The sequence below is a fragment of the Bufo bufo genome, chromosome 2, assembly GCF_905171765.1.
Source record: "Bufo bufo chromosome 2, aBufBuf1.1, whole genome shotgun sequence".
Taxonomy (NCBI): Eukaryota; Metazoa; Chordata; class Amphibia; order Anura; family Bufonidae; genus Bufo; species Bufo bufo.
The window spans coordinates 334902098-334974186 of NC_053390.1; positions in this window are offsets into that span (position 1 = coordinate 334902098).

A 72089-nucleotide genomic window follows, 5' to 3' on the forward strand; every position below is an offset into this window, starting at 1 on the left:
CTATGTTTGCGTTCACGCAGATAGTATTGATACTTCTCAACGGTAGTCTGAAGCTGCTTTTCTTTATTAGGAAAGTCCGGTTCACTAGAGAAAGTCTTAGTGACCTCCACTTGTGCCTTTAATTTCTCAGCCAAGTTAGTGAGGTTAATTCTTTCCTCCTCCAATAATAATGTCATTAGTTGGAGTGAACTTTTAGTAGCCAGTTGCTCCCAACGAGTATTGAACCCCGGGCTTCTCTGTCTGTATACAGGTGTGACTGAAATACGGAGCCCGCGGGGTACAATACCGTGTTTGATGTAGTTATCAAGGCTCTGTACCTCCCACCAACTTGATAGATGTTCTTTATAGAGTCGGTTAAGCTCCTTAAAGGCAACTTTGAAAGAGGGTATACACTTTTTCTGTAGATATGATTTGTCTGAGAAAACCTCTTTAGCCTCCTCTAACCAAGTGTCTGTATTAATACCACTGTCCAGAAATCCTGCCATACCGATTATGAATATAATGAACAAAGTGTACTGACATAGGAGGTCACAATGATAGAAATTGGCACTCCAGATTACCAAGTGAAAAGGGCAATAATCAGAAAGTGGGTAATCTAAAATTTAATATTTATTAGTAATGCAGATGAAAATAGGTTCCAAAATAAAGTGTGCTGTAGACAAACCTTGGGATAGAAATAATGTATAAACACTAGGACCACCTAAGCGTCTATCCCAAATGAAAATTGACAAAAAATACACAAATATAGTGCACGGCGGCATCAGTAAACGTTTTGTCCTACCGGTACCGCGGAACAGGATGCGGATCGATCACCACCGTCGTCAGACCTTCGATAAAGGTTTCTCCAAAACAAGAGTTTGAAGAAAAAATATGAACATCAGGCAGTGACGTGCGAGCGCACGGATGCGCCCATTGGCCCTGCTACATCGTGGGCGGCGGAGGCGGCAGCGAGGTGAATATTTAAACATGGTGTAAACGCCAGACAGGTTGGCGTCCCATGTGCAGCTTCTCCTATATCATGTCACTGCATGCACCATAGTCTCCTTATCTACAGAGACCGCCCAAGGAGGTATCCACCATCTGGTTACCCCCATCACTGGCTGACATATTTTGTTAGGCTGGTCTCTAGGGATTAGTGTCCATCTTATACCTATCCCTAGTACGTCTTCCCTCATCTCTCCCCTGATGAATTGCCTTTTAATTAGTTTTTTTAGGCAGTGAAACATGCGTGTAGGGAGTTCTTTTTTCTTTTAGGGACACATAGTTTATTCATTCTAGGGACAGGTTCCGGACGGGGTCGTCCTTGTCAGGACGAGTGCCCTGTGGTGAGGCTGCTACCTACATTTAGTATTAGGGATATATCTCCTAGCTAGCCATAGGGCCTTAACAGGGACCCTGCACACATGTGCATCACTGCCTGATGTTCATATTTTTTCTTCAAACTCTTGTTTTGGAGAAACCTTTATCGAAGGTCTGACGACGGTGGTGATCGATCCGCATCCTGTTCCGCGGTACCGGTAGGACAAAACGTTTACTGGTGCCGCCGTGCACTATATTTGTGTATTTTTTGTCAATTTTCATTTGGGATAGACGCTTAGGTGGTCCTAGTGTTTATACATTATTTCTATCCCAAGGTTTGTCTACAGCACACTTTATTTTGGAACCTATTTTTTATCTGCATTACTAATAAATATTAAATTTTAGATTACCCACTTTCTGATTATTGCCCTTTTCACTTGGTAATCTGGAGTGCCAATTTCTATCATTGTGACCTCCTATGTCAGTACACTTTGTTCATTATATTCATAATCGGTATGGCAGGATTTCTGGACAGTGGTATTAATACAGACACTTGGTTAGAGGAGGCTAAAGAGGTTTTCTCAGACAAATCATATCTACAGAAAAAGTGTATACCCTCTTTCAAAGTTGCCTTTAAGGAGCTTAACCGACTCTATAAAGAACATCTATCAAGTTGGTGGGAGGTACAGAGCCTTGATAACTACATCAAACACGGTATTGTACCCCGCGGGCTCCGTATTTCAGTCACACCTGTATACAGACAGAGAAGCCCGGGGTTCAATACTCGTTGGGAGCAACTGGCTACTAAAAGTTCACTCCAACTAATGACATTATTATTGGAGGAGGAAAGAATTAACCTCACTAACTTGGCTGAGAAATTAAAGGCACAAGTGGAGGTCACTAAGACTTTCTCTAGTGAACCGGACTTTCCTAATAAAGAAAAGCAGCTTCAGACTACCGTTGAGAAGTATCAATACTATCTGCGTGAACGCAAACATAGGCAATTCAATAAAGATTTAGCTGAATTTAAAGAAAATAAAGCCTATTTGGTTCTGAGGGAGGTGCCACCTACTAAAGAAATTGTCTCTGAAGTCTCCACTACTGAAACAGAACTGTCTGATAGTGACAGAGAATCAGGTGGTAACCCCGGCAGAAACAAACAAAAGTTTAACAAAAAGGGGAAGGGTAGAGATAGAGGCAGAGGGACCAGTGGAGTAAACCACGGTGGTTTTTTAGATCAGGGTGTCAATTATCACCTGAGGAATCGTCCAAACAACCGAGATCAGTCGGCCCAGAGGTAATCAATCTGTCCAACCATACCCTCTCTAAAAGCGAAATGGCGGTGTTGTCTAAGGGACTCTCCTTTGTTCCAACTCGCCAGCATGATGCGTTCACGTGGGTGAAAGATCTACACTTATTTATACGGAAGCTCCGTTGGCACAAACAATTTAAATTGACAGATAGGAAGAAGAGTCAACTTTTGGGGATTCCTACAGATCTATTGCCAGATGTAGAATTACTGCATAGTATATCAACTGATGTACAAATTTTTGAGGGACTAGGTCCATTCACTCCCTTGCGTAACAAGAGCAATAAAATGCCACCAGCAGGAGACATATCTTGTTTGGATGTCTTCTTACAACTAGTTACTGCAGACATCATGCAACTTCAGAATCCACAGAGATTTAAGAACTGCTCCGTAGAGGAACAGAGGGCCATCAAATCATTGAGAGAGGACGATACTATAGTTATAAAGCCATCAGACAAAGGTGGAAACACCGTTATTATGAACAGACCTAGTTATCAGTCCATGTGCGAACAAATTCTGAAAGATAGGAGTAGTTATCAAACTCTGACTTCGAATCCCACGGCTCCATATTTGGTGGAGTTAAGAGATATCTTGTCTGCAGCTAAAACTAACCGGCTCATCTCTCATGAAGAATTTGAGTTCAAGTATCCTCGGCACCCGGTGGCGGCCACGTTCTATAGCCTCCCTAAAGTCCATAAAGGACTTAAACCACTCAAAGGGAGACCGATCGTGGCCGGCATCGGGAGCCTGGGACAAAACATAGGGATCTATATTGATCGGATACTGATGCCCTTTGTGATCGCCCTCCCGTCCTTCACCCGTGACACTACGGATTTGTTGAAGCGGGTCGATGGAGTATGTATAGATGATCATTCCTGCCTCGCTAGTGTTGATGTCGAGGCTTTATACTCCTCGATACCACACGAGGCGGGCTTGAGAGCTGTTGGTTATTACCTGAGTATGCGGGGACAGCAGTTTGCAGCTCATAATGAGCTGGTCCTCCAGCTGCTCAGGTTTCTACTAACGCACAATTTTTTCATGTTTGACGGTCGCCTCTACCACCAGCTCAGGGGCACGGCGATGGGTTGTTCTTGTGCTCCGTCGTACGCCAACCTGCTCCTGGGCTGGTGGGAGGCCACTACCGTCTTTGGTGAGGGTGAGTCGATGACCGGGCCCATTACCCTGTGGGCCCGGTACATCGACGACATCCTCATAATTTGGAATGCTAGCCATGCAGCCTTTAAGCTTTTTGTAGAGTCCCTTAACAATAATTCCATCGGCCTGCGTTTTACGTATGAGATTGACAACCATACACTACCTTTTCTTGATGTGTGTATATCTAAAAAGAGTGGGGGGGAGCTTTCTACAAGTATTTACCGCAAATCCACAGCGACTAATTCAGTCCTCCACTGGCAGAGCAGCCATCCCATGCCCCTAAAGCGAGGTATTCCCTATGGGCAGTACCTGCGCCTGCGGAGGAACTGTTCGGAAGAACATGAATTCAAGACGCAGGCGGCTGACCTCAGACAGACATTCTTGGCCAGGGGTTATCCTGACTGTGTCTTGAAGAAGGCGTTCCAGAGAGCAGCCCACATTAATAGAGACACACTGTTAGTCCCCAAAAAGAAGCAGGAGACGGACAAGAAAATCAGGTTTATAACCACATTTGATGGCTCCGCCAAGAAGTCAAGAGAAATCCTCGAACGCCATTGGCCCATTCTCTTGATGGACCCTGACGTGAGTGATGTCTTGTTTGATTACCCCCAGGTCACATTTAGACGAGGCAAGAGCCTCAAGGACATGTTGGTACACAGCCACCTTGCGCCACCGGTTGCCCCGGACACCTGGCTTAGTCGTCGACCGGTAGGCAGCTTTAGGTGTAGTGGCTGTGTGGCCTGTAACAGTATTGCTACTGGAAAGACCTTCTTCAGTAGCAATCTCAGGCGCACATTTGATATCAAGGATTTTATCTCTTGTAGAACAGCAGGTGTGATATATAAAATCACATGCATCTGTGAAAAAGAGTACATTGGAAAGACCAAACGTGAATTACGTAGGCGAATAGGAGAACATCTCCTTGATATTGACAAAAGACGAGATACAGCTGTGGCCAGACATGTGTGCGACTTTCACAAAGGTGATATACGTGCCATTAGAGTTAGTGGTATTGAAGCAGTCGCCCCCCCCAAACGGGGAGGAGACTGGGATAAGATCCTCTTACAGCGTGAAGCCCGCTGGATCTTCCTTTTGCGAACAGTCGCACCAACTGGCCTAAACGAGCAGCTGAATTACAGCTGTTTTTTGTGAAAGATTCAGCTGTGCCCCCACCTTAATATTGGTGCAGTCACTGTTTAGGGCTGTATCAAGCTTGTTTATACCCACTCATGTTACTCTTTCTACTCTATTTACAATATTTAATGCCAAGATATATCTATTGGCCTTCACATCATAGTGTCTGTCTTTGCCATAATCCAGTGATTTTATGTCTAGTCTGTACCCGACTGGACTGCCTAAATACTGCCTCTTACTGATGGCCCGATTGTGGGCTTTGATGCGGTGCTGACAGGACGATTTCCGAGCATTCTGCCTCTCCGCATCACCAATAGACAACTGCCATTAGCCTCTGTCTATAGTATTGCTGTCAAACAGCTGACAGCCGCGGCATCGTGAGAACATACGATGCCACGTATGCGCAGGAGAGAGCCGGTATCTATTGCATTTCCTTGCGTTTCAAACCTCGCTTCTGACTCTGCGGTGAGCGCATGCGCGGCGCCGACGTGCGAGCGCACGGATGCGCCCATTGGCCCTGCTACATCGTGGGCGGCGGAGGCGGCAGCGAGGTGAATATTTAAACATGGTGTAAACACCAGACAGGTTGGCGTCCCATGTGCAGCTTCTCCTATATCATGTCACTGCATGCACCATAGTCTCCTTATCTACAGAGACCGCCCAAGGAGGTATCCACCATCTGGTTACCCCCATCTCTGGCTGACATATTTTGTTAGGCTGGTCTCTAGGGATTAGTGTCCATCTTATACCTATCCCTAGTACGTCTTCCCTCATCTCTCCCCTGATGAATTGCCTTTTAATTAGTTTTTTTAGGCAGTGAAACATGCGTGTAGGGAGTTCTTTTTTCTTTTAGGGACACAAAGTTTATTCATTCTAGGGACAGGTTCCGGACGGGGTCGTCCTTGTCAGGACGAGTGCCCTGTGGTGAGGCTGCTACCTACATTTAGTATTAGGGATATATCTCCTAGCTAGCCATAGGGCCTTAACAGGGACCCTGCACACATGTGCATCACTGCCTGATGTTCATATTTTTTCTTCAAACTCTTGTTTTGGAGAAACCTTTATCGAAGGTCTGACGACGGTGGTGATCGATCCGCATCCTGTTCCGCGGTACCGGTAGGACAAAACGTTTACTGGTGCCGCCGTGCACTATATTTGTGTATTTTTTGTCAATTTTCATTTGGGATAGACGCTTAGGTGGTCCTAGTGTTTATACATTATTTCTATCCCAAGGTTTGTCTACAGCACACTTTATTTTGGAACCTATTTTTTATCTGCATTACTAATAAATATTAAATTTTAGATTACCCACTTTCTGATTATTGCCCTTTTCACTTGGTAATCTGGAGTGCCAATTTCTATCATTGTGACCTCCTATGTCAGTACACTTTGTTCAGGAGAGAAAGTCAGCCTAACATGAAGTCAGCCATGTGTGCCAGATAACCAACAGGCAATAATTCGCTGTCATCATCAGGAGGATGACTGTCCATCTCTGCATCCTCTTCCTCCTCTTCTGCTCACCCACGCTGAACAAATAGAATTAAACTTCCATGGGTACTACCCACTGTAGCGGAGGCAACCGTCACCTACTCCTCCTCCTCTTCATCGTCCAATTTGTGCTGAGAAGACGAACTAAGGGTGGTCTGGCTATCACCCTGCGCAATGTCTTCCCCCATTTCCACATGTAAAGCGTCGTCCTTAATTGTGAGCAGTGAGTGTTTGAGTAGACACAGAAGTGGGATGGTTACGCTGATAATAGCTTTATCGCCGCTTACCATCTGTGTTGATTCCTCAAAGTTTCTTAAAACCTTACTGAGGTCAGACATCCATGCCCACTCCTCACTTGCGAATAGCGGTAGCTGACCGGAAAGGCAACGACCATGTTGCAGCTGGTATTTCACTACTGCCCTCTGCTGCTCACAACAGCTGGTGAGCTGGCAATCTCAAGCGCTGCTGCAGAGTTGAAAGACCGGCTCAAGTTGTTGATGACTTGCGGAAATGTGCACACACGCGGCACACCTCCACTAGTAGCTCAGGCAAATTGGGGTAGCTTTTAAGAAACCGCTGAACCACTACATTTAAGACGTAGGCTAGGCATGGGATGTGTGTGAGCTTGCCGGGCTCCAAAGCCGCCACCAAGTTATGGCCATTATCACACACAACCATGTTTGGTTGTAGGTTGAGTGGCGAGAGCCACAGCTCAGTCTGGTATCTTATCCTCTAACACAGCTCTGCGGCGGTGTGCTGTTTGTCACCTAAGCATATAAGCTTCAGCACGGCCTGTTGCCGCTTCCCCACTGCAGTGCTACACTGCTTCCAGCTACTGACTGATGACTGACTGGTGCCGCACACAGATAAATTGGAGGTGGAAGTGGAGGAGAAGGCAGAGGAGGAGAAGTGGGGTTTGGAGCCACTAACGTAGGTGCTGGCGGAAACCCTGATCAACGTAGGGTCTACAATCCTTTGCGTCGGTAGCACCTGTGCCATCCCGGGGTACGACTCGCTCCCGACCTCCACAACATTAACACAGTGTTCCTTCAGGGAATTGTAGCGTCCCTGCCCGAATGCACTTGTTTATGTGTCTGTGGTTAAGTGAACCTTCCCGGTAACTGTGTTTGTTAGGGCACACATTGAAAAATAGTAGCGGCTAGGGACTGCGTAACGCGGGACGACCGCCGACATCAGGCTGCAGAAGGCCTCAGTGTATACAAGCCTAAATGGCAACATGACAGGGCCAGTAATTTGGAAAGCTGTGAATTTAGTGCTATGGCCTGTGGGTGGGTGGCTGTGTATTTTCGCTTGCATTCAAAGGCCTGGGGTAAGGACATTTGGATGCTGCGCTGGGAGACGGAAGTGGATGTGGTGGCTGATGGTGCTTGCGAAGGTGCAGCTGCAGGGTGGGAGGCATCCGGTCCTGTGGAATTAGCCAGCACGTAACATACGGGAAGAGGAGGCAGTGGTGTGACCCTCAGATACAGATTGTGGACCCAGGCATTCGTTCCACTTATTACAGTGCTTGGATGCCATGTGGCGGATCATGATGGTGGTGGTGAGGTTGCTAGTGTTCACGCCCGACTCATTTTCGTATGGCACAGGTTGCAAACTACTATTATTTTGTCGTCCGCCAGTTCCTCAAAAAAGCACCATACTGAGGAACATCTACCCTTTGGCAAGCGAGATTTCCGCAAGGCGGTGCTCCGTGGAACAGTTTCGGGCTTGTTTTGTGTGGCCCGCCTTCTCCCTTTTGGCACCCCACTGCCTCTTCAAGCCTGTTGCGGTGCTGCAGATCCCTCCCCCTCTGTACTGCTTTCCTCGCACGGCTTTCCACCTTTCCAGGTTGGGCCAGTGTCCTCATCATCCACCACCTCCTCTTCCACTTCCTCACTTATCCTCCCGATTTGTTGAACCAAACCACAAACTCAGTGATTGACATCTGTGTCTCATCCTCTTCATCACCCTCTTGAGATAGTAATTGCGGTTGCTCATTGGCAACTGTCTCATCATCATCCACCTCATTAAACACTAATTGCCGTTCCCCACCGTCATGTTCTTGTGACTGTGGATGCTCAAGAGGTTGGGAATCAGGGCACAAGATCTTATGTCCCTTTTCAAGCGTGTTTGGCAAGAGGGCCAAATCAAGTAATGGCGATGAATGAGGTCCCCTGAATATCCGAGTGTGGGATCACTTGTTTGGCCAGACTGTACATGGTGGGAGGAAGGAGGATCAGGGTGAGGATTGTGTTGACCAGATTCCTGGCTACTGAGACTGGACTAGGTGGAAGACAGGGTGGTGCTTAACCGACTGGAAGCATTATCTGCTGTAATCCAACCGACCACCTGGTCGCACTGTTCTGACTTCAAGAGTGGTGTCCTGTGCTGCCCTGCAAACTGGGACATGAAGCTAGATATCGTGGATTAATGTTTTTCTTGTGCTGCTGCTTACAAGGACTTTTGGGTCTCTGAAATGTTTTTGTACAAAATAAAAAATATTAATTTTCACTCCCTACACTCTGTCCCTTCCTATGCTTAGCTCTCCCTGACTACGAATGAGCCGCTATATAACACCCTATAACGCGTTTCGGCCTGCCAATCACTGTAATGCCAGTAGCCAACACGGCTACTGGCATTACAGTGAGGGCAGTACTCACCTGAATGTTTATTGGCTGCTTAGCAGCCAAGAAACGCGTGGGGAGGAGACTCGAGCATAGCGTTTGAGCACATGCGGTACTCGGCCAAGTACCGCCATGTGCCGAGCATAGAGATGCTCGAGCCGAACAGGTGTTCGGCCGAGCATACTCGATCATCATTACTAACCGTTAATGTTATTTGGGTGCCCACTTTGTTTAAAAGATAAGCAATTTTATAATGCAATTATTCTCAAATTTGAATGAATAAGCTGTGTATTCTGACTGTTATTTGGGTGCCCACCTTGTTTATTAGTTAAACAATTCTATTACGCCTTTATTCTCAAATTGCGGTGAATAAGCTGTGTGATCTAACCTTTATTTGGGTGCCCACCTAATTTAATAGATAAGCAATTCTGTTATGTTTTTATTCTCAAATTTGTGTAAATAGGCTGTGTGACCCAATTGTTTTTTGGGTGCCCACATTTTTTATTAGATAAGCAATTCTAATATGCTTTTATTCTCAAATTGGGGTGAATAAACTATGTAATCTAACCTTTATTTGGGTGCCCAGCTTGTTTAATAGATAAGAAATTCTATTATGTCTTAATTCTCAAATTAGGGTAAATAAGCTGTGTAATCTAACCGTTATTTGGGTGCCCACCTTGTTTAATAGATAAGCAATTTTATCACGCCTTGATTCTCAAGTTGGGGTGAAAAACAGTGTAATATAACCGCTAGAGTCTTGTCCACCTGATTTCTTAAATAAGCAATGCCATTATGCCTTGAGTCTCATATTGGGGTGAACTATCTGTGCAATATAACTGCTAGAGTCTTGTCCACCTGATTTCGTAGATAAGCAATTCCATCAGGCTTTGATTCTCATTAGGGATGAGCAAATCGATGATTTGTATAATACTTCGTTTGAATACTGTATTGGATGGAGCGAGCGCTCTGTACATTAGAATGTATTGGCTCAGATGAGCCGCACTCATTACCATATTTTTCGCCCTACAAGACACACCCGGGCCATAAGACGCACCTAGGTTTTAGAGGAGAATAAAAGAAAAAAATATTTTCCATTACACCTCAGGTCAGACCAGCAATCAGACCCCCAATGTTAATCAGACCTCAGTTTACAGCCCCAATCAGACCCCCAATGTCAATCAGACCTCAGATCAGACCCCCCAATGCCTCAGATCAACCCCCCAACCTTCAGCCATCTATCAGCCCCTATATGTCAGCCATCAGCCCTCATATGTCAGACATCATCCCCCATATATCATCCCCTATATGTCAGCCATCATCCCCCAGCGCAAATAAAATAAATAAAAAATCCTGCTCCTGGATGCCACTGCTCCTCACCATCGCGATACTCTTCATCTTGCTGTTGGCTGTGTATCGCGGCTCACAGTGTGAGGTCACAGCCGAGCCGAGGACCAGGAAGCGGTGAGTACAGAGCCTTCATCGCTTCCCAGTCCTCCGATACTAATGAAGCGCTTCCACTTTAGGGGGAAAAAAAGTGTCTTATGGGGCGAAAAATACGGTACTTTGTGAAGTCTCGCGAGACTTCGCATAATAAGTTCATAAATTAATTTCTACTGTAAAAAACTATTTCCCGAACTCAGGTTCGGTTTCAAGGTACCACTGTTTTTCACCCCAACTTGAGAATCAAGGTGTGACAAAATTGCTTATCTATTGAACAAGGTGGGCACCCAAATAACTGTTAGATTATACAGCTTATCAACCCCAATTTGAGAATATAGGCATAATAGAATTGCTTATCTATTAAACAAGGTGGGCACCCAAATAACGATTAGATTACACAGCTTATTCACCCCAATTTGAGAATAAAGTGGTACCTTGGAACCGAATCCGAGTTTGGGAAATGTTTTTTTACAGTAGAAATTAATTTATGAAGTTATGCGAAGTCTCGCGAGACATCGCGAAGTAATAACTTCAGCTCATCTGAGCCAATACACTCTACTACTGTACGGAGCGCTCGCTCCGTACAGTATTCAATCGAAGTATTACGAGAATCGACTTTGGATGTTTAATCCTAAATTGATTCGGTCATCCCTAATTCTCATATTAGTTTGAATTAACAGTGTAATAACCGTTAGAGCCTTGTCCACCTAATTTCATAGTTAAGCAATTCCATTAGGCCTTGATTCTTATATTGGGGTGAATTAACAGTGTAATATAACCATTATTTTACATATACAGTTATTGTTGCCATACATTATGTTCAATAAAGAGGTGTCAGGGCCCTCCAAAGGAACTGACAGTGGTAAAAATGTTGCTTGAGCCAACAGAAGTAGCAGTAGAAGAAGGGGTAGTAGTAGCAGCAGCAGCAACAGGCCAGAACTGCCAGTGTCATCTAGCGGTCATGTTTTGACGACCAATATCGCTGTCCTGGAATGGTTGACTTAGTCTTCAACATCAGCTCAACTGGCATCAGACACCCCCAGTCAGGAGTCGGTGGGTTCCTCTGACACCACACTTAGTTGGCATGGCCCAGGAGCAAGCTCTGTGACCTTACCTGTCCTGAACCTGCCTTTCCATTTTTGCTCCATTGCAAGTAACGCTGATGAGAGTCACGTGAGAACAGGTGTTGAGAGCGGTCAGGGATGCCGCCATAAGACTGGTGAGGGTGACATAAGTGACGAGCAGACATTGGTGGATGATGATTTAGCTAATCTCACGTAGGGGCGAGGGTGGGAGATGCCCCGTGAGACAGCAGCAGGGTGGCAACCTGCCGATGTGGAAGCAGTGTGAGATCTAGAGCCAAACGTCTCCAGGGTAGACCGTCTGCTACTCAGGAGCCTATCTGTTTGGAAACAACTAGCGGTGCATGGCTTCATAGACTCTTCATGGCTTCAAATCTTCAAGACGTCTTGAAAAGGCCAGAAAACTGTGCATGCACTTCAGCCACTCTTACCCTGCAAAACACACCCTCCTTGAGAATGGTGTTCCCCAACATCACCTCATATGCAACGTTTCCACATGTTTGAACTCCACCCTACACATGTTGGACTGACTATATGAGCAGAGGAAAGCCAGGAATGATTTTTTGATGATGCAGGTGGACAGGGTTACTCCCCTGTTTAACTTTGACGTTAGCCAGTCGCAGCTCATGCATGACACCTGCCATTTGCTCAGGCCCTTCCAGGAGGCCACTTTATTTGTCAGTCGCCAGGACCACGGATAAGTGATGTCATTCCACCCTTTCACGTTCTAGAGCAGATGCTGAAAAATCTGGCTGGCCAGGGGCACTAGACGTGGCGACTACATTTCACGGACACCTGAGCCCTGTGGGGGCTGAAGTGGTGGAGGAGAAGGACATTAACACCCAGGAATTGTATACAGAAATAGGTGATTTATCTGGCCAAGCAACAGGAGAAGAGCAGGAGGAGCACGAGGAGCTGGAGGGTGATGAGGAAGACCAGGCAGATATACCCGACACACTGTGGCAGTATGCAGTGGAGTTGGAGGCAGGGAGGGATGAATACTGGCTCTCCACCATGTTAGACCCTTGTTACCAGGCCAAAGCGGGGGTCTTTTTTTTACACCTGCTTAGAGGGATGAAAAACTCAACTATTATCAAGACATCCTATGTAGTGGGTTGGTCGCTGCCTATGTGTGCAATCGCCCATCCTCACCAAGGTCTGACTGGGGGGACCCCTTGCACTCATGCTCCACTGCCATAACTGCTGGAGGGGGGTGGGTGGCAGGTGCAGCATCAGCTCCATCAGCAGCAACTTAAATCTGAAGTCTCTAATGTGCACTTTTATTCACCCGCCTACTGAAGAAACCACTTAGCAGCTGCATCAGCAGGACATGGAGCAGAACCTAAACCAGCAGGTGGTGGAATTCTTGTACTGTGCCCTGTCATCCCAGATCCAAGATCCCCTGGACTACTGGGCAGCCAAACTTGATTTGTAACCTCAACTGGCCGAGTTTGCCCATGGCAAGCTTTCCTGCCCAGCCATTAGTGTGGCATCAGAGCGGGTGTTTAGTGCAGTGGGGGGACATAGTTACCCTAAGGAGAACTTGCCTTTCAACAGGAAAGGTTGAGAGATTAACCTTTCTATAGATGAATCTGGCGTAGATCAGCCAGGATTTCCACACACCAGTGCCTGGTGCATCAGACTAGATTATTCTGGCAGTAATGTTCTTACTGCAGTGTGCTGTCACACCAGAACATTGTGAAAAATGGCCTATTACTTCTGGCCACGTGATTCAGCCACTATTCTAATGCTGCCACCCACCTGATTCCACACAACTGCTGCTTCTACTGCCATATTCTCTTACTGTCACTCACCATCTGTGCTGTTACTGCAACAGCTGTTGCCCCTGACCTCCCCACTTTGTAATTGGGCCACTTTGTTGACTCCTTATGCTGTTGCCATGCTCAGCACTCTGTGACTGGGCCACAATTTTGACACCTCATGCTGTTGCCATCCTAACCACTATGTGACTAGGCCACTTTGTTGACTCCTTATGCTGTTGCCATGCTTAGCACTCTGTGACTGGGCCACAATTTTGACACCTCATGCTGTTGCCATCCTAACCACTCTGTGACTAGGCCACTATGTTGACTCCTCATGCTGTTGCCACCCCCACCTCTATGTGATTGGGCCACTGTGTTGACTCCTCATTCTGTTGCCACCCTCACCATTCTGTGACTGGGCCACTAGCGTCCCTGTTTGGCCTTGTTGACATCATCGTTTATATACCCTTCTTATGATAGGCCAGAAGAACCGAAAAATGAAAAACACAACGGATCCTGTCTTTGGAGTATTTATAAGACCTCTATAACACGGTCAGTATTTTGAATCAGGTTTTGATAATGATTTGGAAGCCAAAAGCTGGAGTGGGTCCAAAACACAGAAGACATGAAATATTTCCATCACATGTTTCTATCTCTGTTTTGGGCCCACTCCTATTTTGTCTTGCCAAAACTGATCAAATACTGATGCAAAAAAATGGACAAAATTCTGACCGTGTGATAGAGGTCCTTTGGACTTCTTTCCTGTCTGAATAAAACCAATTTCAGAGGCAATTGGCCAAAACGCGGTCAGTATTTTGTATAATTTGCATCAGGATTTGATCATGGTTTGGAAGCCAAAAGCAGAAGTGGATCCAAAACACAGAAGACATGAAAATATCCACATCAGGTGTCATCTTTGTTTTGGACCCACTCCTGTTTTTCTTGGCCTTACCAATACTGATCAATTACTAACCAAATACTGACCGCATGAAGGCGGATGCTCAAAAGACAGGATACATTTTTTGGGGTTTGTTCTTCTGATGGATCAGAAGAAGGGAAAAATAAACAGTGACGTCAACACAAACTTACTGCTGACACCCTCTCCACTCTGTCATGGGCCCGCTACTTGAATCAGCGTGTAATAGAACAGATTCTCTAGCAATCCATATGGAATCAGCAGATGATGTAAAAGGAGTGCGCTCTTTCACTCTATTGTAGAATCTTGGCCACTGCATGGTTAAGTACATTATACCTGACACCAACATTGACCTGTAAGTCTGAGTTCAAACTTCAGTTATTTGGTGAATTTTTTTTTGTAAATTCTTTATTTTCGAAGAATTTTCATAATAAGTAACAACAGTGTTTAGTACAACAAAGATACATATCTCCTTGGTCAAAGTTATACATAGTAACATACAAAGGTAATTTTAGCATCTCGTTTTAAGCCACAATTTTCAGTTACAGGCAATGCATATTTGGCAATTATTCTTGTGAGTGTAAGAATCCACTTTAATACACACAAACCCGAAATATGTATAATGATAATATGTATAATCTGAGAAGCTTGGATATAAAGTCACTAATCTCATAAGAAATTTCTCGGTGTGAGACCAAAGTATATATGCACCATACATTCAAATATATATGGAATCATAAGTAAAAGTAAAGTAAAACATAAACGTGAACATGGGTCAGTATATATCTACTAAGATCTTCCTATATAGGAATCATTAGTATATATAAATATTCCTTTGAAAGGATATGTTATAGTATAGGTTATAAGTCAATTTGTTTGACAAATATTAGGTACAAATTTCCTTTTTATGAAAATCCAGCCAAGGTTGCCATATTGACAGGAAGGTTTTTCTGCATCCCCTATCCCATCCCACCAATTCTTCCATTAGACAGACTTGGTGGACTCTATCTATCCATTCTTTTAGGGTAGGGGGTTCTACGTCCCTCCATCTGGTGGGTATAATATATTTTGCAGCTGCAATTAAATATGTTATTAGGCAATTACTTTTGGGCTTAAAATCCTCTGTGGTTTCCAAAGCAAAACCAGTTCTGGTGTAAGGGATAAGGACTTCTTACATATTTTGTTAATTGTGTCTTCAACACTTTTCCAAAACCCTTTAATTTTATCACATCGCCACCAGATGTAGGACATAGTTCCTGATTCCACTGTACACCTCCAACATTCATCAGTGGGTATAATTCTAATGCTATAAAGAAAATTGGGAGTTCTGTACCATCTTGAAATAATCTTATATGAATTTTCCTGTAAGCGAACACACTTTGAAAAACCATGTGAGTGTCTGAGAATAAAATTAATATCCTCATCAGATAGGGAAATCTTAAGTTCTTTTTCCCACATGCGGAGGAAATAAGGTCGGGTATGGGATATATCCGATATTAATTTAGAGTATAGTTGAGACAATATCTTGGGTCGGGGGTGAGAGAGTAAGGAATAGTTTTCAATCCAGGTTGGGTCTGGAAGAGTTGTAAAAAGTTTCTTGAATTTTTTACATGTGAGAGTGATATCCATATCAACAAGGCTTGACCGAGTGTGTCTAGGTATGTGCTTTAGAGTGTTCTGAAGAAATTCAGATATGTCTGTGGCTTTACTTAGTTCAGAAACTTTAATATTAGAAAGGCTAGTCCAAGCTTTATGAATTCCATCTATTCTGGGATTAAGATAAGCCGGTAGCACCGAAATGGGGGCTAATGGGGACAATATGTTAGTCGAGAGATTTAAGTCACAGGATTTTCCACAGTACTGTAGCATACAGCGTGTGATATCACTAAGTATTTTATTTTTACTAAGTGTAGGGGTTTTGACCCATAAAAGATGTATATTTTCTTCTCCTAACAAAGCCTTTTCTAAGTCAGCGTACAGAGCATTGTTATTAAATCTAACTAGATCTATCCACCTTTCTAGCTGAATGGCATGCAGGTAAGTTTTAATATCTGGTAGTGATAAACCGCCATTATTTGGTGAGTTTTTGACTCGTAACTGACTAAATAAGTGAAGTGTATACTAAGTCTAAGAGTGACACATGTCACCTGCCTGTCATACTGACTTACAGTATTAGTTTCACTACCACAATGTTTGCTAAACTTTGCTAATCTGTAGTTACAGATAACATCAAATCAATACCTTACTACAGTACTGTTCTAGATTCATCTGGTGACTGACATTCTTGCTGTCTGACTATAGATTACAATTATCTATAGAAAAATGGGGAACCGCACTCTGTTTTAGAGGTAGTATCACCGGTGCCGATCAAGGGCTACTTAAGCCGTATCCAAGTAATAAGAATTTGAGGCACTCAGTCCGTAGGTTATGCAATTCAAATAATTTTTTTATTATTATTATTTTTCATGTTTTCTGCACCATCCATATGCCCGTGAAAAATAAGGAACAGATTATTTCTGACCAGACGTTTCGGTCACGGTGGACCTTCATCAGTGGTCATGTTATCTGGAATATACATATTGAAGTGTTTTACATATACATGGAATGCAGAGCATGAAGTCACAAAATAAATAAAGTAACATAGAACAAAAAATAAATAAATTAAATTACAAGCAAAATTTCATAGTGTTGTCACAGCAGAGTGAACACTGTCCAGGGGTTGGTAAAAACATCTGAGCGTGCGTAATCATGAAAAATTCAGATATTTATAACAATCAAATGGTTAGTAAAACATGATTATCTAGGCTGGAGGAAGTATAGAAGGGGCAATAGATAGAGGGGGGGAAAAAGGACATAATTCTATTGGGATTTGAGGCATGATTGTATAAATTGCTGTCATCTGAATTAATGTCACAGGAAACGCAGGTAGGGGAGGTGTCCAGGGAGTACATAAATAAATAAATAAAGCCCATGGGAGATATGTCCAATATCTCCCATGGGCTTTATTTATTTATGTACTCCCTGGACACCTCCCCTACCTGCGTTTCCTGTGACATTAATTCAGATGACAGCAATTTATACAATCATGCCTCAAATCCCAATAGAATTATGTCCTTTTTCCCCCCCTCTATCTATTGCCCCTTCTATACTTCCTCCAGCCTAGATAATCATGTTTTACTAACCATTTGATTGTTATAAATATATGAATTTTTCATGATTACGCACGCTCAGATGTTTTTACCAACCCCTGGACAGTGTTCACTCTGCTGCGACAACACTATGAAATTTTGCTTGTAATTTAATTTATTTATTTTTTGTTCTATGTTACTTTATTTATTTTGTGACTTCATGCTCTGCATTCCATGTATATGTAAAACACTTCAATATGTATATTCCAGATAACATGACCACTGATGAAGGTCCACCGTGACCGAAACGTCTGGTCAGAAATAATCTGTTATTCCTTATTTTTCACGGGCATATGGATGGTGCAGAAAACATGAAAAATAATAATAATAAAAAAATTATTTGAATTGCATAACCTACGGACTGAGTGCCTCAAATTCTTATTACTATAGATTACAATTATTGTTGAGCGAATCGAAGTATCCACTATGGACTTCGATCCAAATTTCAGAGAAAATTCGATTCGCGGCAAAGCCAAATTTCCTCGTGCTTCGTGGTAGCAAATCAATTTTTTCCTGAAATGGCAGTAAAAAATTTTAAAAAAACATACTCACCTCATCCATTTGAGCTTGAAGAGGCTGCCGTGGCCATCTTGCTTAAAAATCCCACGCAAAATCTCAGGCACTGTGATGTATGGCGTCACCAAGTCAGCCAGCGTGATGACGACATCACACATTACGCAAACTTTTGCGCTAGATCTTTCAGCAAAATGGCCGCAGCAGCCTCTTCTCGCCCAAATGTATAAGGTAAGTACTTTTTTTTTTAAATGATTAACCCTTGAAAAGCCTTCATATTAATCTCAGATTCCACGATCAGCGATGAAAACGGCATCTGAGGAGTCCAATGACGGGGGCGGCACAATCACCGTCTCCAATCATTGCGTCCGCTATTTAAAAAGAAATGCGCTTCTCATCCAAAAGCAATTTTTTTTGTAAAACTTGCCGAAGTGGCCAAATCGAATTTTTAAGAACTTCAATCATCTCTAGTTACAAAAATAGACTGAAGGGATCTAAAGGCTAGTCATCTTAGCAAATGAGAGGATTGCACTAGCTTTCAGTCTGTGGCTCTGGCTTTCAGTCTGAATATACAGGTGGAGAATCAAGGCTATTATTTCCTACATTTTTGTTGAAGTCCAGTAAAGTAAAGGAATGTTGCTGTCTTTTGTGGTGGTGCTAAAGATATATACTCTTGAATTTTCTGTTGGGAAAGGGACAATGACTAATACTATCTGTCTTTAAGTTTGTTCCCTCATTGGTAACTCTGTGCTGTTGAAATATATGTATTTACCAAATCTGAAGTAAAAGTATAGGAAAACCCCTACAATATCAAAGTAAATTATATTCATTTATGTTATAAAAATGCAATGGACTATAAGTATGCCCCTTTTCATCTATTGTTATAAATATATATATATTATTTCTTATCTGAAATTCAAATGGAAATAGTGTGTGATGGGTAAAAATTATATTTTGGATTAAGAAAATAGGGTCAATTGTAAATCTAGGAAGCATTTGAACTTGGTTGGCAATATCATTTTCATAACTAATTATCATGGTACTCTGGGGAATTTGGCTAATTAGTAATTTGCTGCTTAGAAGCCCCAAAAATGTTATTTTCACACTATAGTAACCATAAAAAAAATGAAAGACTGAAGCCAGACAGTAATGAGGCAGACTGAAAGCAAGAGGTTTAGTGATAAAATTTCATTTTGTGATTTTGATTGCCCAATTTAATCCAGTTTAAAAACTGAATGAATTAATCCACATTATTATGGTTTTTAAGTTTTAAAAATAAATACTGAATGAATACAAAAAGTGACATCATACGCGTTTAACGCAATAGACCAAATGTGAAATTGGATAAAATTAATCTACTACAAAAAGTTAAATATTACATATTCTTCATGTTGAACTTGTATTTTATAGTCACTTTTAAGTGTACAAACTAAAAATAGTTATTTAAGAACTGCCCACCATAGATTTATGACTGGCAGTGGTGGCACTCTTGTACACTCATTGACAAAAAAAAAAAAAGTAAAATATGCCACTTCTAAAAACTGTGCCTACCCTGCTGTTTTTGCTGCAGCGTTATCATCTCTAAACTATATGTGCATTATCAAATTAAAATGTTAAATAATGGAGAGTAGAAGTACAAAATTAATTATAGTGAAACATTGTATTTGTGATTATTACAAAAAATAGTTGGAAGTATTGCCCCAAACGTGTCCCATTTTGAACAGCATGTCATACAGACTCCAAATTAAAAACACCATAAACTCCTAAATTATGCCTTTTAGCTTTATTCCTATCTAACTTCAACTTCAAAGCTTTATATTTTTACACAAAAACAGTTGCTAACTTTACTGGCAACAGTCAGAACTAGGGATGAGCAAACCCAGACTGTAATGTTCGGGTTCGTAACAAACATTACAGTGTCCGGGCACCCGAACCCGAATACAGACTTTGCAGCGAAAGTCTGTGTTCGGTGTTTAGATGAATAATAAAGCCAATCAACAAGCTTTTAAACTATGGGCACTTTGAAGCCAATGCATTCATTCCTAGTATCGGCATGGCTATGAATGGCTGGCACAGCACATGAATGCATAAATACCGGATCACATGCATAAATACCGGATGCATGCATAAATACCGGATCACATGTTGCACCGCCATTCTTCTCTAACTAGTGCAGGGACAGGACGCTGCAGCAGTGAGGGACAGTGTTAGGCTTTTGATGTGGCTGATAACTCTGTGGGTGACCTATAGGCATTTTTTGTGGGTGCAATACAACTCCTTTGCACCAGTGACACAGAAATACAATACTTAATTCGGCTGTTAATTCTGTTGGTGACCAATAGCCATTTTTTGGGGTGCAATACAAATCCTTTGCATCCGTCACACTATAATAGTATAGTTAATCAGTCTGTTAACCCCTTCAGGACTGGGGGATTTTTCATTTTTGCATTTTCGTTTTTCACTCCCCGCCTTCCCATAGTCCTAACTTTTTTATTTTTCCATTTGCATAGCCTTATGAGGGCTTATTTTTGGCAGGACAAGTTGTACTTTCTAATGGCACAATTCACGGTTCCATACCATGTAGTTGGGAGCACGAAAAAAATCCAAATGGAGTAGAATTGTGAAAAAAACGCTATTACTGATAAAGGTTTCTATTACCTTCATTCTCTAGGTCAGGACGGTTACAACGATACCACACTTGTATAATTTTTCTTGCGTTTTAATACTGAAAAAAAAAAAAAGAAACCTTTTACGAAAAAAAATTTTTTTAACCATATTCTGACCCCTATAACTTATTTGTAGTTATGTGTACGGGGCTGTGTAAGGGCTAATTTTTTGCGGGACGATCTGTTATTTTTTTAATGATACCAATTTGAAGTGTGTGTGACTTTTTGATCACTTTTTATAAAAAAAATTATTGAGTAGTTGAAGTGACAAAAAATGGCAAATTGCCGGTTTTCATTTTTTTTACCGTTACACCACTTGCCATATGCCATTAATATTGTTATATTTTAATAGTATGGGCATTTTCACACACGGCAATGCCCATGATGTTTATTTTTTTATTGGTTAAGTATTTTCATTTTAAGGAAAGGGGGGTGAATTAAACTTCGATTTTTTAAATTTATTTTATATTTGTAAAAAACTTTTTTTTACACTTTTTTTTAAGTCACCTTGGGTGACATTAACTGGCAATCATTAGATTGCCCATTGTGTTCATTGATGTCTATATAGACATCATTGAACACTTCATTTGCACTATACCAATACAATGCTGCCACCTAGTGGCCTGTATTGGTATATTCCTGAAATGGTCACAAAGCCTCAAGCAGGCTTAGGGTTATTTAAGCAATGTAAAAGTTTCCCCGATCTCAGTCGAAAAGAAGCACGCGACTTCCGCTTCCGGTCTTATCAGATGCCGTGGTCACATTTGACCACGGCATTTGATTGTTAAAATGTATGCATTCAGCCTTATGGCTGATCGCATACATGTGCTGCGGGTCTCTGTACATATATGGAGGATGTCCTTAAAGGGTTAATTCTGTCGGTGACATAAATCCATTTTTTGGGTTGCAAAACACCTCCTTTGCATCCATCACACTGTAATAGAATAGCTAATCAGTGTGTTCATTCTGTCGGTGACAAACCCATTTTTGGGTTGAGATTTATCTTCTTTGCATCTGTGACACGGATATACTGTACAATAGTTGCTCTGTCTGTCAATTCTGTCTGTGACATAAACCGATTTTTTGGGGTGAGATACACTGGATATAGACGTTCTGCGTCATTTTGTAGGCCTGAATAACGCTGTACAAATGGTGAGGCCAGGACATTTAGAGGCAGTATTAGATTGGATGCCTGACAGGGCCTCCAGTTCCTTCACATTGTCTGCCACCCAGTCCCCTACTGAAAGGTCAGAGTTGGCACCGGCGGCCCATGGGCATCTGTCTTCCACCTCAACCCCTTGCACATCAGCCAAGCAGTCTGAGCCCCAAGTCATTTTGATGACTCTGCTGGTGGGGGTTCCTTGGGTCATCCACCTAGCCCTGCCCCAGAAATGAAAGATTGAGATTGAGTGCACAGATGCCCAACCATTTATGTTTGAGGATGACAGCGTGGGAGGACCACCGCAGCATGTCTGATGATGATGACGAAACACAGATGTCAACTGTTGTGGCTTTCTGCAGTGTGCAGACCAGCAAGGAGGGCGGGGGTGAGGAGTGGGTTGAAGGTGATGTAGAGGAAGATGAGGTCCTAGTCCCCACATGGAATTAAGGTAATCTGAGTGACGTGTGCCGTTCGGAGGATGAAGCGGTGGTCACGCAGCTCCAGCCGCACAGCAAAGGAGGAAGCAGGGTGCAAAACTGCAGCGGCCGGCCCTAGCCAGTACGCCTGCTATACTGCCCAACACTCCGAGGAGCGGAGCACACCAAAGCCAGCTCGGAGGAGTTCCCTAGCATTTCAGTTCTTCAGGCAATATGTTGATGACAAGACACGGATGGTTTGCACGCAGTGCAGTCAGAGCCTGAAGCGAGGCATAAATGTTCTAAACCTGAGCACCACCTGCATGACCATACATCTAAATGCAAAGCACGAGCTGCAGTGGAGTAGACACCTGAAAAACCACGAAAGATCTGAGGCTTCTCCTGCTTCCTTTTCTGCTATGGCCTCTTCCTGCCCCCTTTGGAGCAACAGGGCCACCTGGCACCTCGCAAAAAGAGGATGTGACAGCACCACCACCACCAGCAGCAGCAGCAGTGTCAACAAGCATCTTCACACTGTTCCATGGAAGCGTTTAGCTGTCAATCCCCCAAACCCTGGAGAGAAAGAGGAAGTACTTCCTAGTTTTAAAACCTTAATGACGGTGGCTGTCCCACAGTACATGGTTCCCAACTACCACTACTTTCTAAGCAGGCCATCCCTGCCCTGCACGAACAAGTTGTGGACAAAATCAAGTGTGTGCTGTGCAACGCCATTTGTGGCAAGGTCCACATAACCACTGATACGTGGACCAAGAAGCATGGTCAGGAATGCTATATCTCAGAGGCAGAAAGCAGAAAACGGTATGGCGCATGTCCTACTGCCACCGAGGATTGCTGGACGTTTCTCAGTGCCTCCTGTTGCCTCCTCCTCCACTTCCTCCTTGACTGTCTCCTCAACCACCTCTTCCTCTGGTCAGCATAACACCTGCAGCACCAACTTCAGCACAGCCAGGGGGAAACGACAGCAGGCTGTTCTGAAACTCTTCTGTTTGGGGGGAAAACCTCACAGTGCACAGGGGCTGTGGACAGGCATTGAAGAACAGACTGATGAGTGGTTGGTGCTGCTGAGCCTCAAGCCCGGCCTTGTGGTGTGCAATAATGGGGGAAATCTCATAGCAGCTCTGGGGCTAGCCAGTTTAATGCACATCCCTTGCCTGGTGCATGTTCTGAATTTGGTGGTGCAGAGTTTCCTGAAAAATTACCGAGATGTCAGAGTTGCTGGAAAAAGTGTGGGACATCTGTGTGCGCCTTCCCACTTCTATGCCTCCTTGAAAAAATGCTTTGGGCGATAATGGATGAGGATGCGGCACAGGAGGAAGAAGAGGAGGAACCGGGATCATTCCCCTGGTTATCAGGCCAGTCATTTACACGTGGCTCAGAGGGTGGCTTCCTGCACCAACAGCGGCCAGGTACACAACTGTCCATCCAGGACACAGTTTTGGAGGATGAAGAGGATGATAATGAGAAGGAGGAGGAACCAAATTCACAACAGGGTGGCACTTAAATCAGCTCAGACTGGGGAGATACAGAGGACACAGACAATACACCTCCCACCGAGGACAGCTTGTAGAGAAGTATAGCGGCCAAACCCCAAAAATGGCTATAGGTAACATGCATAATTAACAGACAAATAAAAAAAATAAAAATAAACAAACATAAAAACAGCATTGGCTACCTCCTCCACCTACACCCCCACGTCCACACTCAACTTCCTACTCCACTTAGACCTCCGACTCCTGGTTCAAGATTATTATTTTGTATTTTTATGTATTCTATGTTATTTTAAGTATTTTCCATATCCACATTTGTTTATAGAGCAATTGTCCTGCTCTTACCCCCATTTTGCTTCCTTTTGCAGCCCTCTAGTCCTTTCATGACTATTTTTCAGCTATTTTTCAGCACCAAAGTTCGGGTCCCCATTGACTTTTATGGGGTTCAGGGTCAAGTTGGAGTACCTAAACCAAACTTTGAACCATATTTTGGCCGAACCCGTTGAACCCGAACATCCACGCTCATCCCTAGTCAGGACCTCCTACTATTGCATATTGGATCATGAACTCAAAACAAATATATAAATATGAAGAGATATACCCATTGGGAGAGCAGAACACATGAACTCATTAGTTTATTGTGGATACCTTAGGCTTACTTCATGAAGCTACAGTGGCGGAAATAATTATTTGACCCCTCACTGATTTTGTAAGTTTGTCCAATGACAAAGAAATGAAAAGTCTCAGAACAGTATCATTTCAATGGTAGGTTTATTGTAACAGTGGCAGATAGCACATCAAAAGGAAAATCGAAAAAATAACTTTAAATAAAAGATAGCAACTGATTTGCATTTCATTGAGTGAAATAAGTATTTGAACCCTCTAACAAAAAAAGACTTAATACTTGGTGGAAAAACCCTTGTTTGCAAGCACAGAGGTCAAACGTTTCTTGTAATTGATGACCAAGTTTGCGCACATTTTAGGAGGAATGTTGGTCCACTCCTCTTTGCAGATCATCTCTAAATCCCTAAGGTTTCGAGGCTGTCTCTGTGCAACTCTGAGCTTGAGCTCCCTCCATAGGTTTTCGATTGGATTAAGGTCCGGAGACTGACTAGGCCACTCCATGACCTTAATGTGCTTCTTCTTGAGCCACTCCTTTGTTGCCTTTGCTGTATGTTTTGGGTCATTGTCGTGCTGGAACACCCATCCACGACCCATTTTCAGTTTCCTGGCAGAGGGAAGGAGGTTGTCGCTCAGGATTTCACGATACATGGCTCCGTCCATTTTCCCGTTTATGCGAATAAGTTGTCCTGTGCCCTTAGCAGAAAAACACCCCCAAAGCAAAATGTTTCCACCCCCATGCTTGACGGTGGGGACGGTGTTTTGGGGGTCATAGGCAGCATTTTTCTTCCTCCAAACACAGAGAGTTGAGTTAATGCCAAAGAGCTCTATTTTGGTCTCATCAGACCACAGCACCTTCTCCCAGTCACTCTCTGAATCATTCAGGTGTTCATTGGCAAACTTCAGACGGGCCTGCACATGTGCCTTCCTGAGCAGGGGGACCTTGCGAGCCCTGCAGGATTTTAATCCATTGCGGTGTAATGTGTTTCCAATGGTTTTCTTGGTGACTGTGGTCCCTGCTAATTTGAGGTCATTAACTAACTCCTCCCGTGTAGTTCTAGGATGCTTTTTCACCTTTCTCAGAACCATTGACACCCCACGAGGTGAGATCTTGCGTGGAGCCCCAGAGCGAGGTCGATTGATGGTCATTTTGTGCTCCTTCCATTTTCGAACAATCGCACCAACAGTTGTCACCTTCTCTCCCAGCTTCTTGCTAATGGTTTTGTAGCCCATTCCAGCCTTGTGCAGGTCTACAATTTTGTCTCTGACATCCTTGGACAGCTCTTTGGTCTTTCCCATGTTGGAGAGTTTGGAGTCTGCTTGATTGATTGATTCTGTGGACAGGTGTCTTTTATACAGGTGACTAGTTAAGACAGGTGTCCTTAATGAGGGTGACTAATTGAGTAGAAGTGTCTAACCACTCTGTGGGAGCCAGAACTCTTAATGGTTGGTAGGGGTTCAAATACTTATTTCACTCAATGAAATGCAAATCAGTTGCTATCTTTTATTTAAAGTTATTTTTTCGATTTTCCTTTTGATGTGCTATCTGCCACTGTTACAATAAACCTACCATTGAAATGATACTGTTCTGAGACTTTTCATTTCTTTGTCATTGGACAAACTTACAAAATCAGTGAGGGGTCAAATAATTATTTCCGCCACTGTATGAAATAATGTCAATATCCGACCATTAAGATGTATAGACTTTGCTGTTAGTATGGTAAGAATATTATATAGACGTATGGCGAAGCTTCCACTCCCAATCATATATACCCCCTTCCACCGTTAACACATTTAAGTCTGTTAATTACTGCAATATCTTATCACAATATGTTATGTAATAATTACATGTTCACATCAATGCAATTTTGTATATTGAAAACAAATAAAGAAAAGTGTTAAAACAGACACAAAAAAAATCAAAAAATTCACAGCAGTGAAAAAAAAAATGACAACAACAATATTAAACTGGAATGTGCTAAAACAGCTAAATTGTTACTGGTTTTGAAGGACCAAAAGGCCCACCAATATATCCCATGTGTATGAGCAATTTAATTCTATGCATGCAAAAACAGTGCCTTGTTTTTCACCAGCCTAAGGCCTCATGCACACGACCGTTGTGTGCATCCGTGGCCGTTGTGCCGTTTTCCGTTTTTTTTCGCGGACCCATTGACTTTCAATGGGTCCGTGGAAAAATCGGAAAATGCACCGTTTTGCAGCCGCATCCGTGATCCGTGTTTCCTGGCCGTGAAAAAAATATGACCTGTCCTATTTTTTTCACGGCCAACGGTTCACGGACCCATTCAAGTCAATGGGTCCGTGAAAGAACACGGATGCACACAAGATTGGCATCCGTGTCCGTGATCCGTGGCCGTAGTTTAGTTTTTATACAGACGGATCCGAAGATCCGTCTGCATAAAGCTTTTTCAAAGCTGAGTTTTCACTTCGTGAAAACTCAGAACCGACAGTATATTCTAACACAGAAGCGTTCCCATGGTGATGGGGACGCTTCTAGTTAGAATACACTACAAACTGTGTACAAGACTGCCCCCTGCTGCCTGGCAGCACCCGATCTCTTACAGGGGGCCGTGATCAGCACAATTAACCCCTTCAGGTGCGGCACCTGAAAGGGTTAATTGTACTATCATATCCCCCTGTAAGAGATCAGGGCTGCCAGGCAGCAGGGGGCAGACCCTCCCCAGTTTGAATATCATTGGTGGCACAGTGCGGCCCCCCCCTCCCTCTATTGTAATAATTCGTTGGTGGCACAGTGTGCGCCCCCCCCCCCCCTCCCTCCCTCCATTGTAATAATTCGTTGGTGGCACAGTGTGCGCCCCCCCCCCTTCCTCCCTCTATTGTAATAAATCGTTGGTGGCACAGTGTGCGCCCCCCCTTGCCCCCCCCCCCCCCCTCCCTCTATAGCATTAACAACGTTGGTGGCCAGTGTGCGGCCTCCCATCTCCCCCCCCATCATTGGTGGCAGCGGAGTTCCGATCGGAGTCCCAGTTTAATCGCTGGGGCTCCGATCGGTAACCATGGCAACCAGGACGCTACTACAGTCCTCGTTGCCATGGTTACTTAGCAATAGTACAATAGTTGAAGAGTCATACTTACCTGCTGCTGCGATGTTCTTGTCCGGCCGGGAGCTCCACCTACTGGTAAGTGACAGTGACAGGTCTGTGCGGCGCATTGCTAAATGAACCGTCACTTACCAGTAGGAGGAGCTCCCGACCGGACACGAACATCACAGCTCCCAGGTAAGTATGAATCTTGTACTATTGCTAGTAACCCGCTGCCACCAATGATCGGGGGGGGGGGCGCAAGATGGGAGGCCGCACACTGGCCACCAATGTTGTTAATGCTATAGAGGGAGGGGGGCCAATAATTGCCACCAACGATTTATTACAATAGAGGGAGGAAGGGGGGGGGGGGCGCACACTGTGCCACCAACGAATTATTACAATAGAGGGAGGAAGGGGGGGGGGGCGGGGGGGGGCACACTGTGCCACCAACGAATTATTACAATGGAGGGAGGAAGGGGGGGGGGGGCCGCACTGGCCACCAATGATATTCAAACTGGGGAGGGGGGGGGTCTGCCCCCTGCTGCCTGGCAGCCCTGATCTCTTACAGGGGGATATGATAGTACAATTAACCCCTTCAGGTGCGGCACCTGAGGGGTTAATTGTGCTGATCACGGCCCCCTGTAAGAGATCGGATGCTGCTAGGCAGCAGGGGGCAGTCATGTACACAGTTTGTAGTATATTCTAACTAGAAGCGTCCCCATCACCATGGGAACGCCTCTGTGTTAGAATATACTGTCGGAAATGAGGTTTCACGATCTAACTCATATCCGACAGTATATTCTAACATAGAGGCGTTCCCATGGTGATGGGGACGCTTCAAGTTAAAATATACCATCGGATTGGAGAAAACTCCGCTCTGATGGTATAAAGGGGACTCCGGACTTTACATTGAAAGTCAATGGGGACGGATCCGTTTGAAATGGCACCATATTGTGTCAACGTCAAACGGATCCGTCCCCATTGACTTGCATTGTAATTCAGGACGGATCCGTTTGGCTCCGCACGGCCAGGCGGACACCAAAATGACTTTTTTTTTCATGTCCGTGGATCCGCCAAAAATCAAGGAAGACCCACGGACGAAAAAACGGTCACGGATCACGGACCTACGGACCCTGTTTTTGCGGACCGTGAAAAAAAACGTTCGTGTGCATGAGGCCTTACTGTAACAAAATACATGATACATTAACCCCTTCTACCCTGGGCCAGTTTTCCCCTTCCTCACCAGGGCATTTTTACAAATCTGACGTGTCACTTTATGTGGTAATAATTTTGGAACACTTTCACTTTCCAAACCATTCTGAAATAATTTTATCGTGACATATTGTACGTAAATTTCAGTCGATATATTTCACCTTTATTTATAAAAAAAAAATCTAAAATTTACCAAAAATTTGGAAGATCTGCAAATTCACTAAGAATCTGATTTAATTGGGACTGGAGAACTAGACACCTAACTCTGGTACATAACTGAACAGAGAAGATTATGTTGCAAACAGTGACATCTATTGGCCAGAATATGCAGATTACTCTTCTGTTCACTTCCAGCATCTGCTTTGTGCTTTGAGCAGCTAGTGTTTTCATTTTTTCCTACTCATTTCCATGCACTGCTTATCTTAATGGCGGTTTAGGAATCTGAGCTTTCTTTTAATGTTTGTCTATCAGTAAAACTCTCCTGTCACCTTGGATGAATGTGAAAAGGACAACGATTACAATCTGGAAAGAGTGATAATTATCTTCCATGCTGAAGATACCAGGCATTGCATTAAGTGAGTCATTCACTGTAATACTAAAACACAAAAAGCAATTTAAAAGACATTTTGCTTCAGTATTTACATACAGGCCATTACAACACTTCACTTTCCTCATGAAACAGTTATATTGTTCAATGACATTTGTGGGGTCACAATGAAGATTTATTCAATAAGCTGCATTTAAAGATATATTAATATGAAAATTGCTCAAGCGTCACATTCCATGGATGTAGCTTTTATTGGTGATTAATCGTTTGCAGCATCTAGTTACTTTTATACTGAACATAAGATATACTCCTCAATACTGAAATTACAATACTAAGGAGGACAAGTCTTAAGTTATACAAATCATGGAAGTGACAGGTGTTACAAAAATTTTAAGCACCTAGCTCCAGTCTGTGGCATGAAGGAAGGGCACAAAAGACAGATTAAAAGCTAAGTTTTTTTGCAACATGAAACCTCAAAAACCGCATCCAGTTGCATGGGATGACTGCATGATGCCATCTGTTTGCCGATATATCAGTTGTCACCACTTGTCACAAACTGAGAGGGGCAGAATCAGTGAACTGAGAGACCTTGATTTATCACTTTGGCAAATCACCATGCGCCTAGGCCGATATGTCGTGTTCAACGTTGTGTGTCTCGGTAGTTGGAATGACAGCAAGTGATGCGCAAATCTCTGCATGTGTAGTGATCCATTCTGTACTGCAAGTGAAATTGGATGCCACACCTCAATCCTAGGGTGGCAAACAGTGTCTAAACAAAGCTTCAGAAGGCATTTGCACAACATTGGACTACAAGCCAGACTTCTAGCAACATTGACCTCATGCCACTGCTCTCAAAGGCTATCATAATGTACAGCAAAATGACAATAGAGTCTAGAATGGAGGTCTGTCCTCTTCTGCAATGAGTCCTGCTATTGGATGCAATGATAGCTGGAGATTGGTCTGGAGACCAGGTGGGCAATATTATTAAGAGGCCTTCGCCAGGGAATATTACACCAGTTCTACTCCTGAGACTATGGTGTGGGGTAGCATAAAATACAGTAGCTAGACCCCTCTAGTTTTCAGGTATACTAACAGCTCAGTGTTACCTTGATTTGGTCATGGAACCAGTGGTACAGTCATTCCTTTGAAGTGTCCCAGTAGCTGTTTTTCAACAGTACAAGCCAGGCTACATGTTGCTAATGTGAGCAGCCTATGTGGCTTAAATGTGCTACCCTGGTCTAAATTGTCTCCAGACTTGTCTACCATTGAGCATATCCGGAGCATCATTGGTTGGCAATTTCAAAGGGAGCTGATTGTCATGACCAAGTGCATTCAGCATGACAGAACATTCCTCCAACCATTAATAAACTTATTTATAGCAATGCCAAAGGCATGTAAGTGCGTGTTTTTCCACTATAAAACTATAAAAAAGTGTAAAAAAATAAATTATGTTTTTAAAAATATAACAGAATACAAATCACCCCACATTCTCCAAAATAAAAAAAATATAAAAATATCCTAGTACTGTTAGTACCATCCATGCTATTAAAAGGTTCAAATATGAATTCCATACAGCAAACGGAAAAAAAAAAGTCAAAATAGCCTATTCGCATTTTTTTGTCACTTCACCTTCCACAAAAAATTTAATAAAAAGTGAGCAAAAAGTCTTACACACCCCCAAATGGTATCAATCAAAAGTGAAGATTGCCCCACAAAAAAAAAAAAAAAAAAAAAGAGCTTTTCACACAGCTCCATATACATAATTACAAAATAGTTATAGCGGTCAGAATATGACGTCGAAAAAAAAAGAAGCTTTTTTCAAGGTTTATTTTTTATCTTTTCTATATTAAAATAGAATTATCGCTGAAATTGTACTGACCTGAAGAATTAAACTAATAGGTCAGTTTTAATGCATATGGAACATTATAAAAACAAAATGCACAAAACTGTTGCGGAATTGTGTTTTTTTTTCCAACTTCACACCATTTGGAATTTCTTTCCAGCTCCCCACTACATCATATGCAATATCAAATGGTGGCATTAGAAAGTGCAACTTAGCCTTATGAGGGCTTGTTTATTGCAGGACATGTGAATGGATAAATAAATAAAAGTTATGGCCCCAGAAAGGCAGGAAGTGAAAAACGAAAATGAAAAATAAAAATCACTGGGCCTGAAATGGTTAAATCAATCCCACAATAAAAATAAAATAAACTTAATAGGCATTGCAGTGCCCCAAACCGTCCAAGATATTAAAATATTAATATTTTTATCCCGTACAGTGAATGCCAAAATGGAAAAAAAAAACAAAATCAAAATGGACAATTCTCCATTTTTTGTTGCTTCACTTCCCCCAAAAAAGTGATAAAAAAATCACACACTCTAAAATGGTATAATTTTAAACTACTGATCACCCTGCAAAAATTAAGACCCCACAAAACTCCAGAGATGTAACTATATTAAACTTATTGGGGTCAGAATATGAAATAAAAAAAAATTCACCAGATTTTTTTTTTTCCCAGTATTAAAAACACAAGAAACACTATATAAATGTGATATTTTTGTAATCGTTCTTACCTGGTGAATGAAGGTAACAGGTCAGTTTTACTAGATGGGGAACGTTGTAGAAACAAAACCCAAAAATCTGTAGTGAATCTGTGTTTTGTTTTTTTAATTCCACCCCATTAGGAATTTTTTCCAGCTTCCCACTACAATATTAAATAGTGCCATTATAAAGCACAAGTTGTCCCACAAGAAACAAGCCTGATGCATCTATGTGAATGGAAAAATATAGAAGATTTGGCTCCAGGAGGGCAGGGAGTGAAAAACTAAAATGCAAAAACGGAAAATTTTAATTCATCAAGCTACAAACTATACACTTCTCCAAAACAGCAGGTCTTATGGGGTGTTCTCCATATGCGGTGGTTGGGACCTACCTAAAATCGTCAATGAAAGGAAAATTGGTACACTGGCAACAAAGTCAAGAATGCCACTGATGTATGTGAGGAGTGAATGCTCTTCCATTCGGTCCAGTTCAACAAAGGAACGACTGTAGCACTATTTGATGTAAATGTTAATGCTGGCTTTGATTTAGCTTAACCCCTTAGGGACCCATGACGTATCGGTACGGCATGGTTCCCGAGTCCTTAAGGACCCACGACGTACCAGTACGTCATGTGTCGTTCCGATCACCGCCGCCCGGCAGGCGGTGATCGGAACAAGGTGCCTGCTCAAATCATTGAGCAGGCACTACGGCTAAATGCGTGGGGGGGTCCCGTGACCCCCCCCCCCCGTGTCGGCGATCGCCGCAAACCGCAGGTCGATTCAGACCTGCGGTTTGCGGCTTTTACCTGGTGCGGCGGCGGTGGTCGGCGATGCCATCGGGTCCCCATGCGGCTGTAGGGGGGACCCGATGGCATGGAAGGCAGCGCGATGCCTAAGGAAGGCATCGCGCTGCCTTCCGGTGAAGAGCCTGTGGAATGCAGCCCCCTGGATCTCACAGGCCGGAAGCTGTATGAGTAATACACACTGTATTGCTCATACAGCCAATGCATTCCAATACAGAAGTATTGGAATGCATTGTAAAGGATTAGACCCCCAAAAGTTCAAGTCGGAAAGTGGGACAAAAAAAAAAAGTGAAAAACAAAAAATTAAAAAATAAATTTTCCCCCCAAAAATTAAAAGTTTCAAGTAAAAATAAACAAAAACGTAATTTTCCCCAAATAAAGTTAAAAAAAATTGGTAAAAAATAGGGGGAAAAAAAGTATATATATTAGGTTAAAAAAAATCCACAGAAAAAACTAAGATAAAAACATCCTGCACGATATGATATACAAATGTGCGGATGTCCCTGGCCATATTATTGAAGAAAACCACAGAAATAAGATAATAATGCCTGCCTACCAAGCGCCAAGGTGGTCTCAGGTCAGACGGGTCCTACACTAAACCTACCTAAGCCATTGGGCTTCTATGTTCAGGAGCACAGACGCCGCACATATGGTGTGCTGCTCCTAGTCACCTCCATGTGCATCAAGCAACCAATGGGAGGAGGAGCCAGCACACCTATATGTACCACCTAATCAAGGCACTCTATTGGATAGGAAGGGCAAAAGTAAAGAGGAATACTACTCCCAAGACAAAATAGGTGCACATTCACACTTGAAGGTGCCACTCCCTCAAGCAAATACTACATAGACAAAAAAAAATCCACAGAAAAAACTAAGATAAAAACATCCCGCACGATATGATATACAAAATGTGCGGATGTCCCTGGCCATATTATTGAAGAAATAATATGGCCAGGGACATCCGCACTTTTGTATATCATATCGTGCAGGATGTTTTTATCTTAGTTTTTTCTGTGGATTTTTTTTTGTCTATGTAGTATTTGCTTGAGGGAAAAGCACCTTCAAGTGTGAATGCGCACCTATTTTAGATGTGTTTTGATCAAAATATATTGACTAAGTGTCTCAGATATTATCATATCAGAGTGAGGACTTTGTCCATATATAATGCTTGCATCTACTTTACTAAGTGCATTATTATCTTATTTCTGTGGTTTTCTATACATATTAGGTATAGCCGCATCCATATCGACCGGCTCTATAAACCATCACATGACCTAACCCCTCAGATGAACACCGTAAAAAATAAAAACTGTGCTAAATAAACGATTTTTTTGTCACCTTACATCAAAAAAAGTACAACAGCAAGCGATCAAAAAGGCGTTTGCCAACCAAAATAGTACCAATCTAACCGTCACCTCATCCCGCAAAAAATGAGCCCCTACCTGAGACAATCGCCCAAAAAATAAAAAAAACTATGGCTCAGAATATGGAGACACTAAAACATAATTTTTGTTTTAAAAAAGCTGTTATTGTGTAAAACTTACATAAATAAATAAAAAAAGTATACATATTAGGTATCGCCGCGTCCGTATCGACCGGCTCTATAAAAATATCACATGACCTAACCCCTCATATGAACACGGTAAAAAATGTAAAATAAAAACTGTGCTAAATAAACCATTTTTTGTCACCTTACATCACAAAAAGTGTAATAGCAAGCGATTAAAAAGTCACACGCACCCCAAAATAGTGCCAATAAAACCATCATTTCATCCCGCAAAAATCATACCCTACCCAAGGTAATCGCCCAAAAACTGAAAAATTTATGGCTCTCAGACTATGGAAACACTAAAACATGATTTTTTTTGCTTCAAAAAAGAAATCATTGTGTAAAACTTACATAAATAAAAAAAAGTATACATATTAGGTATCGCCGCATCCGTGACAACCTGGTCTATAAAAATATCACATGATCTAACCTGTCAGATGAATGTTGTAAATAACAAAAAATAAAAACGGTGCCAAAACAGCTATTTCTTGTTATCTTGCCTCACAAAAAGTGTAATATAGAGCAACCAAAAATCATTTGCACCCTAAACTAGTACCAACAATACTGCCACCCTAGTTTCTAAAATGGGGCCACTTTTTTGGAGTTTCTACTCTAGGGGTGCATCAGGGGGGCTTCAAATGGGACATGGTGTAAAAAAAAACAGTTCAGCAAAATTTGCCTTCCAAAAACCTTATGGCATTCCTTTCCTTCTGGGCCCTGCTGTGTGCCAGTACAGTAGTTTACGACCAAATATGGGGTGTTTCTGTAAACTACAGAATCAGGGCCATAAATATTGAGTTTGGTTTGGCTGTTAACCCTTGCTTTGTAACTGGAAAAAAAATATTAAAATGGAAAATCTGCCAAAAAAGGGAAATTTTGAAATTGTATCTCTATTTTCCATTAATTCTTGTGGAACACCTAAAGGGTTAACAAAGTTTGTAAAATCAGTTTTGAATACCTTGAGGGGTGTAGTTTATAGAATAGGGTCATTTTTGGGTGGTTTCTATCATGTGAGCCTCGCAAAGTGACTTCAGACCTGAACTGGTCCCTAAAAATTGGGTTTTTGAACATTTCTAAAATATTTCAAGATTTGCTTCTAAACTTCTAAGCCTTGTAACATCCCCAAAAAATAAAATATCATTCCCAAAATGATCCAAACATGAAGTAGACATATGGGGAATGTAAAGTAATAACTATTTTTGGAGGTATTACTATGTATTATAGAAGTAGAGAAATTGAAACTTGAAAAATGATTTTTTTTTACTTCATTTTACCAGTGTCATGAAGTACAATATGTGACGAAAAAACAATCTCAGAATGGCCTGGATGATCAAAGCGTTTTAAAGTTATCAGCACTTAAAGTGACACTGGTCAGATTTGCAAAAAATGGCCAAGTCCAGAAGGTGAAATAGGGCTGAGTCCTTAAGGGGTTAAAGGGGTTGTCTCACTTCAGCAAGTGGCATTTATCATGTAGATAAAGTTAATACAAGGCACTAACTACTGCATTGTTATTATCCACGTTGCCTCCTTGGCTGGCTGGATTTATTTTTCCATCACATTATAAACTGCTCATTTCCATGGTTGCTGAAATGACACAAACCCTTTAAGGAGTGAATCGATTCGTAATGAACTGGGTTGATTACAAATCTCACAAAAACATGTCCGCCAAACGAACCAAAAGCTTTTCAAGTTCACTTTGGACAAATCCAGTAAAATATCGCACAGCACCATTTTACTGCCCATGTTGACGGACAAAACGATGAGGGAGGAAGAAGAAGGATGCTTACATGACCCTAGGAGGAAACTGGGGAAGGCTTTCCCTGATTGGCTCAGAGGCTATTTTTCTTGCTTTGCTACAGTACCTCACAAAAATGAGTACACCCTCAAATTTTTGTAAGTATTTTATTATATCTTTTCATGGGATAACACTGAACATATGATACTTTGATATAATGTAAAGTATGTATGCCCTCAAACTAACTTAAGACACAGCCATTAATGTCTAAACCACTGGAAACAAAAGTGAGTACACTCCTAAGTGGAAATGGCCAAATTGTGCCCAAAGTGTAAATATTTTGCGGTGCCACAATTATTTTACAGCATGACTGTAGGCAAGACAATTGTCTTTGTATCCCTCACCTGGATGTCGCCACACACACTTGACACCATGTGAACCAAATAAGTTTATCTTGGTCTCAGACCACATGACATGGTTCCAGTAATCCATGTCCTTAGTCTGCTTGTCTTCAGCAAACTGTTTGCGGGCTTTTCTGTGCATTATCTTTAGAAGAGGCTTCCTTCCGTATGGTCGGAGCACTGAAAGGCTGACCCCCCACCCCTTTAACATCTGCAGCAATGCTGGCAGCACTCATACATCTATTTTGAAAAGACAACCTCTGGATTTGATGCTGAGCATGTGCACTCAACTTCTTTGGTCAACCATGGTGAGGCCTGTTCTGAATGGAACCTGTCTTGTTAAACCGCTCTATGGTCTTGGCCAATGTGCTACAGCCCAGTTTCAGGGTGTTGGCAATCTTCTTATAGCCTAGGCCATTCTTATGTAGAGCAACAATTAATTTTTTCAGATCCTCAGAGAGTTTTTTTTTTTTTTTCCATGAGGTGCCATGATGTACTTCCAGTGACCAGAATGAGAGATTGAGTGATAACATCAAGTTTATTCACAACTGAGACCGTGTAACACTAATGAGCTACATGACACCGTGGAGGGCAAATGGCTAATTGGGCACAATTTGGATATTTTTACTTAGGGGTGTACTCACTTTTGTTGCTGGCAGTTTAGACATTAATGACTCTGTGTTGAGTTATTTTGAGGGCACATCAAATTTACACTGTTATACAAGCTGTACACTGACTACTTTATATTGTATCAAAGTGTCATGTCATATTACAAAAATGTAAATTGTGTACTCAATTTTGTTAGATACTGTACAAAAGCCTGTTTAAAAGGCAGGAAAGCATCTCTGTCAATCCACTGTGTGAAAATAATGCAGTGTTCCTTGCTGTTTACCTACATGCCCTGCATCAGCAGTATACTACCAGCTCATTCTTTTTCACTTCAATGGGACAGCGCCTTTCTATTGACCTGAGGATACATGGTGTCATAGGCTCCATGTTATCATACCAATTAAACAACTTATATCTTATTAAATAAGAACAACAACATCATTAGATAATTCAAATATTTATTAATAATTGTATTTTGTATTTGGTAGTATATGGCCGAGGTGCTAACATGTTACCATAAGTATTAACAACCAATATAACTAAATCAAATAATACCAAACAAATTATTAAACAGTCTCCTCATTTATGAGCGACTTAACCCCATTCGATAGCAACGCAACAATTATTTAGAAGGGGAGGGGGGAGGGATTTCAGCTGTGTTGTACTTACGTGAATGCACACCTGACGGTATTTTCTTCTTTTAAAGGTGTCATCCATTGCAGCCGTTGGAAAGACCTCCAATCAAGATGCTCCTCTTTGTCTCCTGCCCTTTCCAGAGGTTTCCTGGGAAATACCAAAGTCACCTTATACAGGTAAGCAGGTTAACTTTGTATATTCATGTGCCATGACACCATGGCTCCCATTTTGCATACACAATTTGGTTCGCTCCATTAAGAAAAGACAGACAACACCTTCAGCAACTGTTTTTAACTATTTTGGATCAACTTCAGACAAAGATACCTCCAAAGTAACCTTCAACTGAAAATAAGACAAGTATAAGCAAGATATTGCTGCATTTGTGGGAGGGGAGGCTGATTACAAGGCTAATTATACACACCTGTGGGCCCAGGCTGGCTGATTACTAGGCTAATTATACACACCTGTGGGCCCAGGCTGGCTGATTACTAGGCTATTTATAGGCACCTGTGAGCCCAGGCTGACGCCGATTCAGCTGATTTCACTACCTCTGGTTCAGCTCTAGGATACAGCAGCATGGTGTGGAGGCTCCTTATGGCTGGGCGACGGCAGAATGTCTCAGGAGCGCGTTGGTATTCATGGTAGGATCGGAGTTGTTTGCACGGGACCCACGCTGCGGTCCGCCACATGTAGCGCTCTGGGATGAAGCAGAGTTTGGGCGCTAATGGTCGAACGATGGTTGTTTGTATTGTTTGTCTGGCTATTCAGAGGCCTGGTGGGGCCATTGCATACAGTTATTGGGGTAGCATGTGCTTAGAGTAGGTATGGTTGTATGTTTTCTGATACCTGGTTTACATGCAGGGCACGTGTCTGCAGGGGGCTCAAGCTATGCACGCTGTGTTTAAGTGATGGTAAATGTGGATCAATGGTTGATTTAAAAAAATAAAAAATTAAAATAAAATGCAGCAGCATCGTGCGGAGGCTCGTTCACGCCTGGGCAGCGGCAGAAAGTGTCAGGCGAGGGCTGGTGTTCACGGTAGAATCAGACTTGTTTGCACGAGACCCACATTGCGGTCTGCGACTTGTCATACGCTGGGACGAAGCAGAGTTGGGCGCTAATGGTCAAATGACTGTTGTTAGTATATTTTGTCTGGCTGTTTAGGGGCTTGTTGGGGGCTATTGCATATTGTTATTGGGCTAAGCATGTGCCTAGATTAGGTATGGTCACATGTTTTCTGATACCTGTTACATACGGGACGCGTGTCTCCAAGCTACGCACGCTGTGTTTAAGTGATGGCATTTTATTCATTTAGTTGTTGGAAGGGTCATGTATCAATGGTCGTAAAAAAAAAAAAAAAAAACTGCAGCATTCTGTGGCAGCTGGTTCAAGTCTGGGTAATCAGCAAAAGGCGCCATGTGAATGCTGGCGCTCACGGTTGGATCGAACTTGCTGCACAGGACTCACACTGCGGTCCGCGATTTGCAGTGTTCTGGGACGAAGGGGGTTGGGCGCTAATAGTCGGATGATGGTGGTTTGGATTGTTGCCCGGCCGTTTCTATAAACATTATTTTATGGGCAAGCATGTGTCAGCGGTTCCGTGCTATGTTTATAGGTACACTATGTGTCAATTAATTGGCGTTTTATCAGGGTTTATGTTTCAACCACGTTTGTTTTTCTTAGGCCAACACGAGGTGGTGTTGTGGTGACCATCGATATAAAAAAAATATATATATAAAAAATATATATATATATACTGTATAATAAAAACACTCCTGCAGCATCATGTGGAGGTTCGTTCGTGCCTGTGCCAGGCGAGTGCTGGCATTCACGGTGGGATCGGACTTGGTTACACGGTCCGTGACTTGTGGCGCTCTGGGGCAAAGGGGGTTGGGCGCTAATGGTCGAATGATTGTGGTTAGGATTGTTACCTTTAAAGCTACGTCCGTGTGTCTGCATTTACATTTTGTCCTATACACCATTCACTACTAGAGCTGCGTTCATACGTCCGCTGTTGCATTACATTAATACTCTGCTCACTTTCAGATTGCATTCATACGGCTGCTTTATACCATGATCTTCATGCTCGTACTCAGAGCTGTGCCCATACCATGTTTTAGGCACCACTCACAATCAGAGCTGCATTCACCCACTTGTTCTTACATTATGTGTTATACTCTGCTTCCACTTAAAGCTGCATTTCTTTTCATTGCTACATAATGGTTACTCAGTATTCTTACTCTGGCAATCAGCACACCGCTCTGATACTGCTCTTCCGATAAACATAGCTGCTTTCTTTTCAGGCTTACGTTTCTCTCCTCGGTGGTTTGTTACATTCCATAGATCTACCTTTTCTGTTCACTTTGAAAAAAAAATAAAAAAAATTTGTGGTGTTCTTTAGTCCTGCTATGCATTTACTTAGACTAGTCTCCTTTACTTCTGGTTCGCATTCACTCAGATTGGTCTCCTGCCCCAGTTAACCAAATAGCTCCCTAGCGGACAGTGGGCCAATAGGAGTAAGTTCCTACTATGTTTTCACAGTTGTTCATTCGTTTGTCACGACAAGGGTCTTCTCTTAGCGAACTGCAATGCCTCTGGCTCTTGTTTTTCTCCCATCTGTTTCAATTTCGCGGTTGGTTAAATGTTTCGTTTATGCACGTGGTTCGGATCACTAATGTCTATGCATTTTCCATTAGGTCTGGCTCACTTTTTAATTACTTATCATCACTGTAAGTTCATCCAGTTCAGTCTCTTGGCTTCGGGGGGCCTCATGGCTCATGGCCCCCGATGACCGTTCTTCATGTTCGTTAGGTGTACAATATGGTTGTAGGCTGGTTAGCGTCCTAGGTTTATTGTCGGAGAGGGTCATGGTTATGCGAGTCCACAAGTCATACTGATGCTGCATAAGTGGTTTATATTTAAAAAAATAAAAATAATAAATCCGCCATTAGAGTCGCTCACGCATGGCTTCTCCGTTTAAGTTTTACACACAGGACTCTGCCATTAGTCTCTCACGCATGGCTTCTCTGTTTTAGTTTTACACATATGGCTACGCCATTAGAGTCCCTCACGCATGGCTCAGCCATTAGAGTCTCCCGCGCATGGCTTCTCCGTTTAAATTTTACACACATAACTCTGCCATTCGAGGCCAGCTGCGTGGTCCCACCACAAGTAGGTTCCATGTCTTTTTCTGCCTTCAGACCCGCTCGCATGGCTCGGTCATCTGTGGCTCATCTGTGGCTCGCAATGCAATTTTTCTTGTGGTGGCTCGCACGCGTGGCTTGTGCCATTAGAGCCTCACTCACATTATTGTTTTTCTCAGACTTTTATTTTCTAGGTTGTTGGGTCTAAAAGAAAAAATCATTGTTTTCTTTATAAGCAGTCATCCCAAGCCTGCCTTTGCGGACATCACCTTCTCCCAGGCATGCTTACTTCATCTACAAACTCGGGATGAGGATGTTGGTGTCCGGCCTAAGTCCTGGGTATCGGTCTGTCTTCCAGTAGGAGGTACAGTAATAAGGCGGACTTTACGAAGTCTGTCACGTCTACAGACACGACAAATCCTATCACGACTACAGGCGCAGCATATATAGTTTATCACGACCTTAAGCTTATTTCCTGTCACAACTGCAGCTATGGTGTGTACGTTCTGTCCTTATTACAGGCAACATTAGCTCGTTAATCGAAATAGCCATGTATTCCTGTTTATGGTTCCCCAGGCCTGGTGGGTTTACACATTACGCTTAATCTACTACTAGAGTGAGACGGCATACGCCATGTTCTAACTTTTGGGTCCTTTATATATAAAAAAATAAATAAAAATAAAATAAAAAGTGTGGCCTCGGGAATAAGTAGAGGTGAAGTATTTTGCCACCAGGAACAGTTGGTGTCCGATCAGGGCCCTTGGCGAATGGTTGGAGTTCATTTAGGCCCTTCCAACAGATTCACCATTGTTTGTTTCAGTCTGCAGCTCTCAGGATTCAGACCTTCTCGTAATATGTTCATATGTTGTTAGTCAACATAGGAGTAAATTGTTTCTGGTTACCGGCCACTCTTTCAATCACATCAGCATTAGCCACCTCCAAGAACGATGTGCCGGTGCACATGACAAAGAGGTAAGGTAGGTGGAAGTCACTGTGATATATACGGTATATTCCGCACCGTGAAAGGTCTTTTGCGTTCAAAAGTGGGTGTCGTAACGGTATGTATATATTTACTCTAAACTAAGGTCTGCTCTCTTTGGCCCCTTTAGGCTGCCCTACCACAGCAGTTACGGTATAACTCTACTGCTTGTTGTAGATAGGGTTAGATAGGTTAGGGTCACCTTTCTGATAGCCGATCCGACCACAAGTATAAGCAAGATATTGCTGCATTTGTGGGAGGGGAGGCTGATTACAAGGCTATTCATACGTACCTGTGGGCCCAGGCTGGCTGACGCCGATTCAGCTGATTTCACCCATCCACACCATCTTACAGTCACTACACATTAGGGTGGCCCCCCTTTAGGCTGCGCTACCACAGCAGTTATGGCCTAACTCTAATGCTTGTTGTAGATAGGGTTAGATAGGTTAGGTTAACCTTTCTAATAGCCGATCCGACCACAAAATAATTAAAACACTCCACAAAGCTTACACCTCTCTCAGTCAAACATGGAAGCCAGTTCTCTTTCTAGAAAGACAAGAGAACCATGAATGTCTCGAGAGACTTATTTGACTTGTCTTGTGGGTACTCTTTGGGAGATGAAAAAATAAGCACGAGTATTGTATGCCAGGCGACACTGCTCTTAGTTTCTAGGAAGAATATATGCAAATCAAATTCAGCTGCCATGAGAAAAAATTTGCATTATTTTCTGTTTTGGAAGAAAAGCTAATTTGAATATACCTTTCACAGAAAGCATCATACAACCCTGAAGGAGAGACAGAACCCAGTTCGGGCAGACTTTGGGAAACTGGAATCTTATATTTGATATGCCTTGTTTTAATCGACTCTTGTAAGTAGAATAAATCCGTCTTTTAGCCCAAAGTGATGTGCTTGCGGTGCTTTACTATCTTGCTCCTTGATTCCTGATATTACAGGTTGATCGGATGTGAAAAAATTGTGGAGCTGCACCGCACCAGGACATAGTAGCAGTGTTTGGCGACATAAGAAAGATTAATTGGCGTAAGGATGTGGCACCTGAGTTAATTTTTGTTTGTGGATTCCAGGAGAGCAGCACAGTCCCTTAATTTTATTTTGCTTGCTTAGTGTGAATTGAACCCACTTCACAAAGGACTAGCAGCGCTCATAGTAAGAGCTATAACCCAAGTTTTTTCTCCATTGATTAAAGGGATTGTACAGGACCATAACAATGTTTCTTTCCCTAAAATTCTTGCACCTCTCCTACTGAATATAACAGTGTACCTGCCTACTTATTCTGAGTCCTCTCTTCAATCTTGCTTCTCCCTCTGGGGACCGTTGTTTACAACCCAAACGTCCAGGTTGTGAGCATATTTTAGCTGAAACCACAACACTTCGCATAGTGCTTTGCACTGTCAGTGCAGACAGAACTCTAAATGCCCAGTAAACCCTGCCCTCAGCCAAAAAATTCTGCCCGCTATACCTTCATTCATCCCCTGCTGCCTCCCACACTGACCGTCTTAGTAGTGGCATTGAGTGCAGGCAGGCTCACACATGAGCTTTGTTACAAAAAAAAAAGCAGTGGTTGGAGGAGGAGCACATGCCCTGTTAGTGAATACCAGGCATCCTCAAACTGCGGCCCTCCAGCTGTTGTAAAACTTCAACTCCCACAATGCCCTGCTGTAGGCTGATACCTGTAGGCTGTTCGGGCATGCTGGGAGTTGTAGTTTTGCAACAGCTGGAGGGCCGCAGTTTGAGGATGCCTGGTGAATACAGTCATCCAGCCCATTCTACATTCAAATGGGACTGATGTCATAACCATTAGATTGGGGAGTCTGGCAGAGGGCATCATGGAAGGCCTGGTTGTGTTGTCTGAGGAAATTCACAATTCAAAGAAGTGACCGTTTTCTCTGGAAATGTGGATGAATAAGCAGCACAAGTACATTAGTAGTTAGCAGGTCCTGGAAGATGTGGTAATAATGTTATTTCATTTTACATGGTTATATAGGGCCAACATCCTCATTCCTTTACAGACAGTATCAGGGGAAAGGAGAAGTTTATTCCCACACAACCCTTTTACGTCTAATTATGTTTGGCATAAATCATAGCATTCTGCGGTAGGAACATCATACCAATAGAATGCTATTGGGGTGTGTCGTGATTATGGAATTGGGACGTCCAGTTCCCTCAAGAACTGGATGGCTTGCCATTATTTAAAGTATTATAAATACTACAATTTACCAGAAAATTGTTATAGACAGTGCCAGAATAAAGTAACTTGTGCCATATCTGTGGAAATACACAATTAATTAGTTACTGCTATAATTGCACATAACCTTCATATTATACAAAGAGAGATCATTGTTCCTAAATTAATCCAGAAAGAAGGGAAAGCAGCAGTTTAAGCAGGGTCAGTTACTTTTACTATAGTTGATATGAGTGAAAGTCTACCCTTGAATATAATTTAGTTTTTGTTATCTGGATCGGTTCACACTTCCTTAACCTCTTCCTGACCTATGACTAAAATGTACATCCTTGTCAGGGGATAGTGTCCATTCTAAAACACACATTGTCTTCATACAGATTTTGCGGGTGCTGTAAGTGCATCCCTTGATGCCGCAGCCCTGTTCCTGTTGCCAGGGCCAGGATCTAAGATAATGCTGATTCTGGCAGTTTGACCCCTATGATGCATTCAATAGCAATCATTAATGACATCTGAGTGGTTAGACAGAAAGAGATGGCTAGTATTGCTTTTTATCATATTGGTGATTAGTTCCACTAGTCAGACTGAAAGACAAAGTAAAAAAAGTGAAATAAAATGCTTATGAATATTAATTTTAAAAAAAATCCTATTTTCCCATTAAAAACAGTTTGCTCGTTCATCAGGTAATCTGCGGCAGTATAAGCCAGATCATTGCCAATGAGCTTTCATACAAAATTATTGCTAGTGATGATCTTCAAGATTATCTGCCAGTGTAATATAAACTTAAGACAATGGCAGAATTGATGGGGTCTTTTTTTTTTATCTCGCCACCCAAACAATAGAATAAACAGCATTCAAAAAGTCTTTTGAATCCCAAAATGAAAATGAAAACCTCAACACCAGCAAAAAACAAGCCCCTACAGAACTCTATTGATGAAAAAATAAAAAAAAAGTTCTTGCTCATAAAATATAGTAGCACAAAAACAAAAGATTATATTCAAAAGGTTCTTATTGTGCTAATAGGATAAATATAATAAACTATAGAAATTTAGTATCACCATAATCATACTGAACTGCAAAATGCAGTTAACATGTCATTGACATCACATGAACATCGTAAAAATGCAAGCCAAAAAAAATAAAAAATTTAAAGAATTGCTATTTTTGCATCCTTATCCTCCCAAAACGGATAAGTTAATAAATGATATGTAACCCAAAATGGCGCCATTGAAGAAAACAACTCATCCCACAAAAACAAGCCCTCATACAGCATTGTATTATTGACAGAAAAATAAAAAAGTTATGGCTCTTGCCACCAATAATAAATGTGTTCAAATAACAAAAGAAGTCATACTTACCTTTTTTCTGCCTCTCCCAGTATCGTGCCCCATTCCTGCAAAGATGATGTCAATTTCCTGGCTGCAACGCTGACATCCCAAATACACCCGTTTTCCATGCAGCCAGTTCCTGTACGGTACATGAACTGCAGCCATTAATTAGTTGCAGAGGTGATATGCTGTACACAGGACATCAATACTGCACCCAGGAAAATAAACACCAGTGTGGAGGACCAGAGAATGGCACAGTAATGGCAGTGGAGGAAAAAGCTGGAAAAATGTTAATAGAATCGGGACTATCGACAGGTTGATAAGGGGTTAATATATTGTTAAATAGGCTAGAGCTATGTTTGTCTCATATAGAGCTTCAATGTCCTTGAACAAACACAGATTTAGAAAATAAGGTGTAAGTGATCGCTCTTTCTCAGGGGGTCACAATCACAGACAACAAGATTTAATGTCCAAACTGGTGCTTTACTTTGGCACTTCAGCACCCACGTGTGCTGTACGTATTCACACATCAGTGTTTTAGCACGGTCCGTGGGTCCGTGTTTTTAGCACGGATGCATGTCCTATCTTGGTCCATGTTCCAGGATCCCTCACACCCATTATAGTCTATGGGTCCATAAAAACCACGGATGCAACACGGATGCAAGGAGAGAAACCACCTGGATCTGTGCTGTATGGAGTTGCATTTTTTTAACGACATGACCCACCTATTTCTCTCTTTGTTCCTCCAAATCCAGTCCAGCAGAGCCCGATTTGTCACCACTGTAAACCTTTCACTGTCTGCTCCTTACCATTCACTATCTGATACATCAGACACACCTGCCTCGACCCAAAATTCTTTACTATAATCTGGGGTCCCGAGCGATAGCTTACCAATACCACCTGGTTTATTCTCTGTATTATGTGTCTTACCAACTTTATTGCAAGACATTTCCAAATCACCTACATTTTTACCCACAGGGGGAGCTTCCTACCCGATCACAGCCTGCAAAGGAAATGGGGTGTCATCATCATCACATATTTCACATGACCCCACATTTTCATTATGCATTTCACATAACTTAACATATTCATTCTGCACCCCATCTGTACCATTATTTAAAGGGACAGGTACAGGTTCTGCAGGAGTTTTGTCACTTGCTGCAGAAGTGTCTCCTCTTCCCCACAACTCCCAAAATAACGGGAAGTCACGGCCCAATATTACATCATATGTGAGCCTCTTGTCTACCCTGACATCACAGATCACAGTTCCAGCCTGAGTCACCAATTTGACACGGGCCATGGGGTAAACCTTGGTATCTCCGCGAACACACAGCACATTTATGTTTGTCCAGCACATAATCTTTCATGAACTATAGTTACCAGACTACCAGAGTCCAAAAGGGCATTGACTGAATAGTCATTTACCACCACAGGACATATCTGCGGCTCAGTCTCTGGCTCTGGTATAGTCACACAAAAAGATTCTGCAAACAGTAACTGTCGCTGACTAGTGTTACACTCCATGGGCTCTGAGGTAAGAGGGCAATAAGCAGCCATATGTCCCCACTCCTGGCACCTCCAGCACTGGGGTACCCCTGGTTTCCCATGCGGGAAAACCTTTCTAGGACCAGATTGCCCCTGGGATTCACGATCAGTCTTTTGCCCATGCCCAAACTTCAGAGCCTTGATCCCTCTTGTATTTTCCCACGCGCTTTAACCAGCTGTAACTCTCTTACCCACGGATGTCATGGATCTGGCACTTCTGGAATTTTCTGGCACTGTAGGAACATCATGGAGGTAATCCTTAGTCATTAGGAACCTTTCCACCAAGTTGACCAGCTGGTAAGCAGATTTGGGATCTCCATGTCCAACCCAGCGTTGCAGCTCCTCAGGGAGGGCCCTGAAGTAATGGTCGACCACCACCTTCTCTATGATCTCCGCCGGTGTTGATGACCCTGGCTCCAGCCATTTTCTCACCAAATGGACCAGATCAAATATCTGAGACCTGGCCTACTTTTCTAGACTGTAGTTCTAGTTGTGGACCCTCCGGGCACCTACCGCTGGGGTGACTCCAAGGCGAGCAAAGATCTCCAACTTTAACTTGCTATAGTCCCAGACATCCTGCTCCCTAAGGTCATAGTATGCTTTTTGGGATTCCCCTGTTAAAAATGGTGCATTCACCTCTGCCCACTCTGCAGCTGGGAGTCTCTCTCTTTCTGCAACTCTCTCAAACACGGTGAGGTAGGCCTTAATGTCATCATCAGGTGTCATCTTTTGCAAGGCCCTCTGCACAACCCGCCTCACATTATCAGTGCCTGGGGGACCCCCCTCTGCTCATTGGGGTTGAGTCACAGCAGTCTCTCTATGTGCAGCAATCTGCTCTATCAACAAACAATTAGTTTCCTGCTGCTGTGCTATGGCCTGTTGTTGCTGTGCATTAGCCTGTTGGACATATAAGGCTTCTTCGTGTCTCTTTCTATCCTCAACAAAGTAAAAATGCAGCAGCTTTATCAATAAATTGGGTTTCCGGACATTTAAATGTCCAACTCAGTTTCATGTAAGATAGCAACAGTCTCTGGATTAACAGCATTCAGCAGCACCTGCTTTTCTTGTCATGCCGTTGCCCCTAGCAAGAATTGTTGTGCCCTTTTTGCATGGACACTGCCTGCATCCTCCACCAATTGTAAGGGATCAAAGTCACGATCAGTGTGGGGGGGAAACTCCACACTGAACACAGGAGGGAAGGGGAACAGTAACTGGGCCTGGAAACTAGGGAAGAAACAGGTCACCTCCTAGACAACCCTAATCCGGGCCCTGACTACCTATCAATATGAATAGACCTTGAAGGTAGGAATATTCATATGCAGGACTCCTAGGCCCTGATTTCCCTATAATGACCTGGAATAGGTTTCCTCCCCAGATGGACAAATAGAAGTCTCTGTCTCAGGCCCATGGAATATAACAAATACAAACAAATGCAACACTTAACTTCTGTAGAGATGGAAGAACAGGAACACCAGAGACAAAATCACACTAGCTCAACCAAAACCAAATGAAGCTATCTACCGTATAGTCAGAAGGGTGGGGTCAGACTATAAAGGGTATAAGTATCGACTGCTGAGCAACAGCAGAGAAAAGGGAAGTGGTCATTAACCCTATCAACACTGAATCAAGAGAAATCAAGGAGGCTGTTAGATTCCTCCACGCTCAGCCAATCTCCTTGATTTCCTGACATCAGTCACCTGAGAGACTGTGACATTCGCAGGGGGTCGCAATCACAGACTTCTTCGCAGACAAGATTTAATGTCCAAACTGGTGCTTTATTTTGGCACTTCAGCACCTACACAAACATAAGCATCAAAAAATAAACACCTGCCCGTCTGGGCTCTAACTCATACATGGTAGTTTTTCCTGACTCACCTCTAAACACAGGTTATACACAGGGTCTCAGGCTCTAAACCTCTCGGTAGGGTCACTACCTCTCCCCAGTTATACACAGAGGGTTGTCTTATCCCTCCTTGATTATAGCCCAGCTGACCTCACCTGTGATCTCCTCAGCTAAAGGGAATACCTGTAGTGGACTAGGCGTGTGGACTGAGAGACTCCCACTACCAACCTGTCTCACAGTCCAAAGAAATCCAGCCCATACAACTTTAAACAAAACAATCTCCAGCAAGCTATGCCTTGCTGAAGCAGCACTATTTCTAGATTGCAGTTATCTCACCCAGCTAAACTGAACCACCGGGTGAAATACACACCCCCACCATACCTTTACCGTGCACTTTATCACAAAGGTTAGGGAATTACTGCATATTGTTATACAATTAACTCAATAATAATACTTAACAGAATGTATGTGGTGGCTTACCTGTCGTGATATCTGGAATAAGGTGCTCTGTTTTTACCCCAAAAAAACTTTAAAAGATATCTATTTGTAAATATTTAACACACACTCTACCATTTGGAGCTGCATTAAAAAACTAAATATGTTTAATTAAAAGTAAACTTCAATACAAATAAAACTGCGAATACAGGTATCCTTGATAGAATAATTCATCACCCCTAATAATTTATCAAAGAGTTCATCAATCCTGATACATGCAGTACAACATTTCATATAAAAACTCATAAAATATATAAAAGAAAGAAGGAAATGTAAATGTATAGTCTGAGATAGTTCAGTTTCCTAATTAATAGCCTTTCTATTGTTCCATGATTTTGTCTGAGTAAAAGCAAAAGTTCATATTGTCACTTGTTACTGTCTATTATGATATCTTGTTCCATTGGGATATATAACATATACTATAACATTCACCAACTGAAACGAGAAAAGTAGGAGTGCTCCGAGGAAATACAGACTAGGAGTTGCTCCCTTACCGGTGTGATGCGCGATTGCGGATCCGATCATGTGATTAGTCACGTGACTTTGTTACTCCATGTGACGGATCACATGGTATATGACGTAGCCGGCTGCATCACTGATTCATGACGAAATCCCGTATGTATCTGGAAGCGGGAATAGGTGACCCAATAGCTGATAGGCTGCGAATATTACACTCACCCATTGGTTGATTTTGTGATGGAGGGGTATATAGGAGAGAATGATTGGCCATGTTATGCCCCGTGAGGAAGCGCATAGTGAAACGATGTCGGGCGGACGCTCCAGACTGGGTCAGTAACTTTTTTCTTAGCATCATTACACTTTGGGTGTGCACAGGTACATCACCGGCCCTCACGCCTCAGTGTTGAGCGGTGAAATGCAATATATGGACGCATGTTTGCTACAATGAGCCCTATGTGATGATGATGCTACTTGATATTATACTAGTCTCTTGATGTCTGGAGCCTATTTTTACTGACACACTCCAGTGTTCTCATGTCTGCTGCTTTATGTATTTTATAATATAATTATTGTGTTGTTTTATGTGAATTTCTAATAAAGTATTAAAGTTTACAATATTTACTTGCGTGGTAGCTTTTTTAGCGTTATAGGAGGTGTTTTTCTTTAATTTAGCCGTCTTCTCTTTTTGTTTTAATTGCTTCTGTGGCTGTGTGTCTCGGTATTGCTTTTTCAGAAAATCTTCCTAGATTGCAGTTAGTTCATTCCCAGATGCGTTTTTGGAGCTTACACGCATCTTCATCAGTGGCATAAACAATGCAATCTGTCCTTTTAAACACTTTCTCCATAAGTGGAGTCGATACTTGGAAAGCCTGAACTAGATTGTAACTTTCATGTCTAAATATGTTAATCCACAACTATCCTTTATATGGTGTTTTTCTTAAAACAAATAACTATTAAAAGTGAGAATGTGGATATCACAGGCAAATTCCTTTTTACCACATTTTTTTTAACATGTTATACATTCAAATCAAGTAATACATGTTCATATATGGGATCACTCAAGAATATCTGGAATGGATTAGTGCTTTGAACATGTTAATGCATAACTATAGTATTTGTCTTTTATGTACATCAATGCTAGATGATATGAGTTTGTAATATATATAATAGAATAAAAAACATGTGCGTTTTTAATGTGTTTAGTGCGTTTTTATTATAAATGTATTTTTGTTTTCATTCTTGTTGTTTTTTCAATATTAGGATGCTAATTGCTCACACTTTTTATTTCAGGTGTAGAAATTCAAATGAAATGTTCCTTCATTCTACAGATGAAAGGGGGTGGCGGCTCACATGGTGTGCTGTCCGCATCTTTTACGGCCCCATAGAAATGAATGGGTTCACACCCGTTCCACAAAATTGCGGAACGGATGCGGACTCATTCATACGGTCATGTGAATGTAGCCTAACTTCGGCGCATCCTCTACCAGTTCTAACTGTAAGACCGCTTCCTAGCTGTCTTACATTTAGACTATTTTCTATGCCTAAAACAGGCATAGAAAATGCTAAATGAGAGGTGCCTCCTGGTCAGTCCCCTTCCCCACCCACGCTAAGCCCACTTTTTTAGACCTTACGTGAGTAGGGAGAAGACGTAGATTGCAGCACAAATGACCTTTCTGCTGCAATCTGTGCCAGAAATAAGCCTAATTTAGGCTTATTTCTCTTTGATAAATGACCCCATAATCTATAATTTTACATTTGTGCTCCATCCATGGACATCATGCACACAGATTTTCCTTTTCAGTAATTATAATACATGTTGACATGACAACTTCAGTCTGTGTAATGAAAAATCGGACACAAAGAAGAATTTAATATTCATGCTGTCTTTTTCTCTGCAGAGCATCGGGATTATATATTTTTTTTACTTTGTTTGGAGGATGCAAAATACAATCTGCCAAAAAATTTCTACACCTCCAAACCATATAATTATAGCCTGTAAAACTCTGCAGTGCTGACAGTGCTGAGCTATTGACTCTTGACATTCTCTAAAGAGTCTAATTATCTTTTCACTTACAACCTTTTTCATCCCTGTCAAATTCTCTTCTTTGTTTGTGGAGAAAAGTTACAACAATAAAACTTTTCTAGAACATATCAGTATGCCCTAATGGAAAATTATTAGTCCTGCAGCTTGTATATGTTGATATCAACACACACTAATGTACAAGCATGAGAGCACACAGATACATACAGTACACATGCTCACGACTCATGACTTACCAATAACAGGGCAGACAAGATTCATTGAAACAGTCCTGGAGGAATGCCTCCCACATCTGCATTGATAGAAAGGGTTGATCGTAGGCGGCATTCTCTGGTGCCACTCATTGCAATTGACTGGATGCTGATTCCCTGCTCAATAGCAAGTAAGCACACTTCCCAACTTTTAAATCCCCAAAATCGAACATTGAAGCTCCCCCTGAAATGCCCCCAGTATAACGCATAGAAACCAATTTAAAGACTGGTTCCCAGCAATGTCTTGCCAAGATTTGGACAGAGAACATGTATTTAATAAGTAGAATAGACAGTATTTTGCTATGGTGGGTAGCACAATAGTATTTGTAGATCTGTTTTAGTATTATTACTGTGGCACTACTATTTGCCCTTTACTGCTGTATGGACACTACAGTATGTAATAATGTGCCATAGAGTGCTGAAATGCATGGTGCCAAAAGCTAACATCAAATTGTTCAACTAACACTATCTTACAGCACTCAAATAAGGCACTAAAATACTGTGACCAAAAACTGCACTTTATTTTTTACACTTTTTCTTTTAAATATTTCCTTTAAAGTAGCAGACTGTCATTTTAACCCCTCAGTGATCAAGCCTGTTTGGGCCTTAACAACCAAGCCAGATTTTGGAAATCTGGCATGTCACTTTAGCAGAGAATAACTATGCAAAGGTTTTGCACAAGTAATTCTGACAATGTTCTGTTCGTCATATTGCACTTTACTTGGGTGGTAAAATTTAACCAATATGATTTGCGTATATTTATTTAAAAAAGCACAAAAATCAATCAAAATATTTTTTTTACTATTTCCAACTGCAATATTTCACACATTTGCAGTACATAAATACTATTCAATATTTGCTTCAGAAATATATTTCCACATCTTTATTTTATTTTGGCTTCACTTTTGAAAATCATTATTATTTTTTTATGTAGGAAACTTACCATTTTAACATTAATTTAAATTGTTTTAAGTACATATTTTTTTCCTGAATCACTCAAGTATGCAGGAGCTTATAAGTGCCAGAATAACAACCCCCCCCCCCCCCAAAAAAAAAATTTAAATAAAAAAATTACCCCTGATTGAAAACTTGACACAGTTTTTTTAAATTAATGCTGAGCAGGTAAAACTTGACACAGTTTTTTTTAAATTAATGCTGAGCAGGTAAAAAAAATATATATTTTTTTTACACAAAAGTGTCATTTTAAAGATACTTTTTTTTGAAAATGAAGCAGTACACCCCAGAATGTATAGCACATGAAAATGAAGCAGTACACCCCAGAATGTATCACCCCATTTCTCCTGACTTCAGCAATATCCCCATTGGATTTAAGAACAAAAAATTTTCATACTTGTTATGGCATTGAGCTGCCTAAACAATAGAAACCCCCCCCCCATAAATGACCCCATGTTGATAACTAGACCCCTTAAGGTGTTCATCCAGGGATGTAGTGAATTTTTTGACAACCCTTTTTTTTTTAAAGAAAATGGTGCTAAGGAGGTGAAAAAAAATGTATACATTTTTCACACAAATATGTCATTTTAAAGCCAGTTTTTTTGTACAGAACACATGAAAATAAAGGAGTAAACACCAAATTGCATTACCCCATTTCTCCTGTCTTCAAAAATATCCCTATTGTGGTCCTAATCTTATGTATTAAAATACTGGAGGGTCCAAATATAAAGGAACATCCAGTGGCTTTCAGAATACAAAGTGGAGATGTTTCTGGCTCTTTTGCACACTTGTAATGGCGTTGAGCTGTCAAAATGATAGAAAACCCCCAGAAAGAACCCCATTTTAAAAAACTAGACCCTTTAAAGCAGGCATGCTCAGCCCTCCAGCTTTTGTAAAACTACAACTCCCGCAATGCCGTGCTGTAGGCTGTTCGGGCATGCTGGGAGTTGTAGTTTTGCAACAGCTGGAGGGCCGCAGGTTGAGCATGCCTGCTTTAAAGCAGGCATCTAGTGGTGTAGTAAGCATGCTGAGTGCAAAATTATTATAGGACGAAATAATGGGTATATATGGTTTTCTTAAAATGTTTAATACGTTTTAACACAAAATGGGAGAAAAAATATTTTTAAATGGGTATGTTTAGACCTCCCTTATCTCTAGGCAGGGTCAACTTCGAGAAAGCTATGCAGGGTTTCTTCCCTGACCACAGTAGGTTATAAACACAGATTGGAGCTCCTTGACATCGAAGTATTTTAAGAGCATTGTAATCGTCTGGAGGGGATATAGCAGTTTGGGGAAACATACCATTTTTAATAAGTGGCTTCTGCCCGTCAGTGACAGTGGGAGGTTCTGCCATCTTTTGAGATCTTTTACAATTGTTTTAAATAGGGGAAGATAGTTCAGATTATAAAGGGAGGTAGCTGATTTCCCTATTTTGATGCCCAGGTATGAATATAAGAGTCGCTTACTGAGATTCGTTTACAAGTTTCTGGGAGCATGGCTTTCACACTTGAAGTTGTCAGTGGCAATAACACACATTTATTTATGTTTATATTGAAGCCCGAGACTGGCCCGAAGGAGTCCAGGAGTTGCAATACCCCCTCAAGATCCTCCATCGGATCTGCCATAAATAGTAACAGATCATCGGCAAAAAGTGATGTATGGATTTCTTGATTGCCTATCTTGATTCCCTTAAAGATATCTCCTCCCTCCAGCATGCGAGCCAAAGGCTCTAGGGCCAGATTGAATAGGAGAGGGGATAGCGGGCACCCTTGAGGGGTTCCCCTACAGAGTGGAAAAGGGGACGATAGAAAACCTGGGATCGCAATTCGAGCTTCGGGAGCAGTATATAGAGCTGATACAAATGTTCTAAATGCATCGGAGAATCGCATACTGTCCAGGATCTCCCCCAACCAATCCTATCTGACGTTATCAAATGCTTTCTCCGCATCTATCGCCATCAGAGTCGGCGACGGAGAATTGCACATCTTCCATTGTACTGTGTCCAACACAGAACTTTCCGTATGTTAGATACTGCGGATCTGCCCTTGATGAACCCAGATTGGGATGGGGACACCAAATCTGGCATGATATAAGAAAGCCTATCAGTAGAGGTGAGCGAACACCTGGATGTTCGGGTTCGAGAAGTTCGGCCGAACTTCCCGTAAATGTTCGGGTTCGAGAAGTTCGGCCGAACTTCCCGGAAATGTTCGGGTTCGGGATCCGAACCCGACCCGAACTTCGCCCCGAACCCGAACCACATTGAAGTCAATGGGGACCCAAACTTTTCGGCACTAAAAAGGCTGTAAAACAGGCCAGGAAAGGGCTAGAGGGCTGCAAAAGGCAGCAACATGTAGGTAAATCCCCTGCAAACAAATGTGGATAGGGAAATGAATCAAAATAAAAATAAAATAAATAAAAATTAACCAATATCAATTAGAGAGAGGTCCCATAGCAGAGAATCAGGCTTCATGTCAGCAGAGAATCAGTCTTCATGTCATAGCAGAGAATCAGGCTTCACGTCACCCAAAACTGGAACAGTCCATTGTCAGATATTTAGGCCCTGGCACCCAGAAAGAGGAGAGAGGTCCCATAGCAGAGATTCAGGCTTCATGTCATAGCAGAGAATCATGCTTCACGTCACCCAAAACTGGAACAGTCCATTGTCAGATATTTAGGCCCCGGCACCCAGAAAGAGGAGAGAGGTCCTATAGCAGAGATTCAGGCTTCATGTCATAGCAGAGAATCATGCTTCACGTCACCCAAAACTGGAACAGTCCATTGTCAGATATTTTGGCCCCAGCACCCAGACAGAGGAGAGAGGTCCCATAGCAGAGATTCAGGCTTCATGTCATAGCAGAAAATCATGCTTCACGTCACCCAACACTGGAACAGGCCACTGTCAGATATTTTTAGGCCCCCGGCACCCAGACAGAGGAGAGGTTCATTCAACTTTGGGTTGCCCCGCAATATAATAGTAAAATAAAAATAGGATTGAATGAGGAAGTGCCCTGGAGTACAATAATATATGGTTAAGGGGAGGTAGTTAATATCTAATCTGCACAAGGGATGGACAGGTCCTGTGGGATCCATGCCTGGTTCATTTTTATGAACGTCAGCTTGTCCACATTGGCTGTAGACAGGCGGCTGCGTTTGTCTGTAATGACGCCCCCTGCCGTGCTTAATACACGTTCAGACAAAACGCTGGCCGCCGGGCAGGCCAGCACCTCCAAGGCATAAAAGGCTAGCTCTGGCCACGTGGACAATTTGGAGACCCAGAAGTTGAATGGGGCCGAACCATCAGTCAGTAAGTGGAGGGGTGTGCACACGTACTGTTCCACTATGTTAGTGAAATGTTGCCTCCTGCTAACACGTTCCGTATCAGGTGTTGGTGCAGCTAGCTGTGGCGTGTTGACAAAACGTTTCCACATCTCTGCCATGCTAACCCTGCCCTCAGAGGGGCTGGCCGTGACACAGCTGCGTTGGCGACCTCTTGCTCCTCCTCTGCCTTTGCCTTTGGCTTCCACTTGTTTCCCTGTGACATTTGGGAATGCTCTCAGTAGCGCGTCTACCAATGTGCGCTTGTACTGTCGCATCTTCCTATCATGCTCCAGTGCAGGAAGTAAGGTGGGCACATTGTCTTTGTATCGGGGATCCAGCAGGGTGGCAACCCAGTAGTCCGCACACGTTAAAATGTGGGCAACTCTGCTGTCGTTGCGCAGGCACTGCAGCATGTATTTGCTCATGTGTGCCAGGCTGCCCAGAGGTAAGGACAAGCTGTCCTCTGTGGGAGGCGTATCGTCATCGCCCTGCGTTTCCCCCCAGCCACGCACCAGTGATGGGCCCGAGCTGCGTTGGGTGCCACCCCGCTGTGAACATGCTTCATCCTCCTCCACCTCCTCCTCATCCTCGTCCTCCTCCTCCAGTAGTGGGCCCTGGCTGGCCACATTTGTACCTGGCCTCTGCTGTTGCAAAAAACCTCCATCTGAGTCACTTCGAAGAGACTGGCCTGAAAGTGCTAAAAATGACCCCTCTTCCTCCTCCTCCTCCTCCTCCTGGGCCACCTCCTCTTCCATCATCGCCCTAAGTGTTTCCTCATAGAAGTGGTATTGTAACGCTGATAACGGCGTCATCGCCACTGGCCATGTTGGTGGAGTACTCGAAACAGCGCAACAGGGCACACAGGTCTCGCATGGAGGCCCAGTCATTGGTGGTGAAGTGGTGCTGCTCCGCAGTGCGACTGACCCGTGCGTGCTGCAGCTTAAACTCCACTATGGCCTGCTGCTGCTTGCACAGTCTGTCCAGCATGTGCAAGGTGGAGTTCCACCTGGTGGGCACGTCGCATATGAGGCGGTGAGCGGGAAGGCCGAAGTTACGCTGTAGCGCAGACAGGCGAGCAGCGGCAGGATGTGAACGGCGGAAGCGCGCACAGATGGCCCGCACTTTATGCAGCAGCTCTGACATGTCGGGGTAGTTGTGAATGAACTTCTGCACCACCAAATTCAGCACATGCGCCAGGCAAGGGATGTGCGTCAAACCGGCTAGTCCCAGAGCTGAAATGAGATTTCGCCCATTATCGCACACCACCAGGCCAGGCTTGAGGCTCACCGGCAGCAACCACTCGTCGGTCTGTTGTTCTATACCCTGCCACAACTCCTGTGCGGTGTGGGGCCTGTCCCCCAAACATATGAGTTTCAGAATGGCCTGCTGACGTTTACCCCGGGCTGTGCTGAAGTTGGTGGTGAAGGTGTGTGGCTGACTGGATGAGCAGGTGGAAGAAGAGGAGGAGGAAGCAGAGTAGGAGGAGGAGGCAACAGGAGGCAAAGAATGTTGCCCTGCGATCCTTGGCGGCGGAAGGACGTGCGCCAAACAGCTCTTCGCCTGGGGCCCAGCCGCCTCTACATTTACCCAGTGTGCAGTTAGGGAGATATAGCGTCCCTGGCCGTGCTTACTGGTCCACGTATCTGTGGTTAGGTGGACCTTGCCACAGATGGCGTTGCGCAGTGCACGCTTGATTTTATCAGATACTTGGTTGTGCAGGGAAGGCACGGCTCTCTTGGAGAAGTAGTGGCGGCTGGGAACAACATACTGTGGGACAGCAAGCGACATGAGCTGTTTGAAGCTGTCTGTGTCCACCAGCCTGAATGACAGCATTTCATAGGCCAGTAGTTTAGAAATGCTGGCATTCAGGACCAGGGATTGAGGGTGGCTAGGTGGGAATTTACGCTTTCTCTCAAATGTTTGTGAGATGGAGAGCTGAACGCTGCCGTGTGACATGGTTGGGATGCTTGGTAAATGGAGGTGGTGGTGGTGTTGGTGGTACATCCTCTGTTTGCTGGGCGGCAGGTGCCAAAGTTCCTCCAGAGGCGGAGGAAGAGGCCGAGGAGGCAGCAGCAGAAGAGGTAGCAGGGGGAGCCTGAGTGACTTCCTTGCTTTTAAGGTGTTTACTCCACTGCAGTTCATGCTTTGCATGCAGGTGCCTGGTCATGCAGGTTGTGCTAAGGTTCAGAACATTAATGCCTCGCTTCAGGCTCTGATGGCACAGCGTGCAAACCACTCGGGTCTTGTCGTCAGCACATTGTTTGAAGAACTGCCACGCCAGGGAACTCCTTGAAGCTGCCTTTGGGGTGCTGGGTCCCAGATGGCGGTGGCCAATAGCAGACGGACTCTCTTGGCGGCGGGTGTTCTGCTTTTGCCCACTGCTCCCTCTTTTGCTACGCTGTTGGCTCGGTCTAACCACTGCCTCTTCCTCCGAATTCTGAAAGTCAGTGGCACGACCTTCATTCCATGTGGGGTCTAGGACTTCATCGTCCCCTGCATCGTCTTCCACCCAGTCTTCCTCCCTGACCTCCTGTTCAGTCTGCACACTGCAGAAAGACGCAGCAGTTGGCACCTGTGTTTCGTCATCATCAGAGACGTGCTGAGGTGGTATTCCCATGTCCTCATCATTAGGAAACATAAGTGGTTGTGCGTTAGTGCATTCTATCTCTTCCACCCCTGCCAGCAGAGTCTTCAAACAGCATAAGAGACTGCTGCATAGCTTGAGGCTCAGACAGTTTCCCTGATATGCATGGGGGTGATGTGACAGACTGATGGGCTTGGTTTTCATGCGCCATCTGTGCGCTTTCTGCAGAAGACTGGGTGGGAGATAATGTGAACGTGCTGTATCCACTGTCGGCCACCCAATTGACTAATGCCTGTACCTGCTCAGGCCTTACCATCCCTAGAACGGCATTGGGCCCCACCAAATATCGCTGTAAATTCTGCTGGCTACTGGGACCTGAGGTAGTTGGTTCACTAGGCAGTGTGGCTGTGGCAGAACGGCCACGTCCTCTCCCAGCACCAGAGCGTCCACTAACACCACCACGACCATGTCCGCGTCCGCGTCCCTTTCTAGATGTTTTCCTCATTGTTACCGTTCACCACAATAAGAAAAATATTATTTGGCCCAATATATTGAATTCAAATTCAGGCCTTTTTTTACAGGCACCTAACACTACCTGGCTATCTATTTAGGTACCGTATTACACTAATACAGGCACAACAGTAACGACAGATTTAGCTGAATATAAATTGTAGGCCTATTATTTAGGCGCTGGGTGACAGAATTAGACTTGGAAATGCACGGTAGCATGTGAAGTTATTGAGAATGACCCTATCCGCACCTTCAATCTAATATACCCTTTTATGGATAGATTTAAAGTAGGCCTGATACAGCAGAAAAAAATTATTTAGGGAATTGCTAAGTTGGGAATTGTATTCAACCCAGAACAAAAACTGTGCTTTGGCGGACACTAAATGAATTGACCAGCCTCAGCAATAAACACAGATTTAGCTGAATATAAATTTTAGGCCTATTATTTAGGCGCTGGGTGACAGGTATACGTTTACGGACAGAATTAAACTTGGAATTGCACGGTAGCGTGTGAAGTTATTGAGGATGACACTATCCGCACCTTAAATCTAATATACCCTTTTATGGATCGATTTAAACTTGGCCTGATACAGCAGAAAAAAATTATTTTGGGAATTGTATTCAACCCAGAACAAAAACTGTGCTTTGGCGGACACTAAATGAATTGACCAGCCTCAGCAATAAACACAGATTTAGCTGAATATAAATTTTAGGCCTATTATTTAGGCGCTGGGTGACAGGTATACGTTTACGGACAGAATTAAACTTGGAAATGCACGGTAGCGTGTGAAGTTATTGAGGATGACACTATCCGCACCTTAAATCTAATATACCCTTTTATGGATCGATTTAAACTTGGCCTGATACAGCAGAAAAAAATTATTTAGGGAATTGCTAAGTTGGGAATTGTATTCAACCCAAAACAAAAACTGTGCTTCGGCAGACAGCAGACAGTATTACAATTGGCTAGCCACAGCTGAAACACCAGATTTAGGGTACTGCTATTTTGGCAATTGTATTTTACCCCTCAATAAAATAGCAAGCACAGCCAAGCCCCTGATGTAGGATATAGCAAAAAAATTAACCACACTATTGATGGTTAAATGGACTTGGTGGCAGCTTGTGCTGGTGCACCACAAGACACAAAATGGCCGCCGATCACCCAAGAAAAAAGTGACATAAAAACGCTTTGGGCAGCCTAAAAACAGTGAGCAATTGAATAGCAGCAGTTCAATGATCCACAGCTGTAGATCAATCACTGAATTAAGTGTTTTTGCAGAGTTAATCACTGTCTAATCTGGCCCTAACAGCAGCTGCAACCTCTCCCTACACTGATCAGAGCAGAGTGACGTGCGGCGATATGTGACTCCAGCTTAAATAGAGGCTGGGTCACATGCTGCACTGGCCAATCACAGCCATGCCAATAGTAGGCATGGCTGTGATGGCCTCTTGGGGCAAGTAGTATGACGCTTGTTGATTGGCTGCTTTGCAGCCTTTCAAAAAGCGCCAAGAAAGCGCCGAACACCGAACCTGAACCCGGACTTTTACGAAAATGTATATACAGTTCGGGTTTGCTCATCCCTACCTATCAGCTATCATTTTAGCCACTAGCTTGAGGTCCATGTTAATCAACGATATTGGGCGATATGAAGAAGGCTGTAGTACATCTTTTCCTGGTTTGGGGATTAATTTTATGTATGCTAGGTTATCCGTTGCAGATAGGGGAGTGCCTGTTAGTAGACCATTAAACACCGCAGCTAGCGGACTTTTAAGTTCCTCATTGTAGAATTCGCCAGTATACCCGTCTGGGCCTTGAGCCTTGTGTAAATGTAAGTTTTTAATGGCTGTGATTATCTCGTCCTCAGAGATTGGGGAGTTTAAGGATTTGAGTTGGCTCTCGGTGGGTGACGGGAGAGACACACATTGTGACAAGAATGTCGACATGGGTGTCGGAGGCTCAGGATTTTTATATAGTGACTTATAGTAATCTCCCAAAAGAGACGCAATTTCGTCAGGTTTATTATCTACCGTTGCATGAGCGTCGGCCAATCTCAGGATATGGTGTTGCCGTCTAGAATTTCTTATTAGGATGGCTAATAATCTACCTGACTTATTGCCGCCTCTGAAAAATTTGGCCTCTAGACTGGACATGTCCAGCTGCATTTTCCGCTTATACCACAGTTCATACTTCCGCTTCGCCGACTGCCAAACCTTTTTTGTCTGTTCAGTCAGTAGATTTTGGTGTGTCATGTAGGCTTTTTGTAAGGAAAGACTTAATTCCTATAATTGCTGGGCTACCTTTTTTTATTTAGTCCCCTCATATAGGCCATAATCCTGCCTCTGAGTACAGCTTTGGCAGTATCCCAGTACAGGGAGGGGTTACCAATACTCGAAGCATTATACCCTTTAAATTCCAGGTACCAGCCTCGGAGAGTATCCCTAAAGTTATCATTATTGTATAGATGGGAGGGGAATCGCCAAATAATATTCTGACCTTTTGGTTGTATGTCCAGGAGGGTGATGGATATGGGGCTGTGATCAGATATTATAATGTTGTGTATTTGAGGATCAATCACTCTAGATTTCAGGGAGTCTGTTATCAGGAAATAATCGATTCTAGACAAGGAATCGTGTGATGGAGAATAAAATGTATAATCTCTGTTATCAGGGTTCATAAGTCGACAAACATCAGTTAGGGCAGTGTCCTGGAGAAACGGTTCCAGGACCCTATCATGAGTGTGTGGTAGACATGAGCGTGGGTCAGGTCTCTTTCTGTCCTCGACAGTGTTGACTACCGTATTAAAGTCACCACCCATGATCCGCGCTGGCACTGGATCCCTGCTTAGTCTGACTGCTAAGTCTGTAAAAAATTGTTTGTTATCCCCATTAGGTCCGTATGTATTATAAATGCTAATCTCGCCTGCATCTGTGTTTAAATGTAGGGAGCACCACCGCCCGTTGTCATCCGATTCCGTCCCAAGGATGTCATATGCTAGGTTTTTGTGTAGGAGTATCAGTACTCCCGCCTTATGCTTAACTGCTGGTGACCCTTTCACTTTCCCCACCCATAGTTTCTCCATCCTATGAAAGTCGTCTACTAATAGATGGGTCTCCTGTAACATGGCTACGTCAGCTCGGAGGAGTTTTAGGTGTCTCAAAATCTTATTGCGCTTTTGCAGGGAGCGCAACCCCTTAACATTCCACGATATAATCTTCATAACAGTGCATTGAAAAATAACATATCTCTGATATGATCAATTGCAGACACCTGACATTTTCTCAAACATTTTCGATACCCCCCCTCCTAATCCCTAAACTGTGAGAACAAACAACCTTGAACTCTAACATAGAAAGAGCGAGGAGCGCCAAATAGTATATCAGAGGCCTCCTCATAGCTCTTGCTGACTTCACTTTTTTCCTCATGTGAGATCAAACCCAGTAGCTTCTCTTATGCACCGCTCCCCGACACTAAAAGAGAACTGTAAGGCAAGACATCTTAGGATATGTAAACTGTCCTACTCCTCTCAGTGTCTATTGAAATGTTAATGGATGGCTACAAAACCCCAATACCAAGTTGGGAAGCTCCCCTCCCCACCCTCCTCAAAGAAAGCCACAATACACAACTGTATAGTCACCACTAGTAGCCCTTGGTTACGTCAACGGCAGCCGGGATATCCTTATTTGTAAGCGATGAGTTCCTCAGCGGACCCTACCATGCATTCCCACCTGCTCCTGACCGTCCAAAGAGTCTATTGCAACGCAAACTCCCATTTGTGGACCTGGAGAAGACCTTTCTGAAGCATTCTTGTTCTGCGTTCGCTGACCGCCAACTCTGGGCCCGTGGTTCCCTTCCATCTCGACCGCCGTCTCTTCAGTTGAAGTATATAGCGTACTGGAGCCATCAGGCTTGAAGACCTTCAAGGTGGCCGGGTAAAGTAGGGCAAATCTGATATTATTGCGATGAAGTTGGGTGCACAAAGGTGAGAAGGCCTTGCACTTCTTAGTAACTTCCGCAAGGTAGTCTCCGAAGATAAGGATCTTTATCCCCCTCAGCATAACAGGTTCCTTATGGGCTTTAAACGCTTTAAGAACAGCTTCTTTGTCTGTGTAGTCCAGGTATCACATAATCACTTGCCTCGGTCTACTCGACTGGCGATCTTTGGCGGGTTGAGCAGGTCCCACTCTGTGCACGTCTTCCACCTTACACTGGAGCTCTATTCCCAGGACACGTGGCAACTCCTGTTCGCAAATGGACAATAAGTCCCCTTGTGGTATGGATTCCTGTGGGCCCACCACTCTCAAGTTATTATGCCTGGACCTATTTTCTAGGTCCTCCAGCTTTTCCCACAAACATTTGTTGTCAGCCTGGGCTACTTGCAGTTTATGGAGGATCGATTTTGTGGTGTCCTCAATCACTTGTATTTGGCTTTCCGCCTCTACCAGACGAGCATCATGCTGCTGCATTGCTTCTTGTAGCTGTTGCATTACATTTGTGATCGAGGCAGCCAGAGTTTCCCGCAGGTCTGGTGCTAATTGTGAAGCCACAGTTCTTTGTAATCAATCATATGTGGCTGCAGGTCCATCATCTTTTCCCCCGGTAAGTCTGGGGCATATGCAGGAGGTGCCGCGTTCTCCTCCAGCTCCTGTGTGTTGGGTGCCATGATGAGAGGGGCCGGCTCGTCTCGCTGCGCTGGGGAAGCTGCTTTGCCTCTTGTTTTCTTGCCCATGCTGATAATAAATCGGTCCATGTACGGATGGAGTAGAGTTAACACTCCTGTTTCCTGAGATTTCTGAGTTGTGTTATCTAAGAGTACTTTCACACTAGCGTTTTTCTTTTCCGGCATAGAGTTCCATCACAGGGGCTCTATACCGGAAAAGAATTGATCAGGCATATCCCCATGCATTCTGAATGGAGAGTAATCCATTCAGGATGCATCAGGATGTCTTCAGTTCAGTCGTTTTGACTGATCAGGCAAAAGATAAAACCGTAGCATGCTACGGTTTTATCTCCGGCCCAAAAAACTGAAGACATGCCTGAATGCCAGATCCGGCATTTTTTCCCATAGGTATGTATTAGTTCCGGATCCAGCATTCAAAATACCGGAATGCCGGATCCGTCCTTCCGGCCTGCGCATGCGCAGACCGGTAAAAATATGAAAAAAGATACAAGACGGATCCGTCTGTCCGCATGACAAGCGGAGAGATGGATCCGTCCTTGCAATGCATTTGTGAGACGGATCCTAATCTAAGAAAACACCTACAATTGCTTTTAAACGGCTTTTGTCTCAAGATAACGCGATGAGTTAAGAAATTTGAGTTAAGAGCTGGAGTGCTAACCCTGCTACATCTGTACTAAGGCTGGACTTATGATTAGTGATGAGCGGCAGGTGCCATATTCGATTTCGACGAAATTCGCGAATATTCGATAGAATATTCGTTTTATATTCGTCGAAATCGAATATTCGTCATTATTCTTGTTATCGCGATTAATATGCGATTTAAATAATCGCGTATTGCGATTTTAACTTAAAGGCTACTCTTCTATTGAAATAGCAATGCGATTAATTCAAGTTATAATAATCGAATTTCGATTTTAACTTAGCACTGCTATATTCCATATTCATTAATTCTAGCTTAATATGGAATATAGCAGTGCTAAGTTAAAATCGAAATTCGATTATTATAACTTTAAATTTTTTTTTTTTATTGTTAGATTTTTTTCTTTCCCACTTCCCTAAAGTTGTTCTTACCTGTCCTTTGGATTCCTGGCTTCCTGGCTGCTCCAGTCAGTGCCCGTTGCCGCTTCTGCCGACTTCCGTGCTCATGGAGCGTCCCCATCACCATGGGAACGTCTCCATATACTAGAATGTACTGTCGGATTTGAGAATTACGTGAAAAATCGCAATTCGATTATTTCAAGTTATAATAATCGAATTTCGATTTTAACTTAGCACTGCTATATTTAATTCTAGCCTAATATAGAATATAGCAGTGCTAAGTTAAAATCGAAATTCGATTATTATAACTTGAATTAATCGAATTGCGATTTCAACTTGAACCTGGTTTACTATGGTTGGCTTGGTAGAATTAGCGAATATGACGAATGTATTCGTCATATTCCACAAAACGAATATAACGAATGTATTCGTCATATTCCACAAAACGAAGATAACGAAATATTCTGCATCTTCGTTTTAGCTACCTATTCGCCAACTTCGCTAATTCTAGCAATCATATAGGAAAGTTGACTATAGAGACAGCTAAGTTTAATTCGCTATGCGATTATATTTCTTTGCTTTTTTTTATAAATAGAATAATTATAATAATTATCAGGTATTATAATTATTCTATTTTTTTTTTTTAAAAAGCAGTCATATAATCGCATAGCGAATTAAACTTAGCTGTCTCTATAGTAAACTTTCCTATATGATTGCTAGAATTAGCGTCATATTCGCTTATTCTACCAAGCCAACCATAGTAAACCAGGTCCAAGTTGAAATCGCAATTCGATTAATTCAAGTTATAATAATCGAATTTCGATTTTAACTTAGCACTGCTATATTTAATTAGTTAAAATCGAAATTCGATTATTATAACTTGAAATAATCGAATTGCGATTTTTCACGTAATTCTCAAATCCGACAGTACATTCTAGTATATGGAGACGTTCCCATGGTGATGGGGACGCTCCATGAGCACGGAAGTCGGCAGAAGCGGCAACGGGCACTGACTGGAGCAGCCAGGAAGCCAGGAATCCAAAGGACAGGTAAGAACAACTTTAGGGAAGTGGGAAAGAAAAAAATATAACAATAAAAAAAAAAATAATAATAATAATATTCGAAATATCGAATTTATATCACTATATTCGAAATATTCGCGAATTAGCGAAGTGCCGATATTCCCGAAAAAAAATCGATATTCGAATATTCGCGCTCAACACTACTTATGATGAGTCTTCGATTCTCGGTTCTCGATGAGGCACAGGCAATATGATCGGTTTAGTGTTCTGCTGCCGCGGAGCTCTTACGCCACACTTCTTCACATGTCGGCGCAGGAACCGGAAGTCTGAGCGTTGGTTTTCACGCATTATTTCTGCATTATGTGAGAATCGCAGCATATTCTATATTATGCATTTTTCACACAGCCCTGGCCCCATAGAAGTGAATGAGGCTTCAGGGAAATATGCATTGCATCTGAATGTAATCCGAATGCAGTCCGGGTGCAATGCGTTTTTCACTGATGGTTGCTAGGAGATGTTGTTTTTAAGTCTTCAGTTTTTTTCACGTGCGTGAAAAACGCATCAAAACTGATTGCACCCACACAGAAAAAAATTAAACAGTGAATATAAATGCAGACAAAACTGACTGAACTTGCTTGCAAAATAGTGCAAGTTTCACTGAACGCACCCTGAACGCATCCGGACCTAATCCGTATTGTTCGTGTGAAAGAGGCCTAAAGATTTAAATTTTTCACTGTATCGGACTAATTTTGTGATTTTATGATCCGGAGAATCATAAGGAGAATTTTCAAAGATTTCCTATTTTTTTCAGGAGAAAAAAACATGCTGTTATGAATTCACCCACATTTATAATTATTATATTTTTTCACATATGCTGAGAAAAGTATATCTGTATTAAATTAGCATTTTGGAGTGTTTTATAACTATGGCTCATTAATTTAAAAGTGTTGCAAAAGGAAACAACATGTCATTGTTTGATGAGTGGAACCGCTGCATAATTTGCAAGATATTTTAGACCTAATTAGATAAATGATCCATGTTTTTGGCACAACACAATTGATGATATCAGTGTATAAATGGAAATGTAGTTGAGAGAAACAAGATTTCAAGTCAGAATGTTTCATTCAATAATATTGTGAGATAATTGTGTTAATGTACTTTAAAGTTCGCTAAATGTGATTATAAATGAATGACAATGGAAGCCATTGCTGAACATATATAGTTCTGAGTCGCTTACGCCAATCTGAAAATAGGATTTTTAGTATAGGCTCACACCTGGAATTTTTTTAAACCTTCACCTTTTTTTATTAAACGGAATCTGTCAACATCAACCTCCGTATCCAGCTGTTTGTTTATCTTTTGTTCATTCGAGGCTCTGTTCCTGAGTTATGATATCTGTCAACATCCTTAGGGTAATCTTAGAGAGCCATAAGCACCATAAGATAGTCTTTTAGCATAAAGATTCTAGGTTTGGAGGATTGATCCCCATTAGAGATGAGCGAAGTATTCAAAAGTTTGATTTGACTGCTTCGACATATTTTACAAAAGAAATTTGCTTTGTGATGAATTACTTCATCAGGAAGTGCATTTTTTTGGAAGTAGTGGGTGCAATGACAGGGAGCTGCAATTAGGCTGCTCCCCTTCATTGTACCCCTCAGATGCCGCGTTCATACTTGATCGCTGCATCTGATATACATGACTGTGTAAAATAAAATAATTTAAAAAAAAAACATAATTACTTGATCCATTTGCTCGCGATGGTCCGGCTACCGCCATCTTGCTTGAAGATCTGCCGCTAAATCTTGTGCGGCCCAAGATAAAGTCTTCACGACAGCTGGCGTGGTGATGTCATACGTCATCTTACACAGGATTTTGGCCAAGATCTTCAAGCAAGATGGCGCTACCATGAAGCACAACAAAATTTGGCTTTGCGACGAATCAAATTTATCCTGAAATTCTGATTGAATTTTCGCTTACCACTAGTCCCCGTACGTCACTGAGGAGCTATAGTTCTCAGATCTCATCGCTTTCAACATATTGCCTATTCTTGTTGTAGGAAACAAGGCAGACTTTGAATTATCTTTAGTTCTTCATCACTGGATGAGAAAGAATCTGCTTCAAAAATCTTTCTCTGATGGTACTGAAAAGAAAGGATTCTCTCCTCTCCATCTTATATACAAGTAGTTAATAAGGTTGAAAAAAATTATACACATACTGTATATCCACCATCACGTTGACTGGCTTAATACATTAATGCAACAACAACAAATTACAGTAATACAACAAATTGGGTCAAAGTGACCATGTTGGCGCAGCTGGTGTCAAAATAAAGCTGATCACAACTGTAGGTCTATCAAGTTCAACCTATGGGGTGTTCATCCAGAGTAAGGCCAATGAATGGATGCCAATTGTCGATATTAGGGGATTATTCTTGAGGCTGGATTTTCTTCTCAAACTCTACAACACTGCTGTAGCTTCTGTTTAGGATGCTGGTTGCAATCAAATTCTGCTTCTTAGTTAGCTAGGTGTATGTACATGTGAGCTGACTGAGTGGGGGAGGTGGAAATCAGGTCACCTGAAGGCACTATTTTAGACTTGGGCAGCCTGACTGGATGTGTTTTGACAGATTTGTTCACAAAGCTCCATATTGCCACCATTTAGAGTAAATTGTGGCTTAGTCAGGATATTGACTCTTTAGGAAAAAAGTCCAAATTCAGCCTAAAAAAAATAAAACACTCAAAGTACACTCAGCCTAAGAGAGCGCTTCAGGAAGTAGAACACAAGATTCCAGAGGGCAACTAAAGATGTATTCTAAACTTTATATGGTAGCTATCACCAAAGCTACATAGTAGCTATATCCAGCTATCACTGCTGGATTTTAGTATTGATTGAGCAATAAAATATAGTCTGTTATCTAAGTTACAATTATAGACAAGCACAATCTAATTAAACTAATAGCACACAAACAGTTGTACCATTTATGTCTTTTATTTGAGCAGATTGAGTAAACATCCACAGTACAGGGAGAAAAAGTGAGTTGACCTCTTTGTTAAAAGGGGCTGCCCTATAATTGCCCAAAATAAAAGGTGATGTTATAACTACCCCTTTCTCCAGCACTTTTCTCTAGTCTGTACCATTTTTTATTTTAGGTAAGTTTGGGGGGACTTGTCCGAGTTTGTCCGAAAACTTCACCGTAAAAACCGCATGCATTTTTTACCTGATATTTGCTGTGGTTTTACAATGCAGCGTTTGGTTTTTACAGATAAATCTCATACATTTAAAATGTTCACCATGTTCCTGTTCCATGTTAACATGAAGCCAACATTATGGGACAGGGATGGCCAACCTGCAGCTCTCCAGCTGTTGCAAAACTACAACTTCCAGCATGCCCAGACAGCCTACAGCTATCAGCCTAAAGCAGGGCATGGTGGGAATTGTAGTTTTACAACAGCTGGAGAGCCGCAGGTTGGCCATGCCTGCTATGGGATCTTTTTACTAGTGTTGATCGAGCATGCTCGGCCGAACACCTGTTCAACTTGAGCATCTCGATGCTCGGCACATGGCAGTACTCGGCCGAATACCGCATGTGCTCCAGCACCATGCTCGAGTCTTCTCCCCGCACGTTTCTTGGCTTCTACGCAGCCAATAAACGTGCAGGTAAGTGCTGCCCTCACTGTTATGCCAGTAGCCACGTTGGCTACTGGCATTACAGTGATTGGCTGGCCGAAACGCGTCATCGGGTGCTATGTAGCACCCGATGACGCATGTTCGGCTCAATCGTAGTCAGGGAGAGCTGAGCATAGGAAGGGACAGAGAGTGTAGGGAGTGTAATTGAATATTTTTTTTTTATAAAAATATTTCAGAGACCCAAAAGTCCTTGTAAGGACTATTGTGTGTGACAGCAGCAATATATGTTTGTAGCGCAACCTGCGCTAAATTGCTCAGTGTTAGGGAGAGCTGTGCATAGGAAGGGACAGACAGTGTAGGGAGTGTAATAGGAAGATTTTTATACAAAAAACTTTTCAGAGACCCGAAAGTCCTTTTAAGAAATATTGTGTGCGACAGCAGCAATATATATTTTTAGCGCATCCTCCTAATAGGCCGCTGCGGACAGTTAAATTTTTCGCACCACATCTCCTGTGTAAAGTGTGCGCATCCCTAAAATATCGGTGACCTCCAGTGTACTTTTTCCATAGACGGTGTCAGCTGCGGACAGTTAAATTATCCGCGCCACATCTCCTGTTTAAAGTGTGCGCATCCCTAAAATATCAGTGACATCCAGTGTACTTTTTCCGTAGATGGTGTCCACTGCGGACAGTTAAATTATTTGCGTCACATCTCCTGTGTAAAGTGTGCGCATCACTAAAATATCAATGACATCCAGTGTACTTTTTTCGTAGACGGTGTCACACTTTCAAGCATATATCACATATAAATTAAGAATGCGAGCAGTAAGGGATAGGGAAGTGGCCGTGATGCTGATAATGCACGCAGAGGCTGTGGCCCTAGGCGCGGAGAAACTGTGCCAGCTGCCAGAGCACAAGAAAAACTATCATCCACGATACCTAGCTTCATGTCCCAGTTTTCCAGGTGGCGCAGGACAACGCTTGCAGAGTCAGCCCAGTGCGACCAGGTGGTCGGTTGGATTGCAGCAGATAATGCTTCCAGTTGGTTAAGCACCACCCTGTCTTCCACCAAGTCCAGTCTCAGTAGCCAGGAGTCTGGTCAACACAATCCTCACCCTGATCCTCCTTCCTCCCACCATGTACAGTCTGTCCAAACAAGTGATCCCACACTCGGATATTCCGAGGACCTCTTTTCATCGCCATTACTTGATTTGGTCCTCTTGCCAAGCACGCTTGAAGAGGGACATGAGTTCTTGTGCCCTGATTCCCAACCTCTTGAGAATCCACAGTCACAAGAACTTGACGGTGGGAATGGCCATTACTGTTTAATGAGGTGGATGATGATCAGACACAGTTGCCAATGAGTCAACCACAATTACTGTCTCAAAAGGTTGATAAAGAGGATGAGACACAGTTGTCAATCACTGAGGTTGTGGTTAGGCCTCTTTCACACTTGCGTTGTCCGGATCCGGCGTGTACTCCACTTGCCGGAATTACACGCCGGATCCGGAAAAACGCAAGTGTACTGAAAGCATTTATCCGTCTTCAAAATGTTTTCAGTGTTACTATGGCAGCCAGGACGCTATTAAAATCCTGGTTGCCATAGTAGGAGCGGGGAGCGGGGGAGCGGTATACTTACAGTCCGTGCGGCTCCCGGGGCGCTCCAGAATGACATCAGAGCGCCCCATGCACATGGATGACGTGCCATGCGATAACGTGATCCATGCGCTTGGGGCGCCCTGACGTCACTCTGGAGCGCCCCGGGAGCTGCACGGACGGTAAGTATGCTGCTCCCCCGCTCCCCACTACACTTTACCATGGCTGCCAGGACTTTAGCGTCCCGGCAGCCATGGTAACCATTCAGAAAAGCTAAACGTCGGATGCGGCAATGCGCCGAAACGATGTTTAGCTTAAGGCCGGATCCGGATCAATGCCTTTCAATGGGCATTAATTCCGGATCCGGCCTTGCGGCAAGTCTTCAGGATTTTTGGCCGGAGAAAAAAGCGCAGCATGCTGCGGTATTTTCTCCGGCCAAAAAACGTTCAGTTCCGGAACTGAAGACATCCTGATGCATCCTGAACGGATTTCACTCCATTCAGAATGCATTAGGATAAAACTGATCAGGATTCTTCCGGCATAGAGCCCCGACGACGGAACTCTATGCCGGAAGAAAAGAACGCAGGTGTGAAAGAGCCCTTAGGTCAACAAATCAGGAGGATTAGACGGTCAATGGATATCAATTTTACTGCAGGCGAGTGGACTACAGGCCCCAAAAATTATTCATTCACTGGACAGAAAACATCAAGTGATTATGTGGCTGGAGGTATGTTAGACGTTCATTGGATATCAATTTTACTGCAGGCCAGTAGACTACAGGCCCCAAAAATTATGCATTCACAGTACATAAAAGATCAATTGATTATGTGGCCAGAGGTATATTAGATGGTTAATGGATATCAATTTTACTGCAGGCCAGTGGACTACAGGCCCCAAAAATTATTCATTCACTGGACAGAAAACATCAAGTGATTATGTGGCTGTAGGTATATTAGACGGCCATTAGATATCAATTTTACTGAAGACCAGTACAATTACATGTCAAATACTGTACATATGTTTAAAAGAACAAAAAATATAAAATTGGATTAAAAAAACAACAAATGATAATAGTTGAAATTCACCGGACATAAAACGCCTTTT